Source organism: Petromyzon marinus, chromosome 72 (genome assembly GCF_048934315.1).
Source record: "Petromyzon marinus isolate PM22_M1 ecotype Great Lakes invasive population chromosome 72, UKy_Petmar_22M1.pri1.0, whole genome shotgun sequence".
Taxonomy (NCBI): Eukaryota; Metazoa; Chordata; class Hyperoartia; order Petromyzontiformes; family Petromyzontidae; genus Petromyzon; species Petromyzon marinus.
In genome coordinates this window covers 3866785-3938873 of record NC_133738.1, presented here as the reverse complement: position 1 = coordinate 3938873, position 72089 = coordinate 3866785, and the positions used below count along the sequence as shown (strand labels likewise).

At 54.5% G+C, this 72089-nt stretch overlaps 1 protein-coding gene and 1 long non-coding RNA gene across 4 annotated transcripts; one reads left to right on the top strand and one right to left on the bottom strand.

Annotated features, from left to right (window-relative positions):
* The first annotated feature begins 34629 nt into the window (after positions 1 to 34629).
* Positions 34630 to 66415, top strand: LOC116938091 (nucleoside diphosphate kinase-like). 3 transcript variants are annotated; one of them, XM_076055671.1, is made up of 5 exons: positions 34630 to 34768; positions 38894 to 39047; positions 48807 to 48908; positions 52477 to 52589; positions 65432 to 66415. In XM_076055671.1, exons 2-5 carry the CDS (start codon positions 38898 to 38900, stop codon positions 65547 to 65549), a joined length of 483 nt encoding a protein of 160 aa, XP_075911786.1. In that variant the 5' UTR covers positions 34630 to 34768; positions 38894 to 38897; the 3' UTR covers positions 65550 to 66415. The 3 variants fall into 3 exon arrangements, with proteins under 3 accessions (XP_075911786.1, XP_032801169.2, XP_075911785.1); XM_032945278.2 differs by lacking the exons at positions 34630 to 34768; positions 38894 to 39047 and adding an exon at positions 40037 to 40148; XM_076055670.1 differs by lacking the exons at positions 34630 to 34768; positions 38894 to 39047 and adding an exon at positions 41454 to 41461.
* Positions 49018 to 52462, bottom strand: LOC142906924 (uncharacterized). Its single transcript, XR_012930559.1, has 4 exons — positions 52338 to 52462; positions 51604 to 52233; positions 50979 to 51395; positions 49018 to 50160 (listed from the first exon to the last, which is right to left on the bottom strand). It is a non-coding gene; the product is annotated as an uncharacterized LOC142906924 (long non-coding RNA).
* Positions 66416 to 72089: the final 5674 nt, after the last annotated feature.

Genomic DNA, 72089 nt, shown 5'->3' with positions numbered 1-72089 from the left:
GTCACAATCTTCACGTAGGTCACAATCTCCCCATACGTCACAATCTCCCCGTACGTCACAATCTCCACATCATCACAATCTCCCAGTACGTCACAATATCCCCGTACGTCACAATCTCCCCCTCGTCACAATCTCCCCCTAGTCACAATATCCCCGTACGTCACAATCTCCCCCTCGTCACAATCTCGCCGTACGTCAAAATCTCCCCCATCATCACAATCTCCCCGTCATCATAATCTCCCCTCGTCACAATCTTCCCGTACGTCACAATCTCCCCATACGTCACAATCTCCCCGTACGTCACAATATCCCCGTACGTCACAATCTCCCCGTACTTCACAATCTCCCTGTACGTCACAATATCAACGTACGTCACAATCTCCCAATACGTCACAATCTCCCTGTACGTCACAATATCCCCGTACGTCACAATCTCCCCCTTGTCACAATCTCCCCGTAAGTCACAATCTCCCCCATCATCACAATCTCCTCGTCATCACAATCTCCCCTCGTCACAATCTTCCGTACGTCACAATCTCCCCGTACGTCACAATCTCCCCCTCGTCACAATTTCCCCGTACGTCACAATCTCCCCCATCATCACAATTTCCCCGTCATCACAATCTCCCCTCGTCACAATCTTCCCGTACGTCACAATCTCTCCATACATCACAATCTCCGTGTACGTCACAATATCCCCGTACGTCACAATCTCCCCCTCGTCACAATCTCCCCGTACGTCACAATCTCCCCCTCGTCACAATCTCCCCCTCGTCACAATCTCCCCTCGTCACAATCTCCCTGTATGTCACAATCTCCCCCTCGTTACAATCTCCCCCTCGTCACAATCTCCCAGTACGTCACAATCTCCCCCTCGTCACAATTTCCAAGTACGTCACAATCTCCCCCATCATCACAATTTCCCCGTCATCACAATCTCCCCTCGTCACAATCTTCCCGTACGTCACAATCTCTCCATACATCACAATCTCCGTGTACGTCAAAATATCCCCGTACGTCACAATCTCCCCCTCATCACAATCTCCCCGTACGTCACAATCTCCCCATACGTCACAATCTCCCTGTATGTCACAATCTCCCTGTACGTCACAATCTCCCTGTACGTCACAATCTCCCTGTACGTCACAATCTCCCTGTATGTCACAATCTCCCCCTCGTCACAATCTCCCCCTCGTCACAATCTCACCGTTCGTCACAATTTCCCCAATCTCACCATCATCACAATCTCCCTGTATGTCAAAATCTCCCCGTACGTCACAATCTCCCTGTAGTCACAATCTCACCGTATGTCACAATCTCCCCCTCGTCACAATCTCCCCCTATTCACAATCTTCCCGTACGTCACAATCTCCCCCTCGTCACCATCTCCCCCTAGTCATAATCTCACTGTACGTCACAATCTCCCTGTACGTCACAATCTCCCCCTCGTCACAATCTCCCCCTAGTCACAATATCCCCGTACGTCACAATCTCCCCCTCGTCACAATCTCGCCGTACGTCACAATCTCCCCCATCATCACAATCTCCCCCATCATCACAATCTCCCCGTCATAACAATCTCCCCGTACGTCACAATCTCCCCCTCATTACAATCTCCCCGTACATCACAATCTCCCCCATCATCACAATCTCCCCGTCAGCACAATCTCCCGGTACGTCACAATATTCCCGTACGTCACAATCTCCCCATACGTCACAATCTCCCTGTACATCACAATCTCCCCCATCATCACAATCTCCCCATCATCACAATCTCCCCGTACGTCACAATCTCCCCCATCATCACAATCTCCCCGTCATCACAATCTCCCCGTACGTCACAATCTTCCCGTACGTCACAATCTCCCCATACATCACAATCTCCCTGTACGTCACAATCTCCCCATACGTCACAATCTCCCCCTCGTCACAATCTCCCCGTACTTCACAATCTCCCCCATCATCACAATCTCCCCGTCATCACAATCTCCCCTCGTCACAATCTCCCTGTACGTCACAGTCTCCCCTTCGTCACAATCTCCCTCTCGTCACAATCTCCCCCTCGTCACAATCTCCCCGTACGTCACAATCTCCCCTACCATCACAATCTCCCCGTCAGCACAATCTCCCCGTACGTCACAATCTTCCCGTATGTCACAATCTCCCAATACGTCACAATCTCCCTGTACGTCACAATCTCCCCCATCATCACAATCTCCCCGTCATCACAATCTCCCCGTACGTCACAATCTCCCCCATCATCACAATCTCCCCGTCATCACAATCTCCCCGTACGTCACAATCTTCCCGTACATCACAATCTCCCCATACGTCACAATCTCCCTGTACATCACAATCTCCCTGTACATCACAATCTCGCCCTCGTCACAATCTCCCCGTACGTCACAATCTCCCCCATCATCACAATCTCCCCGTCATAACAATCTCCCCTCATCACAATCTTCCCGTATATCACAATCTCCCCATACGTCACAATCTCCCTGTATGTCACAATCTCCCCGTACGTCACAATCTCCCCCTCGTCACAATCTCCCCGTACGTCACAATCTCCCCCATCATCACAATTTCCCTGTCATCACAATCTCCCCTCGTCACAATCTTCCCGTACGTCACAATCTCTCCATACGTCACAATCTCCGTGTACGTCGCAATATCCCCGTACGTCACAATCTCCCTGTTCGTCACAATCTCCCCCATCATCACAATCTCCCCGTCATCACAATCTCCCCGTATGTCATAATCTCCCCCATCATCACAATCTCCCCGTCATCATAATCTCCCCTCGTCACAATCTTCCCGTACGTCACAATCTCCCCCTCGTCACAATCTCCCCCTAGTCACAATATCCCCGTACGTCACAATCTCCCCCTCGTCACAATCTCGCCGTACGTCACAATCTCCCCCATCATCACAATCTCCCACATCATCACAATCTCCCCGTCATCATAATCTCCCCTCGTCACAATCTTCCCGTACGTCACAATCTCCCCATACGTCACAATCTCCCCGTACGTCACAATATCCCCGTACGTCACAATCTCCCCGTACTTCACAATCTCCCTGTACGTCACAATATCAACGTACGTCACAATCTCCCAATATGTCACAATCTCCCTGTAAGTCACAATATCCCCGTACGTCACAATCTCCCCCTTGTCACAATCTCCCCGTACGTCACAATCTCCCCCATCATCACAATCTCCTCGTCATCACAATCTCCCCTCGTCACAATCTTTCGTACGTCACAATCTCCCCGTACGTCACAATCTCCCCCTCGTCACAATTTCCCCATACGTCACAATCTCCCCGTACGTCACAATATCCCCGTACGTCACAATCTCCCCGTACTTCACAATCTCCCTGTACGTCACAATATCAACGTACGTCACAATCTCCCAATATGTCACAATCTCCCTGTAAGTCACAATATCCCCATACGTCACAATCTCCCCCTTGTCACAATCTCCCCGTACGTCACAATCTCCCCCATCATCACAATCTCCTCGTCATCACAATCTCCCCTCGTCACAATCTTTCGTACGTCACAATCTCCCCGTACGTCACAATCTCCCCCTCGTCACAATTTCCCCGTACATCACAATCTCCCCCATCATCACAATTTCCCCGTCATCACAATCTCCCCTCGTCACAATCTTCCCGTACGTCACAATCTCTCCATACGTCACAATCTCCGTGTACGTCACAATATCCCCGTACGTCACAATCTCCCTCTCGTCACAATCTCCCCGTACGTCACAATCTCCCCCTCGTCACAACCTCCCCCTCGTCACAATCTCCCCTCGTCACAATCTCCCTGTATGTAACAATCTCCCCCTCGTTACAATCTCCCCCTCGTCACAATCTCCCAGTACGTCACAATCTCCCTGTACGTCACAATCTCCCCGTACGTCACAATCTCCCCCTCGTCACAATCTCCCCGTACTTCACAATCTCCACGTACGTCACAATCTCCCCGTACGTCACAATATCCCCGTACTTCACAATCTCCCCATTGTCACAATCTCCCTGTACGTCCCAATCTCCCCCTCGTCACAATCTCCCCCTCGTCACAATCTCCCCGTACGTCACAATCTCCCCGTACGTCACAATCTCCCCGTACGTCATAATCTCCCCGTACGTCACAATCTCCCCGTACGTCACAATCTCCCCGTACTTCACAATCTCCCCCTCGTCACAATCTCCCCGTACGTCACAATCTCCCCATACGTCACAATCTCCCTGTATGTCACAATCTCCCTGTACGTCACAATCTCCCTGTACGTCACAATCTCCCTGTACGTCACAATCTCCCTGTTTGTCACAATCTCCCCCTTGTCACAATCTCCCCCTCGTCACAATCTCACCGTTCGTCACAATTTCCCCAATCTCACCATCATCACAATCTCCCTGTATGTCACAATCTCCCCGTACGTCACAATCTCCCTGTAGTCACAATCTCACCGCATGTCACAATCTACCCCTCGTCACAATCTCCCCCTAGTCACAATCTCCCCGTACGTCACAATCTCCCCCTCGTCACCATCTCTCCCTAGTCATAATCTCACTGTACGTCACAATCTCCCTGTTCGTCACAATCTCCCCGTACGTCACAATCTCCCTGTACTTCACAATCTCCCTGTACATCACAATCTCCCCCTCGTCACAATCTCCCCCTCGTCACAATCTCCCCCTCATTACAATCTCCCCGTACGTCACAATCTCCCCCATCATCACAATCTCCCCGTCAGCACAATCTCCCGGTACGTCACAATATTCCCGTACGTCACAATCTCCCCATACGTCACATTCTCCCTGTACATCACAATCTCCCCCATCATCACAATCTCCCCATCATCACAATCTCCCCGTACGTCACAATCTCCCCCATCATCACAATCTCCCCGTCATCACAATTTGCCCGTACGTCACAATCTTCCCGTACGTCACAATCTCCCCATACATCACAATCTCCCTGTACGTCACAATCTCCCCATACGTCACAATCTCCCCCTCGTCACAATCTCCCCGTACGTCACAATCTCCCCCATCATCACAATCTCCCCGTCATCACAATCTCCCCTCGTCACAATCTCCCTGTACGTTACAATCTCCCCGTACATCACAATCTCCCTGTACGTCACAATCTCCTCACCGTTACAATCTCCCTGTACGTCACAGTCTCCCCTTCGTCACAATCTCCCTCTCGTCACAATCTCCCCCTCGTCACAATCTCCCCGTACGTCACAATCTCCCCTACCATCACAATCTCCCCGTCAGCACAATCTCCCCGTACGTCACAATCTTCCCGTATGTCACAATCTCCCAATACGTCACAATCTCCCTGTACGTCACAATCTCCCCCATCATCACAATCTCCCCGTCATCACAATCTCCCCGTACGTCACAATCTCCCCCATCATCACAATCTCCCCGTCATCACAATCTCCCCGTACGTCACAATCTTCCCGTACGTCACAATCTCCCCATACGTCACAATCTCCCTGTACGTCACAATCTCCCCGTACATCACAATCTCGCCCTCGTCACAATCTCCCCGTACGTCACAATCTCCCCCATCATCACAATCTCCCCGTCATAACAATCTCCCCTCGTCACAATCTTCCCGTACGTCACAATCTCCCCATACGTCACAATCTCCCTGTATGTCACAATCTCCCCGTACGTCACAATCTCCCCCTCGTCACAATCTCCCCGTACGTCACAATCTCCCCCATCATCACAATTTCCCTGTCATTACAATCTCCCCTCGTCACAATCTTCCCGTACGTCACAATCTCTCCATACGTCACAATCTCCGTGTACGTCGCAATATCCCCGTACGTCACAATCTCCCCCTCGTTACAATCTCCCCGTACGTCACAATCTCCCCCTCGCCACAATCTCCCCCTCGTCACAATCTCCCCTCGTCACAATCTCCCTGTATGTCACAATCTCCCCCTCGTCACAATCTCCCCCTCGTCACAATCTCCCCATACGTCACAATCTCCCTGTACGTCACAATCTCCCCGTACGTCAAAATCTCCCCCTCGTCACAATCTCCCCGTACTTCACAATCTCCCCGTACGTCACAATCTCCCTGTACATCACAATCTCCCTGTACGTCACAATCTCCCCCTCGTCACAATCTCCCCGTACGTCACAATCTCCCTGTACGTCACAATCTCCCCATACGTCACAATCACCCTGTACTTCACAATCTCCCCGTACGTCACAATCTCCCCATACGTCACAATCTCCCTGTACGTCACAATCTCCCTGTACGTCACAATCTCCATTTACGTCACAATCTCCCTGTACATCACAATCTCCCTGTATGTCACAATCTCCCCCTCGTCACAATCTCCCCCTCGTCACAATCTCCCCGTTCGTCACAATTTCCCCAATCTCCCCATCATCACAATCTCCCTGTACGTCACAATCTCCCCGTACGTCACAATCTCCCCGTAGTCACAATCTCACCGTATGTCACAATCTCGCCCTCGTCACAATCTCCCCCTTGTCACAATCTCCCCGTACGTCACAATCTCCCCCTCGTCACCATCTCCCCCTAGTCATAATCTCACCGTACGTCACAATCTCCCTGTACATCACAATCTCTCCGTACGTCACAATCTCCCTGTACATCACAATCTCCCCGTACGTCACAATCTCCCTGTACGTCACAATCTCCTCACCGTTACAATCTCCCTGTACGTCACAATCTCCCCCTCGTCACAATCTCCCCCTCGTCACAATCTCCACCTCGTCACAATCTCCCCGTACGTCACAATCTCCCCCATCATCACAATCTCCCCGTCAGCACAATCTCCCCGTATGTCACAATCTTCCCGTACGTCACAATCTCCCCATACGTCACAATCTCCCTGTACGTCACAATCTCCCCCATCATCACAATATCCCGTCATCACAATCTCCCCGTACGTCACAATCTCCCCCATCATCACAATCTCCCCATCATCACAATCTCCCCGTACGTCACAATCTTCCCGTACGTCACAATCTCCCCATACGTCACAATCTCCCTGTACGTCACAATCTCCCCCTCGTCACAATCTCCCCGTACGTCACAATCTCCCCCATCATCACAATCTCCCCGTCATCACAATCTCCCCTCGTCACAATCTTCCCGTAGGTCACAATCTCCCCATACGTCACAATCTCCCCGTACGTCACAATCTCCACATCATCACAATCTCCCAGTACGTCACAATATCCCCGTACGTCACAATCTCCCCCTCGTCACAATCTCCCCCTAGTCACAATATCCCCGTACGTCACAATCTCCCCCTCGTCACAATCTCGCCGTACGTCACAATCTCCCCCATCATCACAATCTCCCCGTCATCATAATCTCCCCTCGTCACAATCTTCCCGTACGTCACAATCTCCCCATACGTCACAATCTCCCCGTACGTCACAATATCCCCGTACGTCACAATCTCCCCGTACTTCACAATCTCCCTGTACGTCACAATATCAACGTACGTCACAATCTCCCAATACGTCACAATCTCCCTGTACGTCACAATATCCCCGTACGTCACAATCTCCCCCTTGTCACAATCTCCCCGTACGTCACAATCTCCCCCATCATCACAATCTCCTCGTCATCACAATCTCCCCTCGTCACAATCTTCCGTACGTCACAATCTCCCCGTACGTCACAATCTCCCCCTCGTCACAATTTCCCCGTACGTCACAATCTCCCCCATCATCACAATTTCCCCGTCATCACAATCTCCCCTCGTCACAATCTTCCCGTACGTCACAATCTCTCCATACGTCACAATCTCCGTGTACGTCACAATATCCCCGTACGTCACAATCTCCCCCTCGTCACAATCTCCCCGTACGTCACAATCTCCCCCTCGTCACAATCTCCCCCTCGTCACAATCTCCCCTCGTCACAATCTTCCTGTATGTCACAATCTCCCCCTCGTTACAATCTCCCCCTCGTCACAATCTCCCAGTACGTCACAATCTCCCCCTCGTCACAATTTCCAAGTACGTCACAATCTCCCCCATCATCACAATTTCCCCGTCATCACAATCTCCCCTCGTCACAGTCTTCCCGTACGTCACAATCTCTCCATACATCACAATCTCCGTGTACGTCAAAATATCCCCGTACGTCACAATCTCCCCCTCATCACAATCTCCCCGTACGTCACAATCTCCCCATACGTCACAATCTCCCTGTATGTCACAATCTCCCTGTACGTCACAATCTCCCTGTACGTCACAATCTCCCTGTACGTCACAATCTCCCTGTATGTCACAATCTCCCCCTCGTCACAATCTCCCCCTCGTCACAATCTCACCGTTCGTCACAATTTCCCCAATCTCACCATCATCACAATCTCCCTGTATGTCAAAATCTCCCCGTACGTCACAATCTCCCTGTAGTCACAATCTCACCGTATGTCACAATCTCCCCCTCGTCACAATCTCCCCCTAGTCACAATCTTCCCGTACGTCACAATCTCCCCCTCGTCACCATCTCCCCCTAGTCATAATCTCACTGTACGTCACAATCTCCCTGTACGTCACAATCTCCCCCTCGTCACAATCTCCCCCTAGTCACAATATCCCCGTACGTCACAATCTCCCCCTCGTCACAATCTCGCCGTATGTCACAATCTCCCCCATCATCACAATCTCCCCCATCATCACAATCTCCCCGTCATAACAATCTCCCCGTACGTCACAATCTTCCCGTACGTCACAATCTCCCCATACGTCACAATCTCCCTGTACGTCACAATCTCCTCCATCATCACAATCTCCCCGTCATCATAATCTCCCCTCGTCACAATCTTCCCGTACGTCACAATCTCCCCATACGTCACAATCTCCCTGTATGTCACAATATCCCCGTACGTCACAATCTCCCCGTACTTCACAATCTCCCTGTACGTCACAATATCAACGTACGTCACAATCTCCCCATACGTCACAATCTCCCTGTAGGTCACAATATCCCCGTACGTCACAATCTCCCCCTTGTCACAATCTCCCCGTAGGTCACAATCTCCCCCATCATCACAATCTCCTCGTCATCACAATCTCCCCTCGTCACAATCTTCCATACGTCACAATCTCCCCGTACGTCACAATCTCCCCCTCGTCACAATTTCCCCGTACGTCACAATCTCCCTGTATGTCACAATCTCCCTGTACGTCACAATCTCTCTGTACGTCACAATCTCCCTGTACGTCACAATCTCCCTGTATGTCACAATCTCCCCCTCGTCACAATCTCCCCCTCGTCACAATCTCACCGTTCGTCACAATTTCCCCAATCTCACCATCATCACAATCTCCCTGTATGTAAAAATCTCCCCGTACGTCACAATCTCCCTGTAGTCACAATCTCACCGTATGTCACAATCTCCCCCTCGTCACAATCTCCCCCTAGTCACAATCTCCCGTACGTCACAATCTGCCCCTCGTCACCATCTCCCCTCAGTCATAATCTCACTGTACGTCACAATCTCCCTGTACGTCACAATCTCCCCCTCGTCACAATCTCCCCCTAGTCACAATATCCGCGTACGTCACAATCTCCCCCTCGTCACAATCTCGCCGTACGTCACAATCTCCCCCATCATCACAATCTCCCCCATCATCACAATCTCCCCGTCATAACAATCTCCCCGTACGTCACAATCTTCCCATACGTCACAATCTCCCCATACGTCACAATCTCCCTGTACGTCACAATCTCCCCCATCATCACAATCTCCCCGTCATCATAATCTCCCCTCGTCACAATCTTCCCGTACGTCACAATCTCCCCATACGTCACAATCTCCCCGTACGTCACAATATCCCCGTACGTCACAATCTCCCCGTACTTCACAATCTCCCTGTACGTCACAATATCAACGTACGTCACAATCTCCCCATACGTCACAATCTCCCCGTACGTCACAATCTCCCCGTACGTCACAATCTCCCCCTCGTCACAATTTCCCCGTACGTCACAATCTCCCCCATCATCACAATTTCCCCGTCATCACAATCTCCCCTCGTCACAATCTTCCCGTACGTCACAATCTCTCCATACGTCACAATCTCCGTGTACGTCACAATATCCCCGTACGTCACAATCTCCCCCTCGTCACAATCTCCCCGTACGTCACAATCTCCCCCTCGTCACAATCTTCCCCTCGTCACAATCTCCCCTCGTCACAACCTCCCTGTATGTCACAATCTCCCCCTCGTCACAATCTCCCCCTCGTCACAATCTCCCAGTACGTCACAATCTCCCTGTACGTCACAATCTCCCCGTACGTCACAATCTCCCCCTTGTCACAATCTCCCCGTACTTCACAATCTCCCCCTCGTCACAATCTCCCCGTAGGTCACAATCTCCCCGTACTTCACAATCTCCCCCTCTTCCCAATCTCCCCGTACATCACAATCTCCCCATACGTCACATTCTCCCTGTACGTCACAATCTCCCTGTACGTCACAATCTCCCTGTACGGCATAATCTCCCTGTATGGCACAATCTCCCCCTCGTCACAATCTCCCCGTACGTCACATTCTCCCCCATCATCACAATCTCCCCGTACGTCACAATCTTCCCGTACGTCACAATCTCCCCATACGTCATAATCTCCCTGTACGTCACAATATCCCCGTACGTCACAATCTCCCCCTCGTCACAATCTCCCCGTACGTCACAATCTCCCCCATCATCACAATCTCCCCGTCATCACAATCTCCCCGTACGTCATAATCTCCCCCATCATCACAATCTCCCCGTCATCATAATCTCCCCTCGTCACAATCTTCCCGTACTTCACAATCTCCCTATACGTCACAATCTCCCAGTACGTCACAATCTCCCCGTACGTCACAATCTCCCCCATCATCACAATCTCCTCGTCATCACAATCTCCCTGTACGTCACAATATCCCCGTACGTCACAATATCCCCATACGTCACAATCTCCCTGTACGTCACAATATCCCCGTACGTCACAATCTCCCCCTTGTCACAATCTCCCCGTACGTCACATTCTCCCCCATCATCACAATCTCCTCGTCATCACAATCTCCCCTCGTCACAATCTTTCGTACGTCACAATCTCCCCATACGTCACAATCTCCCTCTACGTCACAATTTCCCCGTACGTCACAATCTCCCCCATTATCACAATCTCCTCGTCATCACAATCTCCACTCGTCACAATCTTCCGTACGTCACAATCTCCCCATACGTCACAATCTCCCTCTACGTCACAATCTCCCTGTACGTCACAATCTCCCCCTCGTCACAATTTCCAAGTACGTCACAATCTCCCCCATCATCACAATTTCCCCGTCATCACAATCTCCCCTCGTCACAATCTTCCCGTACGTCACAATCTCTCCATACGTCACAATCTCCGTGTACGTCAAAATATCCCCGTACGTCACAATCTCCCCCTCATCACAATCTCCCCGTAAGTCACAATCTCCCCATACGTCACAATCTCCCTGTATGTCACAATCTCCCTGTACGTCACAATCTCCCTGTACGTCACAATCTCCCTGTACGTCACAATCTCCCTGTATGTCACAATCTCCCCCTCGTCACAATCTCCCCCTCGTCACAATCTCACCGTTCGTCACAATTTCCCCAATCTCACCATCATCACAATCTCCCTGTATGTCAAAATCTCCCCGTACGTCACAATCTCCCTGTAGTCACAATCTCACCGTATGTCACAATCTCCCCCTCGTCACAATCTCCCCCTAGTCACAATCTTCCCGTACGTCACAATCTCCCCCTCATCACCATCTCCCCCTAGTCATAATCTCACTGTACGTCACAATCTCCCTGTACGTCACAATCTCCCCCTCGTCACAATCTCCCCCTAGTCACAATATCCCCGTACGTCACAATCTCCCCCTCGTCACAATCTCGCCGTACGTCACAATCTCCCCCATCATCACAATCTCCCCCATCATCACAATTTCCCCGTCATAACAATCTCCCCGTACGTCACAATCTTCCCGTACGTCACAATCTCCCCATACATCACAATCTCCCTGTACGTCACAATCTCCCCCATCATCACAATCTCCCCGTCATCATAATCTCCCCTCGTCACAATCTTCCCGTACGTCACAATCTCCCCATACGTCACAATCTCCCCGTACGTCACAATATCCCCGTACGTCACAATCTCCCCGTACTTCACAATCTCCCTGTATGTCACAATATCAACGTACGTCACAATCTCCCCATACGTCACAATCTCCCTGTACGTCACAATATCCCCGTACGTCACAATCTCCCCCTTGTCACAATCTCCCCGTACGTCACAATCTCCCCCATCATCACAATCTCCTCGTCATCACAATCTCCCCTCGTCACAATCTTCCGTACGTCACAATCTCCCCGTACGTCACAATCTCCCCCTCGTCACAATTTCCCCGTACGTCACAATCTCCCTGTATGTCACAATCTCCCTGTACGTCACAATCTCCCTGTACGTCACAATCTCCCTGTACGTCACAATCTCCCTGTATGTCACAATCTCCCCCTCGTCACAATCTCCCCCTCGTCACAATCTCACCGTTCGTCACAATTTCCCCAATCTCACCATCATCACAATCTCCCTGTATGTCAAAATCTCCCCGTACGTCACAATCTCTCTGTAGTCACAATCTCACCGTATGTCACAATCTCCCCCTCGTCACAATCTCCCCCTAGTCACAATCTTCCCGTACGTCACAATCTGCCCCTCGTCACCATCTCCCCCTAGTCATAATCTCACTGTACGTCACAATCTCCCTGTACGTCACAATCTCCCCCTCGTCACAATCTCCCCCTAGTCACAATATCCCCGTACGTCACAATCTCCCCCTCGTCACAATCTCGCCGTACGTCACAATCTCCCCCATCATCACAATCTCCCCCATCATCACAATCTCCCCGTCATAACAATCTCCCCGTACGTCACAATCTTCCCATACGTCACAATCTCCCCATACGTCACAATCTCCCTGTACGTCACAATCTCCCCCATCATCACAATCTCCCCGTCATCATAATCTCCCCTCGTCACAATCTTCCCGTACGTCACAATCTCCCCATACGTCACAATCTCCCCGTACGTCACAATATCCCCGTACGTCACAATCTCCCCATACTTCACAATCTCCCTGTACGTCACAATATCAACGTACGTCACAATCTCCCAATACGTCACAATCTCCCTATATGTCACAATATCCCCGTACGTCACAATCTCCCCCTTGTCACAATCTCCCCGTACGTCACAATCTCCCCCATCATCACAATCTCCTCGTCATCACAATCTCCCCTCGTCACAATCTTCCGTACGTCACAATCTCCCCGTACGTCACAATCTCCCCCTCGTCACAATTTCCCCGTACGTCACAATCTCCCCCATCATCACAATTTCCCCGTCATCACAATCTCCCCTCGTCACAATCTTCCCGTACGTCACAATCTCTCCATACGTCACAATCTCCGTGTACGTCACAATATCCCCGTACGTCACAATCTCCCCCTCGTCACAATCTCCCCGTACGTCACAATCTCCCCCTCGTCACAATCTCCCCCTCGTCACAATCTCCCCTCGTCACAATCTCCCTGTATGTCACAATCTCCCCCTCGTTACAATCTCCCCCTCGTCACAATCTCCCAGTACGTCACAATCTCCCTGTACGTCACAATCTCCCCGTACGTCACAATCTCCCCCTCGTCACAATCTCCCCGTACTTCACAATCTCCCCGTACGTCACAATCTCCCCGTACGTCACAATATCCCCGTACTTCACAATCTCCCCATTGTCACAATCTCCCTGTACGTCACAATCTCCCCCTCGTCACAATCTCCCCCTCGTCACAATCTCCCCGTACGTCACAATCTCCCTGTACGTCACAATCTCCCCGTACGTCACAATCTCCCCGCACGTCACAATCTCCCCGTACGTCACAATCTCCCCGTACTTCACAATCTCCCCCTCGTCACAATCTCCCCGTACGTCACAATCTCCCCTAACGTCACAATCTCCCTGTATGTCACAATCTCCCTGTACGTCACAATCTCCCTGTACGTCACAATCTCCCTGTTTGTCACAATCTCCCCCTTGTCACAATCTCCCCCTCGTCACAATCTCACCGTTCGTCACAATTTCCCCAATCTCACCATCATCACAATCTCCCTGTATGTCACAATCTCCCCGTACGTCACAATCTCCCTGTAGTCACAATCTCACCGCATGTCACAATCTCCCCCTCGTCACAATCTCCCCCTAGTCACAATCTCCCCGTACGTCACAATCTCCCCCTCGCCACAATCTCCCCCTCGTCACAATCTCCCCTCGTCACAATCTCCCTGTATGTCACAATCTCCCCCTCGTCACAATCTCCCCCTCGTCACAATCTCCCCGTACGTCACAATCTCCCTGTACGTCACAATCTCCCCGTACGTCAAAATCTCCCCCTCGTCACAATCTCCCCGTACTTCACAATCTGCCCGTACGTCACAATCTCCCTGTACATCACAATCTCCCTGTACATCACAATCTCCCCCTCGTCACAATCTCCCCCTCGTCACAATCTCCCCGTACGTCACAATCTCCCTGTACGTCACAATCTCCCCATACGTCACAATCACCCCGTACTTCACAATCTCCCCGTACGTCACAATCTCCCCATACGTAACAATCTCCCTGTACGTCACAATCTCCCTGTACGTCACAATCTCCATTTACGTCACAATCTCCCTGTACGTCACAATCTCCCTGTATGTCACAATCTCCCCCTCGTCACAATCTCCCCCTCGTCACAATCTCCCCGTTCGTCACAATTTCCCCAATCTCCCCATCATCACAATCTCCCTGTACGTCACAATCTCCCCGTACGTCACAATCTCCCCGTAGTCACAATCTCACCGTATGTCACAATCTCGCCCTCGTCACAATCTCCCCCTTGTCACAATCTCCCCGTACGTCACAATCTCCCCCTCGTCACCATCTCCCCCTAGTCATAATCTCACCGTACGTCACAATCTCCCTGTACATCACAATCTCCCCGTACGTCACAATCTCCCTGTACGTCACAATCTCCCCGTACGTCACAATCTCCCTGTACGTCACAATCTCCTCACCGTTACAATCTCCCTGTACGTCACAATCTCCCCCTCGTCACAATCTCCCCCTCGTCACAATCTCCCCCTCGTCACAATCTCCCCGTACGTCACAATCTCCCCCATCATCACAATATCCCCGTCATCACAATCTCCCCGTACGTCACAATCTCCCCCATCATCACAATCTCCCCATCATCATAATCTCCCAGTACGTCACAATCTTCCCGTATGTCACAATCTCCCCATACGTCACAATCTCCCTGTACGTCACAATCTCCCCGTACATCACAATCTCCCCCTCGTCACAATCTCCCCGTACGTCACAATTTCCCCCATCATCACAATCTCCCCGTCATCACAATCTCCCCTCGTCACAATCTTCCCGTAGGTCACAATCTCCCCATACGTCACAATCTCCCCGTACGTCACAATCTCCCCATCATCACAATCTCCCAGTACGTCACAATATCCCCGTACGTCACAATCTCCCCCTCGTCACAATCTCCCCCTAGTCACAATACCCCCGTACGTCACAATCTCCCCCTCGTCACAATCTCGCCGTACGTCACAATCTCCCCCATCATCACAATCTCCCCCATCATCACAATCTCCCCGTCATAACAATCTCCCCGTACGTCACAATCTTCCCATACGTCACAATCTCCCTATACGTCACAATCTCCCTGTACGTCACAATCTCCCCCATCATCACAATCTCCCCGTCATCATAATCTCCCCTCGTCACAATCTTCCCGTACGTCACAATCTCCCCATACGTCACAATCTCCCCGTACGTCACAATATCCCCGTACGTCACAATCTCCCCGTACTTCACAATCTCCCTGTACATCACAATATCAACGTACGTCACAATCTCCCAATACGTCACAATCTCCCTGTACGTCACAATATCCCCGTACGTCACAATCTCCCCCTTGTCACAATCTCCCCGTACGTCACAATCTCCCCCATCATCACAATCTCCTCGTCATCACAATCTCCCCTCGTCACAATCTTCCGTACGTCACAATCTCCCCGTACGTCACAATCTCCCCCTCGTCACAATTTCCCCGTACGTCACAATCTCCCCCATCATCACAATTTCCCCGTCATCACAATCTCCCCTCGTCACAATCTTCCCGTACGTCACAATCTCTCCATACGTCACAATCTCCGTGTACGTCACAATATCCCCGTACGTCACAATCTCCCCCTCGTCACAATCTCCCCGTACGTCACAATCTCCCCCTCGTCACAATCTCCCCCTCGTCACAATCTCCCCTCGTCACAATCTCCCTGTATGTCACAATCTCCCCCTCGTTACAATCTCCCCCTCGTCACAATGTCCCAGTACGTCACAATCTCCCTGTACGTCACAATCTCCCCGTACGTCACAATCTCCCCCTCGTCACAATCTCCCCGTACTTCACAATCTCCCCGTACGTCACAATCTCCCCGTACGTCACAATATCCCCGTACTTCACAATCTCCCCATTGTCACAATCTCCCTGTACGTCACAATCTCCCCCTCGTCACAATCTCCCCCTCGTCACAATCTCCCCGTACGTCACAATCTCCCTGTACGTCACAATCTCCCCGTACGTCACAATCTCCCCGTACGTCACAATCTCCCCGTACGTCACAATCTCCCCGTACTTCACAATCTCCCCCTCGTCACAATCTCCCCGTACGTCACAATCTCCCCATACCTCACAATCTCCCTGTATGTCACAATCTCCCTGTATGTCACAATCTCCCTGTACGTCACAATCTCCCTGTACGTCACAATCTCCCTGTTTGTCACAATCTCCCCCTTGTCACAATCTCCCCCTCGTCACAATCTCACCGTTCGTCACAATTTCCCCAATCTCACCATCATCACAATCTCCCTGTATGTCACAATCTCCCCGTACGTCACAATCTCCCTGTAGTCACAATCTCACCGCATGTCACAATCTCCCCCTCGTCACAATCTCCCCCTAGTCACAATCTCCCCGTACGTCACAATCTCCCCCTCGTCACCATCTCTCCCTAGTCATAATCTCACTGTACGTCACAATCTACCTGTTCGTCACAATCTCCCCGTACGTCACAATCTCCCAGTACGTCACAATCTCCCTGTACATCACAATCTCCCCCTCGTCACAATCTCCCCCTCGTCACAATCTCCCCCTCATTACAATCTCCCCGTACGTCACAATCTCCCCCATCATCACAATCTCCCCGTCAGCACAATCTCCCGGTACGTCACAATATTCCCGTACGTCACATTCTCCCCATACGTCACAATCTCCCTGTACATCACAATCTCCCCCATCATCACAATCTCCCCATCATCACAATCTCCCCGTACGTCACAATCTCCCCCATCATCACAATCTCCCCGTCATCACAATCTCCCCGTACGTCACAATCTTCCCGTACGTCACAATCTCCCCATACATCACAATCTCCCTGTACGTCACAATCTCCCCATACGTCACAATCTCCCCCTCGTCACAATCTCCCCGTACGTCACAATCTCCCCCATCATCACAATCTCCCCGTCATCACAATCTCCCCTCGTCACAATCTCCCTGTACGTCACAATCTCCCCGTACGTCACAATCTCCCTGTACGTCACAATCTCCTCACCGTTACAATCTCCCTGTACGTCACAGTCTCCCCTTCCTCACAATCTCCCTTTCGTCACAATCTCCCCCTCGTCACAATCTCCCCGTACGTCACAATCTCCCCTACCATCACAATCTCCCCGTCAGCACAATCTCCCCGTACGTCACAATCTTCCCGTATGTCACAATCTCCCAATACGTAACAATCTCCCTGTACGTCACAATCTCCCCCATCATCACAATCTCCCCGTCATCACAATCTCCCCGTACGTCACAATCTCCCCCATCATCACAATCTCCCCGTCATCACAATCTCCCCATACGTCACAATCTTCCCGTACGTCACAATCTCCCCATACGTCACAATCTCCCTGTACGTTACAATCTCCCCGTACATCACAATCTCGCCCTCGTCACAATCTCCCCGTACGTCACAATCTCCCCCATCATCACAATCTCCCCGTCATAACAATCTCCCCTCGTCACAATCTTCCCGTACGTCACAATCTCCCCATACGTCACAATCTCCCTGTATGTCACAATCTCCCCGTACGTCACAATCTCCCCCTCGTCACAATCTCCCCGTACGTCACAATCTCCCCCATCATCACAATTTCCCTGTCATCACAATCTCCCCCCGTCACAATCTTCCCGTACGTCACAATCTCTCCATACGTCACAATCTCCGTGTACGTCGCAATATCCCCGTACGTCACAATCTCCCCCTCGTTACAATCTCCCCGTACGTCACAATCTCCCCCTCGCCACAATCTCCCCCTCGTCACAATCTCCCCTCGTCACAATCTCCCTGTACGTCACAATCTCCCCCTCGTCACAATCTCCCCCCTCGTCACAATCTCCCCGTACGTCACAATCTCCCTGTACGTCACAATCTCCCCCTCGTCACAATCTCCCCCTCGTCACAATCTCCCCCTCGTCACAATCTCCCCGTACGTCACAATCTCCCTGTACGTCACAATCTCCCCATACGTCACAATCACCCCGTACTTCACAATCTCCCCGTACGTCACAATCTCCCCATACGTCACAATCTCCCTGTACGTCACAATCTCCCTGTACGTCACAATCTCCATTTACGTCACAATCTCCCTGTACGTCACAATCTCCCTGTATGTCACAATCTCCCCCTCGTCACAATCTCCCCCTCGTCACAATCTCCCCGTTCGTCACAATTTCCCCAATCTCCCCATCATCACAATCTCCCTGTACGTCACAATCTCCCCGTACGTCACAATCTCCCCGTAGTCACAATCTCACCGTATGTCACAATCTCGCCCTCGTCACAATCTCCCCCTTGTCACAATCTCCCCGTACGTCACAATCTCCCCCTCGTCACCATCTCCCCCTAGTCATAATCTCACCGTACGTCACAATCTCCCTGTACATCACAATCTCCCCGTACGTCACAATCTCCCTGTACGTCACAATCTCCCCGTACGTCACAATCTCCCTGTACATCACAATCTCCTCACCGTTACAATCTCCCTGTATGTCACAATCTCCCCCTCGTCACAATCTCCCCCTCGTCACAATCTCCCCCTCGTCACAATCTCCCCGTACGTCACAATCTCCCCCATCATCACAATCTCCCCGTCAGCACAATCTCCCCGTATGTCACAATCTTCCCGTACGTCACAATCTCCCCATACGTCACAATCTCCCTGTACGTCACAATCTCCCCCATCATCACAATATCCCCGTCATCACAATCTCCCCGTACGTCACAATCTCCCCGATCATCACAATCTCCCCATCATCACAATCTCCCCGTACGTCACAATCTTCCCGTACGTCACAATCTCCCCATACGTCACAATCTCCCTGTACGTCACAATCTCCCCGTACATCACAATCTCCCCCTCGTCACAATCTCCCCGTACGTCACAATCTCCCCCATCATCACAATCTCCCCGTCATCACAATCTCCCCTCGTCACAATCTTCCCGTAGGTCACAATCTCCCCATACGTCACAATCTCCCCGTACGTCACAATCTCCCCATCATCACAATCTCCCAGTACGTCACAATATCCCCGTACGTCACAATCTCCCCCTCGTCACAATCTCCCCGTACGTCACAATCTCCCCCATCATCACAATCTCCCCTCGTCACAATCTTCCCGTACGCCACAATCTCCCCATACGTCACATTCTCCGTGTACGTCACAATCTCTCCGTATGTCACAATCTCCCCCTCGTCACAATCTCCCCGTACGTCACAATCTCCCCCATCATCACAATTTCCCCGTCATCACAATCTCCCCTCGTCACAATCTTCCCGTACGTCACAATCTCTCTATACGTCACAATCTCCGTGTACGTCACAATCTCCCCGTACTTCACAATATCCCCGTACGTCACAATCTCCCCCTCGTCACAATCTCCCCGTACGTCACAATCTCCCCCTCGTCACAATCTCCCTGTACGTCACAATCTCCCCCTCGTCACAATTTCCCCGTACGTCACAATCTCCCCCATCATCACAATTTCCACGTCATCACAATCTCCCCTCGTCACAATCTTCCCGTACGTCACAATCTCTCCATACGTCACAATCTCCGTGTACGTCACAATATCCCCGTACGTCACAATCTCCCCCTCGTCACAATCTCCCCGTACGTCACAATCTCCCCCTCGTCACAATCTCCCCCTCGTCACAATCTCCCCTCGTCACAATCTCCCTGTATGTCACAATCTCCCCCTCGTTACAATCTCCCCCTCGTCAGAATCTCCCAGTACGTCACAATCTCCCTGTACGTCACAATCTCCCCGTACGTCACAATCTCCCCCTCGTCACAATCTCCCCGTACTTCACAATCTCCCCGTACGTCACAATCTCCCCGTACGTCACAATATCCCCGTACTTCACAATCTCCCCATTGTCACAATCTCCCTGTACGTCACAATCTCCCCCTCGTCACAATCTCCCCCTCGTCACAATCTCCCCGTACGTCACAATCTCCCTGTACGTCACAATCTCCCCGTACGTCACAATCTCCCCGTACGTCACAATCTCCCCGTACGTCACAATCTCCCCGTACTTCACAATCTCCCCCTCGTCACAATCTCCCCATACGTCACAATCTCCCCATACCTCACAATCTCCCTGTATGTCACAATCTCCCTGTATGTCACAATCTCCCTGTACGTCACAATCTCCCTGTACGTCACAATCTCCCTGTTTGTCACAATCTCCCCCTTGTCACAATCTCACCCTCGTCACAATCTCACCGTTCGTCACAATTTCCCCAATCTCACCATCATCACAATCTCCCTGTATGTCACAATCTCCCCGTACGTCACAATCTCCCTGTAGTCACAATCTCACCGCATGTCACAATCTCCCCCTCGTCACAATCTCCCCCTAGTCACAATCTCCCCGTACGTCACAATCTCCCCCTCGTCACCATCTCTCCCTAGTCATAATCTCACTGTACGTCACAATCTCCCTGTTCATCACAATTTCCCCGTACGTCACAATCTCCCTGTACGTCACAATCTCCCTGTACATCACAATCTCCCCCTCGTCACAATCTCCCCCTCGTCACAATCTCCCCCTCATTACAATCTCCCCGTACGTCACAATCTCCCCCATCATCACAATCTCCCCGTCAGCACAATCTCCCGGTACGTCACAATATTCCCGTACGTCACATTCTCCCCATACGTCACAATCTCCCTGTACATCACAATCTCCCCCATCATCACAATCTCCCCATCATCACAATCTCCCCGTACGTCACAATCTCCCCCATCATCACAATCTCCCCGTCATCACAATCTCCCCGTATGTCACAATCTTCCCGTACGTCACAATCTCCCCATACATCACAATCTCCCTGTACGTCACAATCTCCCCATACGTCACAATCTCCCCCTCGTCACAATCTCCCCGTACGTCACAATCTCCCCCATCATCACAATCTCCCCGTCATCACAATCTCCCCTCGTCACAATCTCCCTGTACGTCACAATCTCCCCGTACGTCACAATCTCCCTGTACGTCACAATCTCCTCACCGTTACAACCTCCCTGTACGTCACAGTCTCCCCTTCCTCACAATCTCCCTCTCGTCACAATCTCCCCCTCGTCACAATCTCCCCGTACGTCACAATCTCCCCTACCATCACAATCTCCCCGTCAGCACAATCTCCCCGTACGTCACAATCTTCCCGTATGTCACAATCTCCCAATACGTCACAATCTCCCTGTACGTCACAATCTCCCCCATCATCACAATCTCCCCGTCATCACAATCTCCCCGTACGTCACAATCTCCCCCATCATCACAATCTCCCCGTCATCACAATCTCCCCGTACGTCACAATCTTCCCGTACGTCACAATCTCCCCATACGTCACAATCTCCCTGTACGTTACAATCTCCCCGTACATCACAATCTCGCCCTCGTCACAATCTCCCCGTACGTCACAATCTCCCCCATCATCACAATCTCCCCGTCATAACAATCTCCCCTCGTCACAATTTTCCCGTACGTCACAATCTCCCCATACGTCACAATCTCCCTGTATGTCACAATCTCCCCGTACGTCACAATCTCCCCCTCGTCACAATCTCCCCGTACGTCACAATCTCCCCCATCATCACAATTTCCCTGTCATCACAATCTCCCCTCGTCACAATCTTCCCGTACGTCACAATCTCTCCATACGTCACAATCTCCGTGTACGTCGCAATATCCCCGTACGTCACAATCTCCCCCTCGTTACAATCTCCCCGTACGTCACAATCTCCCCCTCGCCACAATCTCCCCCTCGTCACAATCTCCCCTCGTCACAATCTCCCTGTACGTCACAATCTCCCCCTCGTCACAATCTCCCCCTCGTCACAATCTCCCCGTACGTCACAATCTCCCTGTACGTCACAATCTCCCCCTCGTCACAATCTCCCCCTCGTCACAATCTCCCCCTCGTCACAATCTCCCCGTACGTCACAATCTCCCTGTACGTCACAATCTCCCCATACGTCACAATCACCCCGTACTTCACAATCTCCCCGTACGTCACAATCTCCCCATACGTCACAATCTCCCTGTACGTCACAATCTCCCTGTACGTCACAATCTCCATTTACGTCACAATCTCCCTGTACGTCACAATCTCCCTGTATGTCACAATCTCCCCCTCGTCACAATCTCCCCCTCGTCACAATCTCCCCGTTCGTCACAATTTCCCCAATCTCCCCATCATCACAATCTCCCTGTACGTCACAATCTCCCCGTACGTCACAATCTCCCCGTAGTCACAATCTCACCGTATGTCACAATCTCGCCCTCGTCACAATCTCCCCCTTGTCACAATCTCCCCGTACGTCACAATCTCCCCCTCGTCACCATCTCCCCCTAGTCATAATCTCACCGTACGTCACAATCTCCCTGTACATCACAATCTCCCCGTACGTCACAATCTCCCTGTACGTCACAATCTCCCCGTACGTCACAATCTCCCTGTACGTCACAATCTCCTCACCGTTACAATCTCCCTGTACGTCACAATCTCCCCCTCGTCACAATCTCCCCCTCGTCACAATCTCCCCCTCGTCACAATCTCCCCGTACGTCACAATCTCCCCCATCATCACAATCTCCCCGTCAGCACAATCTCCCCGTATGTCACAATCTTCCCGTACGTCACAATCTCCCCATACGTCACAATCTCCCTGTACGTCACAATCTCCCCCATCATTACAATATCCCCGTCATCACAATCTCCCCGTACGTCACAATCTCCCCCATCATCACAATCTCCCCATCATCACAATCTCCCCGTACGTCACAATCTTCCCGTACGTCACAATCTCCCCATACGTCACAATCTCCCTGTACGTCACAATCTCCCCGTACATCACAATCTCCCCCTCGTCACAATCTCCCCGTACGTCACAATCTCCCCCATCATCACAATCTCCCCGTCATCACAATCTCCCCTCGTCACAATCTTCCCGTAGGTCACAATCTCCCCATACGTCACAATCTCCCCGTACGTCACAATCTCCCCATCATCACAATCTCCCAGTACGTCACAATATCCCCGTACGTCACAATCTCCCCCTCGTCACAATCTCCCCGTACGTCACAATCTCCCCCATCATCACAATCTCCCCTCGTCACAATCTTCCCGTACGTCACAATCTCCCCATACGTCACATTCTCCGTGTACGTCACAATCTCTCCATATGTCACAATCTCCCCCTCGTCACAATCTCCCCGTACGTCACAATCTCCCCCATCATCACAATTTCCCCGTCATCACAATCTCCCCTCGTCACAATCTTCCCGTACGTCACAATCTCTCTATACGTCACAATCTCCGTGTACGTCACAATCTCCCCGTACTTCACAATATCCCCGTACGTCACAATCTCCCCCTCGTCACAATCTCCCCGTACGTCACAATCTCCCCCTCATCACAATCTCCCTGTACGTCACAATCTCCCCCTCGTTACAATTTCCCCGTACGTCACAATCTCCCCCATCATCACAATTTCCCCGTCATCACAATCTCCCCTCGTCACAATCTTCCCGTACGTCACAATCTCCCTGTACGTCACAATCTCCCCGTACGTCACAATCTCCCTGTACGTCACAATCTCCTCACCGTTACAATCTCCCTGTACGTCACAATCTCCCCCTCGTCACAATCTCCCCCTCGTCACAATCTCCCCCTCGTCACAATCTCCCCGTACGTCACAATCTCCCCCATCATCACAATCTCCCCGTCAGCACAATCTCCCCGTATGTCACAATCTTCCCGTACGTCACAATCTCCCCATACGTCACAATCTCCCTGTACGTCACAATCTCCCCCATCATCACAATATCCCCGTCATCACAATCTCCCCGTACGTCACAATCTCCCCCATCATCACAATCTCCCCATCATCACAATCTCCCCGTACGTCACAATCTTCCCGTACGTCACAATCTCCCCATACATCACAATCTCCCTGTACGTCACAATCTCCCCGTACATCACAATCTCCCCCTCGTCACAATCTCCCCGTACGTCACAATCTCCCCCATCATCACAATCTCCCCGTCATCACAATCTCCCCTCGTCACAATCTTCCCGTAGGTCACAATCTCCCCATACGTCACAATCTCCCCGTACGTCACAATCTCCCCATCATCACAATCTCCCAGTACGTCACAATATCCCCGTACGTCACAATCTCCCCCTCGTCACAATCTCCCCGTACGTCACAATCTCCCCCATCATCACAATCTCCCCTCGTCACAATCTTCCCGTACGTCACAATCTCCCCATACGTCACATTCTCCGTGTACGTCACAATCTCTCCGTATGTCACAATCTCCCCCTCGTCACAATCTCCCCGTACGTCACAATCTCCCCCATCATCACAATTTCCCCGTCATCACAATCTCCCCTCGTCACAATCTTCCCGTACGTCACAATCTCTCTATACGTCACAATCTCCGTGTACGTCACAATCTCCCCGTACTTCACAATATCCCCGTACGTCACAATCTCCCCCTCGTCACAATCTCCCCGTACGTCACAATCTCCCCCTCGTCACAATCTCCCTGTACGTCACAATCTCCCCCTCGTTACAATTTCCCCGTACGTCACAATCTCCCCCATCATCACAATTTCCCCGTCATCACAATCTCCCCTCGTCACAATCTTCCCGTACGTCACAATCTCTCCATACGTCACAATCTCCGTGTACGTCACAATATCCCCGTACGTCACAATCTCCCCCTCGTCACAATCTCCCCGTACGTCACAATCTCCCCCTCGTCACAATCTCCCCCTCGTCACAATCTCCCCTCGTCACAATCTCCCTGTATGTCACAATCTCCCCCTCGTTACAATCTCCCCCTCGTCAGAATCTCCCAGTACGTCACAATCTCCCTGTACGTCACAATCTCCCCGTACGTCACAATCTCCCCCTCGTCACAATCTCCCCGTACTTCACAATCTCCCCGTACGTCACAATCTCCCCGTACGTCACAATATCCCCGTACTTCACAATCTCCCCATTGTCACAATCTCCCTGTACGTCACAATCTCCCCCTCGTCACAATCTCCCCCTCGTCACAATCTCCCCGTACGTCACAATCTCCCTGTACGTCACAATCTCCCCGTACGTCACAATCTCCCCGTACGTCACAATCTCCCCGTACGTCACAATCTCCCCGTACTTCACAATCTCCCCCTCGTCACAATCTCCCCATACGTCACAATCTCCCCATACCTCACAATCTCCCTGTATATCACAATCTCCCTGTATGTCACAATCTCCCTGTACGTCACAATCTCCCTGTACGTCACAATCTCCCTGTTTGTCACAATCTCCCCCTTGTCACAATCTCACCCTCGTCACAATCTCACCGTTCGTCACAATTTCCCCAATCTCACCATCATCACAATCTCCCTGTATGTCACAATCTCCCCGTACGTCACAATCTCCCTGTAGTCACAATCTCACCGCATGTCACAATCTCCCCCTCGTCACAATCTCCCCCTAGTCACAATCTCCCCGTACGTCACAATCTCCCCCTCGTCACCATCTCTCCCTAGTCATAATCTCACTGTACGTCACAATCTCCCTGTTCATCACAATCTCCCCGTACGTCACAATCTCCCTGTACGTCACAATCTCCCTGTACATCACAATCTCCCCCTCGTCACAATCTCCCCCTCGTCACAATCTCCCCCTCATTACAATCTCCCCGTACGTCACAATCTCCCCCATCATCACAATCTCCCCGTCAGCACAATCTCCCGGTACGTCACAATATTCCCGTACGTCACATTCTCCCCATACGTCACAATCTCCCTGTACATCACAATCTCCCCCATCATCACAATCTCCCCATCATCACAATCTCCCCATCATCACAATCTCCCCGTACGTCACAATCTCCCCCATCATCACAATCTCCCCGTCATCACAATCTCCCCGTATGTCACAATCTTCCCGTACGTCACAATCTCCCCATACATCACAATCTCCCTGTACGTCACAATCTCCCCATACGTCACAATCTCCCCCTCGTCACAATCTCCCCGTACGTCACAATCTCCCCCATCATCACAATCTCCCCGTCATCACAATCTCCCCTCGTCACAATCTCCCTGTACGTCACAATCTCCCCGTACGTCACAATCTCCCTGTACGTCACAATCTCCTCACCGTTACAACCTCCCTGTACGTCACAGTCTCCCCTTCCTCACAATCTCCCTCTCGTCACAATCTCCCCCTCGTCACAATCTCCCCGTACGTCACAATCTCCCCTACCATCACAATCTCCCCGTCAGCACAATCTCCCCGTACGTCACAATCTTCCCGTATGTCACAATCTCCCAATACGTCACAATCTCCCTGTACGTCACAATCTCCCCCATCATCACAATCTCCCCGTCATCACAATCTCCCCGTACGTCACAATCTCCCCCATCATCACAATCTCCCCGTCATCACAATCTCCCCGTACGTCACAATCTTCCCGTACGTCACAATCTCCCCATACGTCACAATCTCCCTGTACGTTACAATCTCCCCGTACATCACAATCTCGCCCTCGTCACAATCTCCCCGTACGTCACAATCTCCCCCATCATCACAATCTCCCCGTCATAACAATCTCCCCTCGTCACAATCTTCCCGTACGTCACAATCTCCCCATACGTCACAATCTCCCTGTATGTCACAATCTCCCCGTACGTCACAATCTCCCCCTCGTCACAATCTTCCCGTAGGTCACAATCTCCCCATACGTCACAATCTCCCCGTACGTCACAATCTCCCCATCATCACAATCTCCCAGTACGTCACAATATCCCCGTACGTCACAATCTCCCCCTCGTCACAATCTCCCCGTACGTCACAATCTCCCCCATCATCACAATCTCCCCTCGTCACAATCTTCCCGTACGTCACAATCTCCCCATACGTCACATTCTCCGTGTACGTCACAATCTCTCCGTATGTCACAATCTCCCCCTCGTCACAATCTCCCCGTACGTCACAATCTCCCCCATCATCACAATTTCCCCGTCATCACAATCTCCCCTCGTCACAATCTTCCCGTACGTCACAATCTCTCTATACGTCACAATCTCCGTGTACGTCACAATCTCCCCGTACTTCACAATATCCCCGTACGTCACAATCTCCCCCTCGTCACAATCTCCCCGTACGTCACAATCTCCCCCTCGTCACAATCTCCCTGTACGTCACAATCTCCCCCTCGTTACAATTTCCCCGTACGTCACAATCTCCCCCATCATCACAATTTCCCCGTCATCACAATCTCCCCTCGTCACAATCTTCCCGTACGTCACAATCTCCCTGTACGTCACAATCTCCCCGTACGTCACAATCTCCCTGTACGTCACAATCTCCTCACCGTTACAATCTCCCTGTACGTCACAATCTCCCCCTCGTCACAATCTCCCCCTCGTCACAATCTCCCCCTCGTCACAATCTCCCCGTACGTCACAATCTCCCCCATCATCACAATCTCCCCGTCAGCACAATCTCCCCGTATGTCACAATCTTCCCGTACGTCACAATCTCCCCATACGTCACAATCTCCCTGTACGTCACAATCTCCCCCATCATCACAATATCCCCGTCATCACAATCTCCCCGTACGTCACAATCTCCCCCATCATCACAATCTCCCCATCATCACAATCTCCCCGTACGTCACAATCTTCCCGTACGTCACAATCTCCCCATACGTCACAATCTCCCTGTACGTCACAATCTCCCCGTACATCACAATCTCCCCCTCGTCACAATCTCCCCGTACGTCACAATCTCCCCCATCATCACAATCTCCCCGTCATCACAATCTCCCCTCGTCACAATCTTCCCGTAGGTCACAATCTCCCCATACGTCACAATCTCCCCATACGTCACAATCTCCCCATCATCACAATCTCCCAGTACGTCACAATATCCCCGTACGTCACAATCTCCCCCTCGTCACAATCTCCCCGTACGTCACAATCTCCCCCATCATCACAATCTCCCCTCGTCACAATCTTCCCGTACGTCACAATCTCCCCATACGTCACATTCTCCGTGTACGTCACAATCTCTCCGTATGTCACAATCTCCCCCTCGTCACAATCTCCCCGTACGTCACAATCTCCCCCATCATCACAATTTCCCCGTCATCACAATCTCCCCTCGTCACAATCTTCCCGTACGTCACAATCTCTCTATACGTCACAATCTCCGTGTACGTCACAATCTCCCCGTACTTCACAATATCCCCGTACGTCACAATCTCCCCCTCGTCACAATCTCCCCGTACGTCACAATCTCCCCCTCGTCACAATCTCCCTGTACGTCACAATCTCCCCCTCGTTACAATTTCCCCGTACGTCACAATCTCCCCCATCATCACAATTTCCCCGTCATCACAATCTCCCCTCGTCACAATCTTCCCGTACGTCACAATCTCTCCATACGTCACAATCTCCGTGTACGTCACAATATCCCCGTACGTCACAATCTCCCCCTCGTCACAATCTCCCCGTACGTCACAATCTCCCCCTCGTCACAATCTCCCCCTCGTCACAATCTCCCCTCGTCACAATCTCCCTGTATGTCACAATCTCCCCCTCGTTACAATCTCCCCCTCGTCAGAATCTCCCAGTACGTCACAATCTCCCTGTACGTCACAATCTCCCCGTACGTCACAATCTCCCCCTCGTCACAATCTCCCCGTACTTCACAATCTCCCCGTACGTCACAATCTCCCCGTACGTCACAATATCCCCGTACTTCACAATCTCCCCATTGTCACAATCTCCCTGTACGTCACAATATCCCCCTCGTCACAATCTCCCCCTCGTCACAATCTCCCCGTACGTCACAATCTCCCTGTACGTCACAATCTCCCCGTACGTCACAATCTCCCCGTACGTCACAATCTCCCCGTACGTATCAATCTCCCCGTACTTCACAATCTCCCCCTCGTCACAATCTCCCCATACGTCACAATCTCCCCATACCTCACAATCTCCCTGTATGTCACAATCTCCCTGTATGTCACAATCTCCCTGTACGTCACAATCTCCCTGTACGTCACAATCTCCCCGTTTGTCACAATCTCCCCCTTGTCACAATCTCACCCTCGTCACAATCTCACCGTTCGTCACAATTTCCCCAATCTCACCATCATCACAATCTCCCTGTATGTCACAATCTCCCCGTACGTCACAATCTCCCTGTAGTCACAATCTCACCGCATGTCACAATCTCCCCCTCGTCACAATCTCCCCCTAGTCACAATCTCCCCGTACGTCACAATCTCCCCCTCGTCACCATCTCTCCCTAGTCATAATCTCACTGTACGTCACAATCTCCCTGTTCATCACAATCTCCCCGTACGTCACAATCTCCCTGTACGTCACAATCTCCCTGTACATCACAATCTCCCCCTCGTCACAATCTCCCCCTCGTCACAATCTCCCCCTCATTACAATCTCCCCGTACGTCACAATCTCCCCCATCATCACAATCTCCCCGTCAGCACAATCTCCCGGTACGTCACAATATTCCCGTACGTCACATTCTCCCCATACGTCACAATCTCCCTGTACATCACAATCTCCCCCATCATCACAATCTCCCCATCATCACAATCTCCCCATCATCACAATCTCCCCGTACGTCACAATCTCCCCCATCATCACAATCTCCCCGTCATCACAATCTCCCCGTATGTCACAATCTTCCCGTACGTCACAATCTCCCCATACATCACAATCTCCCTGTACGTCACAATCTCCCCATACGTCACAATCTCCCCCTCGTCACAATCTCCCCGTACGTCACAATCTCCCCCATCATCACAATCTCCCCGTCATCACAATCTCCCCTCGTCACAATCTCCCTGTACGTCACAATCTCCCCGTACGTCACAATCTCCCTGTACGTCACAATCTCCTCACCGTTACAACCTCCCTGTACGTCACAGTCTCCCCTTCCTCACAATCTCCCTCTCGTCACAATCTCCCCCTCGTCACAATCTCCCCGTACGTCACAATCTCCCCTACCATCACAATCTCCCCGTCAGCACAATCTCCCCGTACGTCACAATCTTCCCGTATGTCACAATCTCCCAATACGTCACAATCTCCCTGTACGTCACAATCTCCCCCATCATCACAATCTCCCCGTCATCACAATCTCCCCGTACGTCACAATCTCCCCCATCATCACAATCTCCCCGTCATCACAATCTCCCCGTACGTCACAATCTTCCCGTACGTCACAATCTCCCCATACGTCACAATCTCCCTGTACGTTACAATCTCCCCGTACATCACAATCTCGCCCTCGTCACAATCTCCCCGTACGTCACAATCTCCCCCATCATCACAATCTCCCCGTCATAACAATCTCCCCTCGTCACAATCTTCCCGTACGTCACAATCTCCCCATACGTCACAATCTCCCTGTATGTCACAATCTCCCCGTACGTCACAATCTCCCCCTCGTCACAATCTCCCCGTACGTCACAATCTCCCCCATCATCACAATTTCCCTGTCATCACAATCTCCCCTCGTCACAATCTTCCCGTACGTCACAATCTCTCCATACGTCACAATCTCCGTGTACGTCGCAATATCCCCGTACGTCACAATCTCCCCCTCGTTACAATCTCCCCGTACGTCACAATCTCCCCCTCGCCACAATCTCCCCCTCGTCACAATCTCCCCTCGTCACAATCTCCCTGTACGTCACAATCTCCCCCTCGTCACAATCTCCCCCTCGTCACAATCTCCCCGTACGTCACAACCTCCCTGTACGTCACAATCTCCCCCTCGTCACAATCTCCCCCTCGTCACAATCTCCCCCTCGTCACAATCTCCCCGTACGTCACAATCTCCCTGTACGTCACAATCTCCCCATACGTCACAATCACCCCGTACTTCACAATCTCCCCGTACGTCACAATCTCCCCATACGTCACAATCTCCCTGTACGTCACAATCTCCCTGTACGTCACAATCTCCATTTACGTCACAATCTCCCTGTACGTCACAATCTCCCTGTATGTCACAATCTCCCCCTCGTCACAATCTCCCCCTCGTCACAATCTCCCCGTTCGTCACAATTTCCCCAATCTCCCCATCATCACAATCTCCCTGTACGTCACAATCTCCCCGTACGTCACAATCTCCCCGTAGTCACAATCTCACCGTATGTCACAATCTCGCCCTCGTCACAATCTCCCCCTTGTCACAATCTCCCCGTACGTCACAATCTCCCCCTCGTCACCATCTCCCCCTAGTCATAATCTCACCGTACGTCACAATCTCCCTGTACATCACAATCTCCCCGTACGTCACAATCTCCCTGTACGTCACAATCTCCCCGTACGTCACAATCTCCCTGTACGTCACAATCTCCTCACCGTTACAATCTCCCTGTACGTCACAATCTCCCCCTCGTCACAATCTCCCCCTCGTCACAATCTCCCCCTCGTCACAATCTCCCCGTACGTCACAATCTCCCCCATCATCACAATCTCCCCGTCAGCACAATCTCCCCGTATGTCACAATCTTCCCGTACGTCACAATCTCCCCATACGTCACAATCTCCCTGTACGTCACAATCTCCCCCATCATCACAATATCCCCGTCATCACAATCTCCCCGTACGTCACAATCTCCCCCATCATCACAATCTCCCCATCATCACAATCTCCCCGTACGTCACAATCTTCCCGTACGTCACAATCTCCCCATACGTCACAATCTCCCTGTACGTCACAATCTCCCCGTACATCACAATCTCCCCCTCGTCACAATCTCCCCGTACGTCACAATCTCCCCCATCATCACAATCTCCCCGTCATCACAATCTCCCCTCGTCACAATCTTCCCGTAGGTCACAATCTCCCCATACGTCACAATCTCCCCGTACGTCACAATCTCCCCATCATCACAATCTCCCAGTACGTCACAATATCCCCGTACGTCACAATCTCCCCCTCGTCACAATCTCCCCGTACGTCACAATCTCCCCCATCATCACAATCTCCCCTCGTCACAATCTTCCCGTACGTCACAATCTCCCCATACGTCACATTCTCCGTGTACGTCACAATCTCTCCGTATGTCACAATCTCCCCCTCGTCACAATCTCCCCGTACGTCACAATCTCCCCCATCATCACAATTTCCCCGTCATCACAATCTCCCCTCGTCACAATCTTCCCGTACGTCACAATCTCTCTATACGTCACAATCTCCGTGTACGTCACAATCTCCCCGTACTTCACAATATCCCCGTACGTCACAATCTCCCCCTCGTCACAATCTCCCCGTACGTCACAATCTCCCCCTCGTCACAATCTCCCTGTACGTCACAATCTCCCCCTCGTCACAATCTCCCCCTCGTCACAATCTCCCCGTACGTCACAATCTCCCTGTACGTCACAATCTCCCCGTACGTCACAATCACCCCGTACTTCACAGTTAAAAGGGTAAAACCTATTCCTATATCTTGTTACTGGCAAAGGAGGTCTCATAATGTAAATGCTCACCCCGAGCCCTCAATACTCTGATGGTGCGCTGTTTTTGAGCTGTACGCCTTTTGGCGTCTTCTGATCCAACACCAGTGGAGACTAAAGGGGCTCTAAGAAAAGCCGTCTCGGGTGTGGACAAATAAAAATTCAAGGACAGTGCCAATATTATCATTATCAGAGTTGTCTCTTTTGTTTGCATTTTGACTGCTTGTGTTGTGGTTATTGCAAACGTGATGCCTTGAATAAAGGTGTCAGTATTTTTTGTGCCAGTTAAAAGGGCTAAAACCCATTACTATATCTTGTTACTGGCAAAGGAGGTCTCGTAATGTAAAAAATCAAAACTACTCGCCCCTAAAACTTTCGTGGTAACTATTGCATGGCTTTCTATCATGAGCGCGTATTTTCATTTAGATTCATAGGTTGTTGTTGTTGGTGGTGGTGGTTTTTATTCACGACTTTTGCGTGAACGGAAAGGACACAATTCCGCCCATTTTTCTCGTTGAAAATCGGTACATTTAAAAAAAAACATTCGCAGACCTGGTCACAAAAGCAGAGTAATATGAGGCGCACAGAGTAATATGAGGCGCACCGCCCCCCTGATTAATATTCATGAGCTGCAACGCCCCCTCTAATGAATATTCATGAGATGCAACCACGCCCCCCCTCTAATTTATATTCACGAAAAGCAACGCCCCCTAAAAATATATTCATGAGATGCCCCGCCCCCTGATTAATATTCATGAGATGCAACGCCCCCTCCCCCCCGTCTCTCTAATTAATATTCATGAGACACAACGCCCCCTAAAAATATATTCATGAGATGCCCCGCCCCCTGATGAACATGCATGAGATGCAACGCCCCCTCTAATGAATATTCATGAGATGCAACGCCCCCTCACACACTCACATCCGACACACCGCCCCCCCTATGACATCGGCGTTATTGGTACAGCCCGATAGGCGTCATCGCCCGCGGACTCTACCAACTTCCCCAACCCCGCCGCCACGGGGGGGGTGGGTCGGGATCTGTGGTCATGACGTCACAACAGAACATTATTTAAACAACAACAACAACAAAAAACACTCAATTATAATCGCATCGCATTTACCCATTGTTGTTATCGTCGTTGTTGGCGCTACTGCCACGCAGCTATTTAATTAAATTAAAAATAATCGACGTTAATTTAACCACCCCTCCCCGCCGCCTCAACCCCGCTTTAACGTGAATAGTTTCACCCACAGCCGCCAATCTCAGTTGGTACAGTCCACGTAGAGAGTATAAATACGCGGGGTAGTCGGTGACGCGGCTTCCTCTGCGCGCGCACGACGGCCGTTGGTCCCCTTCGCTTCCGCCGCCTCTCTGCCGCGTGTCACTCCGCGCCCGGGACTCTTTTTTTCGTGTGTGCTCTCGCCGCCGGTGCATTTTTGGTAAGCTGGTACGCAACAAACAAAAAGAAGATTTTACAACGAGACAAAAATAAAAAAAATATCCCGCGCGATTCTGGTGCGTTGGCCGGGTTAAATTGCGAGGTGATAATTAACGGAAGTTTTGTAAAACGTTTTTAAAAAAATGTAATTTTAATTTGCGCGTCACGGGTTTTTTATAACATGGTGGCCGGGGTGGGTGGAGGGAGGCGTTTGCATTTCGTAGTCCGCATAGTCGGCGCTCGATCCCCATTGGCCGCGCCCTTTGTGCCACGTGGCGCACCATGCCCGGCGGCGATTGGCGGACGTGGCGGGGCCGGTCAGTGGTGGGCGGAGCTGGAGGCGTATCCGCGGTGGGAAATTAAATTGCGGGGCCTATTTTTTAAAAACCGATAAAGTTGTCAAATTAAAAAAAAAACTTTTAACGTTTAAAAACAAATAATCTTTTTTTAAAATAAGTTTTGTAAAAAATATAATTGTTCGAACGCTTCTATGAAATGTTACGCTCGCAACTGTCAGGATACATTTTAGAAGCTTTACGTTTCCATTGAAAACCTATTTGCCTTAAAACAAATAATTTAAGTGTTCAGTAAGTTTGTGTAGTTGTTTGTGTAGTTTGTGTAGTTGTTTGTGTAGTTGTTGCTTGTGTAGTTGTTTGTGTTGTCCGTAAGTTGCTTTTTGCTGTGTCCTGGTGGGGTGTCACTGTGTGTGTCACTGTGTGTGTCTCACTGTGTGTGTCACTGTCACTGTGTGTGTCACTGTCACTGTGTGTGTCACTGTGTCACTGTGTGTGTCACTGTCACTGTGTGTCACTGTCACTGTGTGTCACTGTCACTGTGTGTGTCACTGTCACTGTGTGTCACTGTCACTGTGTGTGTCACTGTGTGTCACTGTCACTGTGTGTCACTGTCACTGTGTGTGTCACTGTCACTGTGTGTGTCACTGTGTGTGTCACTGTCACTGTGTGTGTCACTGTGTGTCACTGTCACTGTGTGTGTCACTGTCACTGTGTGTCACTTTGTTGTAGTGTGATGCTGATGATTGCAGACACACGCAGACACGCACACGCAGACACCCACACACACACGTCCGTGGTAGTGGTGATAGTGGTTGTGGTAGTGGTGGTAATGGTTGTGGTAGTGGTGGTAGTGGTAGTGGTGGTAGTGGTATTGATCATGATGGTGGTGGTAATGGTAGTGGTGGTAATGGTTGTGGTAGTGGTGGTAGTGGTAATGATCATGATGGTGGTGGTAATGGTTGTGGTGGTAATGGGCGTGGCAGTAATGGTTGTGGTGGTAATGATTGTGGTGGTAATGGTCGTGATGGTGGTGGTAGTGGTTGTGATGGTAATGGTTGTGATGGTAATGGTTGTGGTGGTAATGGTCGTGGTGGTAATGGTCGTGGTGGTAATGGTCGTGGTGGTAATGGTCGTGGTGGTGGTGGTGGTAATGGTTGTGGTGGTAATGGTTGTGGTGGTAATGGTCGTGATGGTGGTGGTAGTGATTGTGGTGGTAATGGTCGTGATGGTGGTAGTGGTTGTGGTGGTAATGGTCGTGATGGTGGTAGTGGTTGTGGTGGTAATGGTTGTGGTGGTAATGGTTGTGGTGGTAATGGTCGTGGTGGTAATGGTCGTGACGGTGGTGGTAATGGTCGTGGTGGTAATGGTCGTGGTGGTAATGGTCGTGGTGGTAATGGTCGTGGTGGTAATGGTCGTGGTGGTAATGGTCGTGGTGGTAATGGTCGTGGTGGTAATGGTCGTGGTGGTAATGGTCGTGGTGGTAATGGTCGTGGTGGTAATGGTCGTGGTGGTAATGGTCGCGGTGGTAATGGTCGCGGTGGTAATGGTCGCGGTGGTAATGGTTGTGACGGTGGTGGTAATGGTGGTGGTGGTTTATCCGTGACCTTTCGTGCGGTGGCGGTGGTGGTGGCGGTGGTGATAATCCGCCGATTTGCTCAGGAATCCCCCTCGCTAATGAGCTCCTCCCTCCCCTCGCCCCCAATCCCGAATTAACTCTTCATTCTCACTCGGTGGGTTTCACGGTGGCCGTGTGGGTGGGTGGGTCAATAGTGGGTGGGTTCACAGTGGCCGTGTGGGTGGGGTTCACGATGGCCGTGTGGGTGGGTCAATGGTGGGTGGGTTCACAGTGGCCGTGTGGGTGAGTGGGTGGATTTCACCGTGGCTGTGTGGGTGGGTGGGTCAATGGTGGGTGGGTTCACAATGGCCATGTGGGTGGGGTTCACGATGGCCGTGTGGGTGAGTGGGTGGATTTCACGGTGGCCGTGTGGGTGGGTGGGTCAATGGTGGGTGGGGTTCACGATGGCCGTGTGGGTGGGTGGGTCAATGGTGGGTGGGTTCACAGTGGCCGTATAGGTTGGTGGGGTTCACGGTGTCCGTGTGGGTGGGCGAGTCAATGGTGGGTGGGGTTCACGATGGCCGTGTGGGTGAGTGGGTGGATTTCACGGTGGCCGTGTGGGTGGGTCGGTCAATGGTGGGTGGCTTCACAATGGCTGTGTGGGTGAGTGGGTGGATTTCACGGTGGCCGTGTGGGTGGGTCAATGGTGGGTGGGTTCACAATGGCCGTGTGGGTGAGTGGGTGGATTTCACGGTGGCCGTGTGGGTGGGTCAATGGTGGGTGGGTTCACAGTGACCGTGTGGGTGGGTGGATTTCACGGTGGCCGTGTGGGTGGGTGAGTCAATGGTGGGTGGGGTTCACGATGGCCGTGTGGGTGAGTGGGTGGATTTCACGGTGGCCGTGTGGGTGAGTGGATTGGTTCACGATGGCCGAGTGGGTGGGTTCACGGTGGGTGGGTGGGGTTCACGATTGCCGTGTGGGTGGGTGGGGTTCACAGTGGCCGTGTGGGTGGGTGGAGTTCACGATGGCCGTGTGGGTGGGGTTGACGGTGGCCGTGTGGGTGGGTTCACGGTGGGTGGAGTTCACGATGGCCGTGTGGGTGGGTTCACGGTGGGTGGATTTCACGGTGACCGTGTGGGTGGGTGGATTGGTTCACGATGGCCGAGTGGGTGGGTGGGGTTCACGGTGTCCGTGTGGGTGGGTGGGTCAATGGTGGGTGGGTTCACAGTGACCGTGTGGGTGGGTGGATTTCACGGTGGCCGTGTGGGTGGGTGAGTCAATGGTGGGTGGGGTTCACGATGGCCGTGTGGGTGAGTGGGTGGATTTCACGGTGGCCGTGTGGGTGAGTGGATTGGTTCACGATGGCCGAGTGGGTGGGTTCACGGTGGGTGGGTGGGGTTCACGATTGCCGTGTGGGTGGGTGGGGTTCACAGTGGCCGTGTGGGTGGGTGGAGTTCACGATGGCCGTGTGGGTGGGGTTGACGGTGGCCGTGTGGGTGGGTTCACGGTGGGTGGAGTTCACGATGGCCGTGTGGGTGGGTTCACGGTGGGTGGATTTCACGGTGACCGTGTGGGTGGGTGGATTGGTTCACGATGGCCGAGTGGGTGGGTTCACGGTGGGTGGAGTTCACGGTGGCCGTGTGGGTGGGTGGGGTTGACGATGGCCGTGTGGGGTGGGTTGTGTTCTGTCGCACAACACTGCAGTTACATCATTATCAAACACAATGCATCGTATAACACTGCAGTTACATTATTGCATCGTGTGTGTGTGTGTGTAGTCCCACCGTGGTGTGATGTCGGCATTCGGTGTGACGCGTGGCGTGTGTGATGTTGTAGAGAGATAGTGTAGCGGTTAGCGCGCTGTCTGTGTGTGTCTGTGTGTGTCTGTGTGTGTCTGTGTGTGTCTGTGTGTGTCTGTGTGTGTCTGTACAGGTGTGTGTGTGTGTGTGGGGAGCGATAGTGTAGTAGTGGTTAGCGCTACGCTGCGCTATGAACCTGGTGACCCGGGTTCGATTCCCGCTCACGGCCAACACCGCCGGTGACGATTATCCGAACCGGTCCCGGGCCTCCCCTAGGTCGACTCGGCCTCAAATGGGTACCCTGGTGCGGTGTCTAAAAACATCGCCACTGGGGAGACAAAGGCGGTCGGGCGTGGTGCCGGCCACCCACCCCCCTCGTGTACCGTTACCGGCCTTCATAGGTGCTCGCTAATAGCACTTGCCCCTACAGTCTGTTAAGGCTACACGGGGGATCTTTGTCTTTTGTGATGTTGCAGAGAGATGGAGCGAACTTTCTTGGCGGTGAAACCCGACGGAGTCCAGAGGGGACTGGTGGGCGAGATTGTGGGCCGCTTCGAGAAGAAGGGATTCCACCTCGTCGCCCTCAAGATGATTCACGTGAGGCGCTCGCTCGGGGGCTCGCTCAGACTCGTTCAGACTCACTCGCTCACTCACTCGCTCATAGACTCGCTCGCTCACTCACTCGCTCATAGACTCGCTCGCTCACTTACTCGCTCATAGACTCGCTCGCTCACTTACTCGCTCATAGACTCGCTCGCTCAGAGACTCGCTCGCTCAGAGACTCGCTCGCTCAGAGACTCGCTCGCTCAGACTCACTCGCTCAGAGACTCGCTCGCTCAGAGACTCGCTCGCTCAGAGACTCGCTCGCTCAGACTCACTCGCTCAGAGACTCGCTCGCTCAGACTCGCTCGCTCAGAGACTCGCTCAGAGACTCGCTCAGGCTCGCTCGCTCAGACTCGCTTGCTCAGAGACTCGCTCGCTCAGAGACTCGCTCGCTCATAGACTCGCTCGCTCAGACTCACCGACGGAGTCCAGAGGGGACTGGTGGGCGAGATTGTGGGCCGCTTCGAGAAGAAGGGATTCCACCTCGTCGCCCTCAAGATGATTCACGTGAGGAGCTCGCTCGCTCGGACTCGGAGGCTCGCTCAGACTCGCTCGCTCAGAGACTCGCTCGCTCAGTCGCTCAGAGACTCGCTCGGGAGGCTCGCTGAGACTCGTTCAGGCTCGCTCGCTCAGACTCACTCGCTCAGACTCGCTTGTTCAGACTCACTCGCTCAGAGACTCGCTCGCTCAGACTCACTCGCTCAGACTCACTCGCTCAGACTCACCGACGGAGTCCAGAGGGGACTGGTGGGCGAGATTGTGGGCCGCTTCGAGAAGAAGGGATTCCACCTCGTCGCCCTCAAGATGATTCACGTGAGGCGCTCGCTCGGGGGCTCGCTCAGACTCGTTCAGACTCGCTCGCTCACTCACTCGCTCATAGACTCGCTCGCTCACTCACTCGCTCATAGACTCGCTCGCTCACTCACTCGCTCATAGGCTCGCTCGCTCACTCACTCGCTCATAGACTCGCTCGCTCACTTACTCGCTCATAGGCTCGCTCGCTCACTCACTCGCTCAGAGACTCGCTCGCTCAGACTCACCGACGGAGTCCAGAGGGGACTGGTGGGCGAGATTGTGGGCCGCTTCGAGAAGAAGGGATTCCACCTCGTCGCCCTCAAGATGATTCACGTGAGGCGCTCGCTCAGGGGCTCGCTCAGACTCGCTCGCTCACTCACTCGCTCATAGACTCACTCGCTCACTCACTCGCTCATAGACTCGCTCGCTCACTCACTCGCTCATAGACTCACTCGCTCACTTACTCGCTCATAGACTCGCTCGCTCAGACTCGCTCGCTCAGAGACTCGCTCGCTCAGACTCGCTCGCTCAGAGACTCACTCGCTCAGACTCGCTCAGACTCGCTCAGACTCGCTCAGACTCGCTCAGACTCGCTCAGACTCGCTCAGACTCGCTCAGACTCGCTCAGACTCGCTCAGACTCGCTCAGACTCGCTCAGACTCGCTCAGACTCGCTCAGACTCGCTCAGACTCGCTCAGACTCGCTCAGACTCGCTCAGACTCGCTCAGACTCGCTCAGACTCGCTCAGACTCGCTCAGACTCGCTCAGACTCGCTCAGACTCGCTCAGACTCGCTCAGACTCGCTCAGACTCGCTCAGACTCGCTCAGACTCGCTCAGACTCGCTCAGACTCGCTCAGACTCGCTCAGACTCGCTCAGACTCGCTCAGACTCGCTCAGACTCGCTCAGACTCGCTCAGACTCGCTCAGACTCGCTCAGACTCGCTCAGACTCGCTCAGACTCGCTCAGACTCGCTCAGACTCGCTCAGACTCGCTCAGACTCGCTCAGACTCGCTCAGACTCGCTCAGACTCGCTCAGACTCGCTCAGACTCGCTCAGACTCGCTCAGACTCGCTCAGACTCGCTCAGACTCGCTCAGACTCGCTCAGACTCGCTCAGACTCGCTCAGACTCGCTCAGACTCGCTCAGACTCGCTCAGACTCGCTCAGACTCGCTCAGACTCGCTCAGACTCGCTCAGACTCGCTCAGACTCGCTCAGACTCGCTCAGACTCGCTCAGACTCGCTCAGACTCGCTCAGACTCGCTCAGACTCGCTCAGACTCGCTCAGACTCGCTCAGACTCGCTCAGACTCGCTCAGACTCGCTCAGACTCGCTCAGACTCGCTCAGACTCGCTCAGACTCGCTCAGACTCGCTCAGACTCGCTCAGACTCGCTCAGACTCGCTCAGACTCGCTCAGACTCGCTCAGACTCGCTCAGACTCGCTCAGACTCGCTCAGACTCGCTCAGACTCGCTCAGACTCGCTCAGACTCGCTCAGACTCGCTCAGACTCGCTCAGACTCGCTCAGACTCGCTCAGACTCGCTCAGACTCGCTCAGACTCGCTCAGACTCGCTCAGACTCGCTCAGACTCGCTCAGGCTCGCTCAGGCTCGCTCAGGCTCGCTCAGAGAATCGAGATGATTCACGCGAGTACTTGCAGACACCACTCCACTTACAACCCACAGATCCACCCCTACAGAGACCCACAGATCCACCCCTACAGAGACCCACAGATCCACACCTACAGAGACCCACAGATCCACACCTACAGAGACCCACAGATCCACACCTCCCAGAGACCCACAGATCCACACCTCCCAGAGACCCACACCTCCAGAAACCCACAGATCCACACCTCCCAGAGACCCACAGATCCACACCTCCAGAGACCCACAGATCCACACCTACAGAGACCCACGCCTCCAGAGACCCACAGATCCACACCTACAGAGACCCACAGATCCACACCTACAGAGACCCACAGATCTACACCTACAGAGACCCACAGATCCACACCTCCAGAGACCCACGGATCTACACCTCCAGAGACCCACAGATCCACGAGACCTCCAGTGACCCACAGATCCACACCTCCAGAGACCCCACATATCCACGAGACCTCCTGTAGGCCAGGCGAGGTAGTCAACATCTCACCACTGGGATAGAGACGCGCACGGACCCCACATCATACAGCAGGTATCGTCAGTGTCACGGCATCGAACCCGCGAGTCCTCCTGTAGACCGGGCGAGGTAGTCAACATCTCACCGCCTGAGAGAGACGCACACACTGGTGGATCCATTGGGGGGGGGGTGTGGGGTGGGGGTAGCACGTGCCCTAATTTTCCAGCAGATCATTGGGGTTTATTAATAACTAGCCCTTTGCCCCATCCCTGGCGACGGGGGTTGTGATATCCGGCGGACCAATTTGCGCGCAGGGTATCATCGTTCGTACCCTGTGTGGAAATGTTACCGGCGGCGAACCTCGCGCGAAACGTTGCCGTCCAAGCTCTTCGGTGAATTTCCACCGCAGCGCTTGTACGTGTTTTTTAACCGGCCTTCAATCGGGGGGCCCCATTTCTTTTTTCCTAGGTACGCGCGAGCTGCAATATTAAAGCCGTGGCGTTCACATTTTCGCGGGTGGCGATTGTTTTAAAAAAAACAAAATTTTTTCTTGAGGATGAAATTATTATTTTTCTCGATTTACTTTCACGTGAATCTCTCGCACTGCGTAGCTCCGCATTTGAACTCGCCCCTGGGGTTTTCTCCGACGCCTTATTTCCCTCCTCCCCCTCCCCCTGCTATAGCCCGCCATTGGTTGCAATCGTTTCGAATTGGCCCGTACCGGCCGTCTGGGAAACGTGACGGAGAGACGCGCAAATGTTTTTTTTTTATCGTCGGCCGGAAGCGAAAAATTTTGACTCTCGCTACCCTCCCCCCGCCCCCCTTTTATAGTTCATAGTTAGTTCATTTATTTTGGTATAGCCCCTGTGAGCCATTTGGCTCTTGAATCGGGTGCTACCGCAACAAACCAACAAAAAACACGAACAAGGAAAACATCTTAAAGTGACTTTGTGTGTGTTGACTGTGTGCAAACAGAAAATCCAGGAAAAAAAATATCAAAATGTTCCTGAAGTAGCTCCGTGTACACCACCCAAGGCTGTGTGCAAAAATCCCAGTGGGATGCAAGTCAAAATAACAACAACAACAACAACAACCACAACAACAACAACAACCACAAGACGACTAAGATTAAGGCCATCAGTCTAACTCCGTACTACAATAAACAAAAAAACATGGCCAAAACAAACAAAAAAAACTTTTCGAAATCACCAAAATAAAAGCCATAAATGCAACGTAACGGTGATCATAGGGACCGTGACCGAATGTTTTAACAATAAACTACGTAAATAAATTATAACACCCAAAATCTAGGGCCATAATTTAGGCCACTGAATGGCAGCGGCAGCTAGGGGGGTGTGTACAACTCTTCTAGAGCAGTTTTTGAGTGAAGATCTCATAGCTGGTGATTCAAGTTTCAGTTTATTGGCAATAGCATTCCAGACCCTGGGGGGCATCAATTAGCAAAAGGCCCTTCCTCCGTTTTTTTGTACGGCAATAGGGGAATGTGAAGCTGGTCAATGATGGGCTTTCGAGCGCTGAAGAAATAATTACCGGGGGTACCAAATCATAGGCACTGTGACCGAATGTTTAACAATAAACCACATAAATAAATTATAACACCCAAAATCTAGGGCCATAATTTAGGCCACTGAATGGCAGTGGCAGCTAGGGGGGTGTGTACAACTCCTCTAGAGCAGTTTTTTGAGCGAAGATCTCTCATTGGTAGCGATTCAAGTTTCAGTTTATTGGCAATAGCATTCCAGACCCTGGGGGGCATCAATTAGCAAAAGGCCCTTCCTCCTGTTTTTGTACGGCAATAGGGGAATGTGAAGCTGGTCAATGATGGGCTTTCGAGCGCTGAAGAAATAATTACCGGGGGTACCAAATCATAGGCACTGTGACCGAATGTTTAACAATAAACCACGTAAATAAATTATAACACCCAAAATCTAGGGCCATAATTTAGGCCACTGAATGGCAGTGGCAGCTAGGGGGGTGTGTACAACTCCTCTAGAGCAGTTTTTGAGCGAAGATCTCATAGCTGGTGATTCAAGTTGCAGTTTATTGGCAATAGCATTCCAGACCCTGGGGGGCATCAATAGCAAAAGCCCTTCCTCCGGTTTTTGTACGGCAATAGGGGAATGTGAAGCTGGTCAATGATGGGCTTTCGAGCGCTGAAGAAATAATTACCGGGGGTACCAAATCATAGGGACTGTGACCGAATGTTTAACAATAAACTACATAAATAAATTATAACACCAAAATCTAGGGCCATAATTTAGGCCACTGAATGGCAGTGGCAGCTAGGGGGGTGTGTACAACTCCTCTAGAGCAGTTTTTGAGCGAAGATCTCTCATAGGTAACGATTCAAGTTTCAGTTTATTGGCAATAGCATTCCAGACCCTGGGGGGCATCAATTAGCAAAAGGCCCTTCCTCCGGTTTTTGTACGGCAATAGGGGAATGTGAAGCTGGTCAATGATGGGCTTTCGAGCGCCGAAGAAATAATTACCGGGGGTACCAAATCCGCCCTGGTTTGCCGCGTGTTTATTGTTCATTTGATTAACTTCGGTGGGGGTAAATGTGAACGCTATAAAACGAGTTTCCGTGAAGTAGTTTGTTTGTTTTTTAATTTGCTTGCGGTGGTAATGAGAGGGGTGGGTGGGGTGCCTCTTTAACGTACTGATGCGGCGGCGATTTTAATATATTTTTCCACCGCCACGCTCTTTCCCGTGGAAATGAAACGCCGTCGTATTTGAAGCGACTTCGCACGGGGCGGGGGGGGGGATAAAATAAAAATCTTTCAGCCCGCTCGACCTTGTTCCGCGCGGGTGTGAACATCCACCCGCTCGGGATTATTGAGATTGAGCTCCTCACCTCCTCCACCACCACCTTCACCTCCACCACCACCTTAACCTCCACCACCACCTTAACCTCCACCACCACCTTAACCTCCACCAGCACCACCTTCACCACCACCACCTCCTCCACCACCACCTTCACCTCCACCACCACCTTCACCTCCACCACCACCACCACCACTACCTTCATCTCCTCCACCACCACCTTCACCACCAGCATCTCCTCCACCACCACCTTCACCTCCACCACCAGCATCTCCACCACCACCTCCACCACCTTCACCACCACCCTCACCACCTCCACCACCACCACCTTCATCTCCACCACCACCTCCACCACCACCTCCTTCACCTCCACCACCACCACCTTCACCACCACCATCACCTTCACCACCACCACCTTCACCACCACCATCACCTTCACCACCACCACCATCACCACCACCACCTTCACCTCCACCACCACCTTCACCTCCACCACCACCTTCACCTCCACCACCACCTTCACCTCCACCACCACCACCTCCTTCACCTCCACCACCACCTTCACCTCCACCACCACCTTCACCTCCACCACCACCACCTCCTTCACCTCCACCACCACCTTCACCTCCACCACCACCTTCACCTTCACCTCCACCACCACCTCCACCACCAGCATCTCCACCACCACCTTCACCACCACCTTCACCACCACCTCCACCACCACCTTCACCACCACCACCACCTTCACCACCACCACCCCCACCACCACCACCAGCAGCCAAGGAAGGCCCAAGGTGGAGGGGGAGGGGGGGAAGGTTTTTCTCTGACGTCACCATTCTCACGCCAAAACTCGTGGGCGTCCCTGGCCACCCCAGAACGCCCAGCGGCTGTCTTGTGACTGACCCGCCGATTTATAAAACCGCTGGATTTTTACTTCACCCGGCTTGGATTCGTGTCTTGGATTAAGTCGGGGTGGTGGCTGGTGGCGGCGGTGGTGGTGGTGGTGGGTGGTGGTGGTGGGCGGTGGTGGTGGCTGGTGGCAGTGGTGGTGGTGGTGGTGGTGGGTGGCGGTGGTGGTGGTGGGCGGTGGTGGTGGTGGGCGGTGGTGGTGGTGGGCGGTGGTGGTGGTGGGCGGTGGTGGTGGTGGGCGGTGGTGGTGTGTGGTGGTGGTGGTGGGGGGCGAGATGCGTGACGTCAGGCATGCGGGTGGCATCGCAGGATGTGACGTCAGCGCTCGCTTGCCGTGCACCACGTGTCCTCCGTTGATGCGCCTCCCCCCTACCTGAAAATCCTGGCTCCTCTATACCATTGCCCAACACGGGCTGCACATAAACAGCAGCAGCAGCAGGCATCGTCAGGGTAACAGGGATAGAAGCCACGACCTCCTGTAGACCAGGCGAGGTAGTCAACATCTAGAGAGAGAGAGAGAGACAGACTCCACATACACAGCAGTAGCAGACATCGTCAGGGTAACAGGGATGGAACCCACGACCTCCTGTAGACCGGGCGAGGTAGTCAACATCTACACAGACAGACACACACACAGACTCCAAATATACAGCAGTAGCAGTAGTAGCGGGCATCGTCAGGGATACAGGGATAGAACCCACGACCTCCTGTAGACCGGGCGAGGTAGTCAACATCTACACAGAGAGAGACACACACAGAATCTTCAAATCTGCAGCAGCAGCAGGCATTGTCAGGGTTACAGGGATAGAACCCACGACCTCCTGTAGACCGGGCGAGGTAGTCAACATCTACACACAGACACACACACACAGACTCCACATATACAGCAGTAGTAGTAGCGGGCATCGTCATGGATACAGGGATAGAAGCCACGACCTCCTGTATACCAGGCGAGGTAGTCAACATCTACACAGAGACACACACACAGACTCCAGATATACAGCAGTAGTAGTAGTAGTAGCGGGCATCGTCAGGGTAACAGGGATAGAAGCCACGACCTCCTGTATACCAGGCGAGGTAGTCAACATCTACACAGAGAGAGACACACACAGACTCCACATATACAGCAGTAGTAGCAGTAGTAGCGGGCATCGTCATGGATACAGGGATGGAACCCACGACCTCCTGTAGACCAGGCGAGGTAGTCAACATCTACACAGAGAGAGACACAGACTTCAGATATATACAGCAGCAGCAGTAGCAGGCATCGTCAGGGCTAAAGGGATAGAACCCACGACCTCCTGTATACCAGGTGAGGTAGTCAACATCTACACAGAGAGAGACACACACAGACTCCACATACACAGCAGTAGCAGCAGGCATCGTCAGGGTTACAGGGATAGAAGCCACGACCTCCTGTAGACCAGGCGAGGTAGTCAACATCTACACAGACAGACACACACAGACTCCAAATATACAGCAGCAGCAGTAGCAGGCATCGTCAGGGTTACAGGGATAGAACCCACGATCTCCTGTATACCAAGCGAGGTAGTCAACATCTACACAGAGAGAGAGACACACACAGACTCTTCAAATCTACAGCAGCAGCAGGCATTGTCAGGGTTACAGGGATAGAACCCACGACCTCCTGTAGACCGGGCGAGGTAGTCAACATCTACACACAGACACACACACACAGACTCCACATATACAGCAGTAGTAGTAGTAGTAGCGTGCATCGTCATGGATACAGGGATAGAAGCCACGACCTCCTGTATACCAGGCGAGGTAGTCAACATCTACACAGAGACACACACAGACTCCAGATATACAGCAGTAGTAGTAGTAGCGGGCATCGTCAGGGTAACAGGGATAGAAGCCACGACCTCCTGTAGACCAGGCGAGGTAGTCAACATCTACACAGACAGACACACACAGACTCCAAATATACAGCAGCAGCAGTAGCAGGCATCGTCAGGGTTACAGGGATAGAACCCACGATCTCCTGTATACCAAGCGAGGTAGTCAACATCTACACAGAGAGAGAGACACACACACAGACTCTTCAAATCTACAGCAGCAGCAGGCATTGTCAGGGTTACAGGGATAGAACCCACGACCTCCTGTAGACCAGGTGAGGTAGTCAACATCTACACAGAGAGAGAGACACACACAGACTCCAAATATACAGCAGTAGCAGCAGGCATTGTCAGGATTACAGGGATGGAACCCACGACCTCCTGTAGACCGGGCGAGGTAGTCAACATCTACACAGAGACACACACACAGACTCCAGATATACAGCAGTAGTAGCAGCAGGCATCGTCAGGGTAACAGGGATAGAACCCACGACCTCCTGTAGACCGGGTGAGGTAGTCAACATCTACACAGAGAGAGAGACACACAGACTCCAGATATATGCAGTAGCAGGCATCGTCAGGGTAACAGGGATAGAACCCACGACCTCCTGTATACCAGGCGAGGTAGTCAACATCTACACAGAGAGAGACACACACAGACTCCACATATACAGCAGTAGTAGCAGTAGTAGCGGGCATCGTCAGGGATACAGGGATAGAAGCCACGACCTCCTGTAGACCGGGTGAGGTAGTCAACATCTACACAGAGAGACACACACACAGACTCCAAATCTACAGCAGCAGCAGCAGGCATTGTCAGGGATACAGGGAGAGAACCCACGACCTCCTGTAGACCGGGCGAGGTAGTCAACATCTACACAGAGACACACAGACTCCAAATCTACAGCAGCAGCAGCAGGCATTGTCAGGGATACAGGGAGAGAACCCACGACCTCCTGTAGACCAGGCGAGGTAGTCAACATCTCACCACTGGGAGAGGGAGACACAGACTCCAGATATGCAGCAGCAGCAGGCATCGTCAGGGTCTGGGATTGAACCCTGGTGGTGGTGGTGGGTGGTGGTGGGTGGTTGTTGGTGGTGGGTGGTTGTTGGTGGTGGTGGGTGGTTGTTGGTGGTGGTGGGTGGTTGTTGGTGGTGGTGGGTGGTTGTTGGTGGTGGTGGTGGTGGTGGGTGGTGGTGGTGGTGGTGGTTGGTGGTGGTTGTTGTTGTTGTTAATGGTTGTTGTTGTTGTTGACAGGCGTCACGTGAGCTGCTGCAACAGCACTACATTGACCTGAAGGATCGCCCCTTCTACCCGGGCCTGGTGGAATACATGCACTCTGGGCCTGTCGTGGCCATGGTGAGTCGCCCGCTCGCTCACCCACTCGCTCGCCCGCACGCTCGTCCATCCATCCACTCATCCACTCACTCACCCACATGCTCACCCACTCACCCGCACGCTCCACCTGCTCATCCACTCACTCACCCACCCACTTGCTCACCCACCCACTCGCTAGACACTGCTGCTGCTACTCGCTAGCTAACAGCACTTGCCCCTACAGCCCTGCCGGAGGCTACCTGGGGGAGCTTTATCTGTGTGTGTGTTGTGTGTAGTACATAGACACTGCTGCTGCTACTCGCTAGCTAACAGCACTTGCCCCTACAGCCCTGCTAGAGGCTACCTGGGGGTAGCTTTATCTGTGTGTGGTGTGTGTAGTACATAGACACTGCTGCTGCTACTTGCTAGCTAACAGCACTTGCCCCTGCAGCCCTGCTAGAGGCTACCTGGGGGAGCTTTGTCTGTGTGTGGTGTGTGTAGTACATAGACACTGCTGCTGCTACTCGCTAGCTAACAGCACTTGCCCCTACAGCCCTGCTAGAGGCTACCTGGTGGAGCTTTATCTGTGTGTGTGGTGTGTGTAGTACATAGACACTGCTGCTGCTACTCGCTAGCTAACAGCACTTGCCCCTACAGCCCTGCTAGAGTCTACCTGGGTGAGCTTTGTCTGTGTGTGTGGTGTGTGTAGTACATAGACACTGCTGCTGCTACTCGCTAGCTAACAGCACTTGCCCCTACAGCCCTGCCGGAGCCTACCTGGGGGAGCTTTATCTGTGTGTGTGTTGTGTGTAGTATATAGACACTGCTGCTGCTACTCGCTAGCTAGCAGCACTTGCCCCTACAGCCCTGCTAGAGGCTACCTGGGGGTAGCTTTATCTGTGTGTGGTGTGTGTAGTACATAGACACTGCTGCTGCTACTCGCTAGCTAACAGCACTTGCCCCTGCAGCCCTGCTAGAGGCTACCTGGGGGAGCTTTGTCTGTGTGTGGTGTGTGTAGTACATAGACACTGCTGCTGCTACTCGCTAGCTAACAGCACTTGCCCCTACAGCCCTGCTAGAGGCTACCTGGTGGAGCTTTATCTGTGTGTGTGGTGTGTGTAGTACATAGACACTGCTGCTGCTACTCGCTAGCTAACAGCACTTGCCCCTGCAGCCCTGCCGGAGGCTACCTGGGGGAGCTTTATCTGTGTGTGTGGTGTGTGTAGTACATAGACACTGCTGCTGCTACTCGCTAGCTAACAGCACTTGCCCCTGCAGCCCTGCTAGAGGCTACCTGGGGGAGCTTTATCTGTGTGTGGTGTGTGTAGTACATAGACACTGCTGCTGCTACTCGCTAGCTAACAGCACTTGCCCCTGCAGCCCTGTCGGAGGCTACCTGGGGTAGCTTTGTCTGTGTGTGTGTTGTGTGTAGTACATAGACACTGCTGATACTCGCTACTAACAGCACTTGCCCCTACAGCCCTGCTAGAGGCTACCTGGTGGAGCTTTATCTGTGTGTGGTGTGTGTAGTACATAGACACTGCTGCTGCTACTCGCTAGCTAGCAGCACTTGCCCCTGCAGCCCTGTCGGAGGCTACCTGGGGGAGCTTTGTCTGTGTGTGTGGTGTGTGTAGTACATAGACACTGCTGCTGCTACTCGCTAGCTAACAGCACTTGCCCCTACAGCCCTGCCGGAGGCTACCTGGGGGAGCTTTATCTGTGTGTGGTGTGTGTAGTACATAGACACTACTGCTGCTACTCGCTAGCTAACAGCACTTGCCCCTGCAGCCCTGTCGGAGGCTACCTGGGGTAGCTTTGTCTGTGTGTGTGTTGTGTGTAGTACATAGACACTGCTGATACTCGCTACTAACAGCACTTGCCCCTACAGCCCTGCTAGAGGCTACCTGGTGGAGCTTTATCTGTGTGTGTGGTGTGTGTAGTACATAGACACTGCTGCTGCTACTCGCTAGCTAGCAGCACTTGCCCCTGCAGCCCTGTCGGAGGCTACCTGGGGGAGCTTTGTCTGTGTGTGTGGTGTGTGTAGTACATAGACACTGCTGCTGCTACTCGTTAGCTAACAGCACTTGCCCCTACAGCCCTGCCGGAGGCTACCTGGGGGTAGCTTTGTCTGTGTGTGGTGTGTGTAGTACATAGACACTGCTGCTGCTACTCGCTAGCTAACAGCACTTGCCCCTACAGCCCTGCTAGAGGCTACCTGGTGGAGCTTTGTCTGTGTGCGTGGTGTGTGTAGTACATAGACACTGCTGCTGCTACTCGCTAGCTAACAGCACTTGCCCCTACAGCCTTGCTAGAGGCTACCTGGGGGAGCTTTATCTGTGTGTGTGGTGTGTGTAGTACATAGACACTGCTGCTGCTACTCGCCAGCTAACAACACTTGCCCCTACAGCCCTGCTAGAGGCTACCTGGGGTAGCTTTGTCTGTGTGTGTGTGGTGTGTGTAGTACATAGACACTGCTGCTGCTACTCGCTAGCTAACAGCACTTGCCCCTGCAGCCCTGCTAGAGGCTACCTGGGGGAGCTTTATCTGTGTGTGTGGTGTGTGTAGTACATAGACACTGCTGCTGCTACTCGCTAGCTAACAGCACTTGCCCCTACAGCCCTGTCGGAGGCTACCTGGTGGAGCTTTGTCTGTGTGTGTGGTGTGTGTAGTACATAGACACTGCTGCTGCTACTCGCTAGCTAACAGCACTTGCCCCTGCAGCCCTGCCGGAGGCTACCTGGGGGTAGCTTTGTCTGTGTGTGTGGTGTGTGTAGTACATAGACACTGCTGCTGCTACTCGCTAGCTAACAGCACTTGCCCCTACAGCCCTGCTAGAGGCTACCTGGGGGAGCTTTGTCTGTGTGCGTGGTGTGTGTAGTACATAGACACTGCTGCTGCTACTCGCTAGCTAACAGCACTTGCCCCTACAGCCCTGCCGGAGGCTACCTGGGGGTAGCTTTGTCTGTGTGTGTGGTCTGTGTAGTACATAGACACTGCTGCTTCTACTCGCTAGCTAACAGCACTTGGCCCTACAGCCCTGCTAGAGGCTACCTGGGGGTAGCTTTGTCTGTGTGTGTGGTGTGTGTAGTACATAGACACTGCTGCTGCTACTCGCTAGCTAACAGCACTTGCCCCTACAGCCCTGCTAGAGGCTACCTGGGGTAGCTTTGTCTGTGTGTGTGTGGTGTGTGTAGTACATAGACACTGCTGCTGCTACTCGCTAGCTAACAGCACTTGCCCCTACAGCCCTGCCGGAGGCTACCTGGGGGTAGCTTTGTCTGTGTGCGTGGTGTGTGTAGTACATAGACACTGCTGCTGCTACTCGCTAGCTAACAGCACTTGCCCCTACAGCCCTGCTAGAGGCTACCTGGTGGAGCTTTATCTGTGTGTGTGGTGTGTGTAGTACATAGACACTGCTGCTGCTACTCGCTAGCTAGCAGCACTTGCCCCTGCAGCCCTGTCGGAGGCTACCTGGGGGTAGCTTTGTCTGTGTGCGTGGTGTGTGTAGTACATAGACACTGCTGCTGCTATTCGCTAGCTAACAGCACTTGCCCCTGCAGCCCTGCTAGAGGCTACCTGGGGGAGCTTTATCTGTGTGTGTGCGCTCCAGGTGTGGCAGGGAGCTAACGCGGTGAAGACAGCGCGGAAGATGCTGGGGGAGACGAAGCCGGACGACTCGAACCCCGGCACCATACGGGGAGACTTTGCCGTGCAAGTGGGGCGGTGAGGGAGACACGGGGAGAGAGAGAGACACGGGGAGAGAGGGAGAGAGAGAGGGAGACACGGGGAGAGAGGGACGGGGAGAGAGAGAGGGAGACACGGGGAGAGAGACACGGGGAGAGAGAGAGAGACACGGGGAGAGGGAGAGAGACACGGAGAGAGAGAGACACGGGGAGAGAGGGAGACACGGGGAGAGAGGGAGACAGGGGGAGAGAGAGGGAGACAGGGGGAGAGAGAGAGACACGGGGAGAGAGAGAGAGACACGGGGAGAGAGAGAGAGACACGGGGAGAGAGAGAGAGAGACACGGGGAGAGAGGGAGACACGGGGAGAGAGAGAGACACGGGGAGAGAGAGAGACACGGGGAGAGAGAGAGAGACACGGGGAGAGAGAGAGACACGGGGAGAGAGGGAGACACGGGGAGAGAGAGAGACACGGGGAGAGAGAGAGAGACACGGGGAGAGAGAGAGAGACACGGGGAGAGAGAGAGAGACACGGGGAGAGAGGGACGGGGAGAGAGAGAGGGAGACACGGGGAGAGAGGGAGACACGGGGAGAGAGGGACGGGGAGAGAGAGAGAGACGCGGGGAGAGAAGGAGACACGGGGAGAGAGGGACGGGGAGAGAGGGACGGGGAGAGAGAGAGACACGGGGAGAGAGAGAGACACACGGGGAGAGAGAGAGACACGGGGAGAGAGAGAGAGAGACACGGGGAGAGAGAGAGAGACACACGGGGAGAGAGAGAGACACGGGGAGAGAGAGAGAGAGACACGGGGAGAGAGAGAGACACGGGGAGAGAGAGGGAGACACGGAGAGAGAGGGAGACACGGGGAGAGAGAGGGAGACACGGGGAGAGAGAGGGAGACACGGGGAGAGAGAGGGAGACACGGGGAGAGAGAGAGAGACACGGGGAGAGAGAGACACGGGGAGAGAGAGAGAGACACGGGGAGAGAGAGAGAGACACGGGGAGAGAGAGAGAGACACGGGGAGAGAGAGAGAGACACGGGGAGAGAGAGAGACACGGGGAGAGAGAGAGACACGGGGAGAGAGAGAGACACGGGGAGAGAGGGAGACACGGGGAGAGAGGGAGACACGGGGAGAGAGGGAGACACGGGGAGAGAGGGAGACACGGGGAGAGAGGGAGACACGGGGAGAGAGAGAGAGGGAGACACGGGGAGAGAGAGAGAGGGAGACACGGGGAGAGAGAGAGAGGGAGACACGGGGAGAGAGAGAGAGGGAGACACGGGGAGAGAGAGAGAGGGAGACACGGGGAGAAGAGAGAGGGAGACACGGGGAGAGAGAGAGAGGGAGACACGGGGAGAGAGAGAGAGGGAGACACGGGGAGAGAGAGAGAGGGAGACACGGGGAGAGAGAGAGAGGGAGACACGGGGAGAGAGAGAGAGAGACACGGGGAGAGAGAGAGAGGGAGACACGGGGAGAGAGAGAGAGGGAGACACGGGGAGAGAGAGAGAGGGAGACACGGGGAGAGAGAGAGAGGGAGACACGGGGAGAGAGAGAGAGGGAGACACGGGGAGAGAGAGAGAGGGAGACACGGGGAGAGAGAGAGAGGGAGACACGGGGAGAGAGAGAGAGGGAGACACGGGGAGAGAGAGAGAGGGAGACACGGGGAGAGAGGGAGACACGGGGAGAGAGGGAGACACGGGGAGAGAGAGAGAGGGAGACACGGGGAGAGAGAGAGAGGGAGACACGGGGAGAGAGAGAGAGGGAGACACGGGGAGAGAGAGAGAGGGAGACACGGGGAGAGAGAGAGAGGGAGACACGGGGAGAGAGAGAGAGGGAGACACGGGGAGAGAGAGAGAGGGAGACACGGGGAGAGAGAGAGAGGGAGACACGGGGAGGGAGAGAGACACGGGGAGAGGGGTAGACACGGGGAGAGGGGTAGACACGGGGAGAGGGGTAGACACGGGGAGAGGGGTAGACACGGGGAGAGGGGTAGACACGGGGAGAGGGGGAGAGGGGGAGACACGGGAAGAGAGGGAGAGAGAGACACGGGGAGAGGGGTAGAGGGAGACACGGGGAGAGGGGTAGAGGGAGACACGGGGAGAGGGGTAGAGGGAGACACGGGGAGAGCGAGAGACACGGGGAGAGCGAGAGACACGGGGAGAGAGAGAGAGAGACATGGGGAGAGAGGGAGAGACAGACACGGGGAGAGAGAGAGAGACACGGGGAGAGAGAGAGAGACACGGGGAAGAGAGAGAGACACGGGGAGAGAGAGAGACACACGGGGAGAGAGAGGGAGAGACACGGGGAGAGAGGGAGAGACACGGGGAGAGAGGGAGACACGGGGAGAGAGGGAGACACGGGGAGAGAGAGAGAGACACGGGGAGAGAGAGAGACACGGGGAGAGAGAGGGAGACACGGGGAGAGAGAGAGAGAGACACGGGGAGAGAGAGAGAGACACGGGGAGAGAGAGAGAGAGACACGGGGAGAGAGGGACGGGGAGAGAGGGAGAGGGACGGGGAGAGAGGGAGAGACACGGGGAGAGAGAGAGAGACACGGGGAGAGAGAGAGAGACACGGGGAGAGAGAGAGAGACACGGGGAGAGAGGGACGGGGAGAGAGGGAGAGACACGGGGAGAGAGAGAGAGACACGGGGAGAGAGAGAGAGAGACGGGGAGAGAGAGAGACACGGAGAGAGAGAGAGACACGGGGAGAGAGAGAGAGACGCGGAGAGAGAGAGAGACGGGGAGAGAGAGAGAGACACGGGGAGAGAGAGAGAGACACGGGGAGAGAGAGAGACACGGGGAGAGAGAGAGACACGGGGAGAGAGAGAGACACGGGGAGAGAGAGAGACACGGGGAGAGAGAGAGACACGGGGAGAGAGAGAGACACGGGGAGAGAGAGAGACACGGGGAGAGAGAGAAACACGGGGAGAGAGAGAGACACGGGGAGAGAGAGAGACACGGGGAGAGAGAGAGACACGGGGAGAGAGAGAGACACGGGGAGAGAGAGAGACACGGGGAGAGAGAGAGACACGGGGAGAGAGAGAGACACGGGGAGAGAGAGAGACACGGGGAGAGAGAGAGACACGGGGAGAGAGAGAGAGAGGGAGACACGGGGAGAGAGAGAGACACGGGGAGAGAGAGAGAGACACGGGGAGAGAGAGAGGGAGACACGGGGAGAGAGAGAGGGAGACACGGGGAGAGAGAGAGGGAGACACGGGGAGAGAGAGAGGGAGACACGGGGAGAGAGAGAGGGAGACACGGGGAGAGAGAGAGGGAGACACGGGGAGAGAGAGAGGGAGACACGGGGAGAGAGAGAGGGAGACACGGGGAGAGAGAGAGGGAGACACGGGGAGAGAGAGAGGGAGACACGGGGAGAGAGAGAGGGAGACACGGGGAGAGAGAGAGGGAGACACGGGGAGAGAGAGAGGGAGACACGGGGAGAGAGAGAGGGAGACACGGGGAGAGAGAGAGGGAGACACGGGGAGAGAGAGAGGGAGACACGGGGAGAGAGAGAGGGAGACACGGGGAGAGAGAGAGGGAGACACGGGGAGAGAGAGAGGGAGACACGGGGAGAGAGAGAGGGAGACACGGGGAGAGAGAGAGGGAGACACGGGGAGAGAGAGAGGGAGACACGGGGAGAGAGAGAGGGAGACACGGGGAGAGAGAGAGGGAGACACGGGGAGAGAGAGAGGGAGACACGGGGAGAGAGAGAGGGAGACACGGGGAGAGAGAGAGGGAGACACGGGGAGAGAGAGAGGGAGACACGGGGAGAGAGAGAGAGGGAGACACGGGGAGAGAGAGAGAGGGAGACACGGGGAGAGAGAGAGAGGGAGACACGGGGAGAGAGAGAGAGGGAGACACGGGGAGAGAGAGAGAGGGAGACACGGGGAGAGAGAGAGAGGGAGACACGGGGAGAGAGAGAGAGGGAGACACGGGGAGAGAGAGAGAGGGAGACACGGGGAGAGAGAGAGAGGGAGACACGGGGAGAGAGAGAGAGGGAGACACGGGGAGAGAGAGAGAGGGAGACACGGGGAGAGAGAGAGAGGGAGACACGGGGAGAGAGAGAGAGGGAGACACGGGGAGAGAGAGAGAGGGAGACACGGGGAGAGAGAGAGAGGGAGACACGGGGAGAGAGAGAGAGGGAGACACGGGGAGAGAGAGAGAGGGAGACACGGGGAGAGAGAGAGAGGGAGACACGGGGAGAGAGAGAGAGGGAGACACGGGGAGAGAGAGAGAGGGAGACACGGGGAGAGAGAGAGAGGGAGACACGGGGAGAGAGAGAGAGGGAGACACGGGGAGAGAGAGAGAGGGAGACACGGGGAGAGAGAGAGAGGGAGACACGGGGAGAGAGAGAGAGGGAGACACGGGGAGAGAGAGAGAGGGAGACACGGGGAGAGAGAGAGAGGGAGACACGGGGAGAGAGAGAGAGGGAGACACGGGGAGAGAGAGAGAGGGAGACACGGGGAGAGAGAGAGAGGGAGACACGGGGAGAGAGAGAGAGGGAGACACGGGGAGAGAGAGAGAGGGAGACACGGGGAGAGAGAGAGAGGGAGACACGGGGAGAGAGAGAGAGGGAGACACGGGGAGAGAGAGAGAGGGAGACACGGGGAGAGAGAGAGAGGGAGACACGGGGAGAGAGAGAGAGGGAGACACGGGGAGAGAGAGAGAGGGAGACACGGGGAGAGAGAGAGAGGGAGACACGGGGAGAGAGAGAGAGGGAGACACGGGGAGAGAGAGAGAGGGAGACACGGGGAGAGAGAGAGACACGGGGAGGGAGAGAGACACGGGGAGAGGGGTAGACACGGGGAGAGGGGTAGACACGGGGAGAGGGGTAGACACGGGGAGAGGGGTAGACACGGGGAGAGGGGGAGAGGGGGAGACACGGGAAGAGAGGGAGAGAGAGACACGGGGAGAGGGGTAGAGGGAGACACGGGGAGAGGGGTAGAGGGAGACACGGGGAGAGCGAGAGACATGGGGAGAGCGAGAGACACGGGGAGAGAGAGAGAGAGACATGGGGAGAGAGGGAGAGACAGACACGGGGAGAGAGAGAGAGACACGGGGAGAGAGAGAGAGACACGGGGAGAGAGAGAGACACACGGGGAGAGAGAGAGACACACGGGGAGAGAGAGAGACACGGGGAGAGAGAGAGACACGGGGAGAGAGAGGGAGACACGGGGAGAGAGAGAGAGAGACACGGGGAGAGAGAGGGAGAGACACGGGGAGAGAGAGAGAGACACGGGGAGAGAGAGAGAGAGACACGGGGAGAGAGGGACGGGGAGAGAGGGAGAGGGACGGGGAGAGAGGGAGAGACACGGGGAGAGAGAGAGAGACACGGGGAGAGAGAGAGAGACACGGGGAGAGAGGGACGGGGAGAGAGGGAGAGACACGGGGAGAGAGAGAGAGACACGGGGAGAGAGAGAGAGAGACGGGGAGAGAGAGAGACACGGAGAGAGAGAGAGACACGGGGAGAGAGAGAGAGACGGGGAGAGAGAGAGAGACGGGGAGAGAGAGAGAGACACGGGGAGAGAGAGAGACACGGGGAGAGAGAGAGACACGGGGAGAGAGAGAGACACGGGGAGAGAGAGAGACACGGGGAGAGAGAGAGACACGGGGAGAGAGAGAGACACGGGGAGAGAGAGAGACACGGGGAGAGAGAGAGACACGGGGAGAGAGAGAGACACGGGGAGAGAGAGAGACACGGGGAGAGAGAGAGACGCGGGGAGAGAGAGAGACGCGGGGAGAGAGGGAGACGCGGGGAGAGAGAGGGAGACGCGGGGAGAGAGGGAGAGAGACGCGGGGAGAGAGAGAGGGAGACACGGGGAGAGAGAGAGGGAGACACGGGGAGAGAGAGAGGGAGACACGGGGAGAGAGAGAGGGAGACACGGGGAGAGAGAGAGGGAGACACGGGGAGAGAGAGAGGGAGACACGGGGAGAGAGAGAGGGAGACACGGGGAGAGAGAGAGGGAGACACGGGGAGAGAGAGAGGGAGACACGGGGAGAGAGAGAGGGAGACACGGGGAGAGAGAGAGGGAGACACGGGGAGAGAGAGAGGGAGACACGGGGAGAGAGAGAGGGAGACACGGGGAGAGAGAGAGGGAGACACGGGGAGAGAGAGAGGGAGACAGGGGGAGAGAGAGAGGGAGACACGGGGAGAGAGAGAGGGAGACACGGGGAGAGAGAGAGGGAGACACGGGGAGAGAGAGAGGGAGACACGGGGAGAGAGAGAGGGAGACACGGGGAGAGAGAGAGGGAGACACGGGGAGAGAGAGAGGGAGACACGGGGAGAGAGAGAGGGAGACACGGGGAGAGAGAGAGGGAGACACGGGGAGAGAGAGAGGGAGACACGGGGAGAGAGAGAGGGAGACACGGGGAGAGAGAGAGGGAGACACGGGGAGAGAGAGAGGGAGACACGGGGAGAGAGAGAGGGAGACACGGGGAGAGAGAGAGGGAGACACGGGGAGAGAGAGAGGGAGACACGGGGAGAGAGAGAGGGAGACACGGGGAGAGAGAGAGGGAGACACGGGGAGAGAGAGAGGGAGACACGGGGAGAGAGAGAGGGAGACACGGGGAGAGAGAGAGGGAGACACGGGGAGAGAGAGAGGGAGACACGGGGAGAGAGAGAGGGAGACACGGGGAGAGAGAGAGGGAGACACGGGGAGAGAGAGAGGGAGACACGGGGAGAGAGAGAGGGAGACACGGGGAGAGAGAGAGGGAGACACGGGGAGAGAGAGAGGGAGACACGGGGAGAGAGAGAGGGAGACACGGGGAGAGAGAGAGGGAGACACGGGGAGAGAGAGAGGGAGACACGGGGAGAGAGAGAGGGAGACACGGGGAGAGAGAGAGGGAGACACGGGGAGAGAGAGAGGGAGACACGGGGAGAGAGAGAGGGAGACACGGGGAGAGAGAGAGGGAGACACGGGGAGAGAGAGAGGGAGACACGGGGAGAGAGAGAGGGAGACACGGGGAGAGAGAGAGGGAGACACGGGGAGAGAGAGAGGGAGACACGGGGAGAGAGAGAGGGAGACACGGGGAGAGAGAGAGGGAGACACGGGGAGAGAGAGAGGGAGACACGGGGAGAGAGAGAGGGAGACACGGGGAGAGAGAGAGGGAGACACGGGGAGAGAGAGAGGGAGACACGGGGAGAGAGAGAGGGAGACACGGGGAGAGAGAGAGGGAGACACGGGGAGAGAGAGAGGGAGACACGGGGAGAGAGAGAGGGAGACACGGGGAGAGAGAGAGGGAGACACGGGGAGAGAGAGAGGGAGACACGGGGAGAGAGAGAGGGAGACACGGGGAGAGAGAGAGGGAGACACGGGGAGAGAGAGAGGGAGACACGGGGAGAGAGAGAGGGAGACACGGGGAGAGAGAGAGGGAGACACGGGGAGAGAGAGAGGGAGACACGGGGAGAGAGAGAGGGAGGGGACACGGGGAGGAGAGAGAGGGAGACACGGGAGAGAGAGAGGAGACACGGGGAGAGGGAGACACGGGGAGAGGAGACACGGGGAGAGGGAGACACGGGGAGAGGGAGACACGGGGAGAGGGAGACACGGGGAGAGGGAGACACGGGGAGAGGGAGACACGGGGAGAGGGAGACACGGGGAGAGGGAGACACGGGGAGAGGGAGACACGGGGAGAGGGAGACACGGGGAGAGGGAGACACGGGGAGAGGGAGACACGGGGAGAGGGAGACACGGGGAGAGGGAGACACGGGGAGAGGGAGACACGGGGAGAGGGAGACACGGGGAGAGGGAGACACGGGGAGAGGGAGACACGGGGAGAGGGAGACACGGGGAGAGGGAGACACGGGGAGAGGGAGACACGGGGAGAGGGAGACACGGGGAGAGGGAGACACGGGGAGAGGGAGACACGGGGAGAGGGAGACACGGGGAGAGGGAGACACGGGGAGAGGGAGACACGGGGAGAGGGAGACACGGGGAGAGGGAGACACGGGGAGAGGGAGACACGGGGAGAGGGAGACACGGGGAGAGGGAGACACGGGGAGAGGGAGACACGGGGAGAGGGAGACACGGGGAGAGGGAGACACGGGGAGAGGGAGACACGGGGAGAGGGAGACACGGGGAGAGGGAGACACGGGGAGAGGGAGACACGGGGAGAGGGAGACACGGGGAGAGGGAGACACGGGGAGAGGGAGACACGGGGAGAGGGAGACACGGGGAGAGGGAGACACGGGGAGAGGGAGACACGGGGAGAGGGAGACACGGGGAGAGGGAGACACGGGGAGAGGGAGACACGGGGAGAGGGAGACACGGGGAGAGGGAGACACGGGGAGAGGGAGACACGGGGAGAGGGAGACACGGGGAGAGGGAGACACGGGGAGAGGGAGACACGGGGAGAGGGAGACACGGGGAGAGGGAGACACGGGGAGAGGGAGACACGGGGAGAGGGAGACACGGGGAGAGGGAGACACGGGGAGAGGGAGACACGGGGAGAGGGAGACACGGGGAGAGGGAGACACGGGGAGAGGGAGACACGGGGAGAGGGAGACACGGGGAGAGGGAGACACGGGGAGAGGGAGACACGGGGAGAGGGAGACACGGGGAGAGGGAGACACGGGGAGAGGGAGACACGGGGAGAGGGAGACACGGGGAGAGGGAGACACGGGGAGAGGGAGACACGGGGAGAGGGAGACACGGGGAGAGGGAGACACGGGGAGAGGGAGACACGGGGAGAGGGAGACACGGGGAGAGGGAGACACGGGGAGAGGGAGACACGGGGAGAGGGAGACACGGGGAGAGGGAGACACGGGGAGAGGGAGACACGGGGAGAGGGAGACACGGGGAGAGGGAGACACGGGGAGAGGGAGACACGGGGAGAGGGAGACACGGGGAGAGGGAGACACGGGGAGAGGGAGACACGGGGAGAGGGAGACACGGGGAGAGGGAGACACGGGGAGAGGGAGACACGGGGAGAGGGAGACACGGGGAGAGGGAGACACGGGGAGAGGGAGACACGGGGAGAGGGAGACACGGGGAGAGGGAGACACGGGGAGAGGGAGACACGGGGAGAGGGAGACACGGGGAGAGGGAGACACGGGGAGAGGGAGACACGGGGAGAGGGAGACACGGGGAGAGGGAGACACGGGGAGAGGGAGACACGGGGAGAGGGAGACACGGGGAGAGGGAGACACGGGGAGAGGGAGACACGGGGAGAGGGAGACACGGGGAGAGGGAGACACGGGGAGAGGGAGACACGGGGAGAGGGAGACACGGGGAGAGGGAGACACGGGGAGAGGGAGACACGGGGAGAGGGAGACACGGGGAGAGGGAGACACGGGGAGAGGGAGACACGGGGAGAGGGAGACACGGGGAGAGGGAGACACGGGGAGAGGGAGACACGGGGAGAGGGAGACACGGGGAGAGGGAGACACGGGGAGAGGGAGACACGGGGAGAGGGAGACACGGGGAGAGGGAGACACGGGGAGAGGGAGACACGGGGAGAGGGAGACACGGGGAGAGGGAGACACGGGGAGAGGGAGACACGGGGAGAGGGAGACACGGGGAGAGGGAGACACGGGGAGAGGGAGACACGGGGAGAGGGAGACACGGGGAGAGGGAGACACGGGGAGAGGGAGACACGGGGAGAGGGAGACACGGGGAGAGGGAGACACGGGGAGAGGGAGACACGGGGAGAGGGAGACACGGGGAGAGGGAGACACGGGGAGAGGGAGACACGGGGAGAGGGAGACACGGGGAGAGGGAGACACGGGGAGAGGGAGACACGGGGAGAGGGAGACACGGGGAGAGGGAGACACGGGGAGAGGGAGACACGGGGAGAGGGAGACACGGGGAGAGGGAGACACGGGGAGAGGGAGACACGGGGAGAGGGAGACACGGGGAGAGGGAGACACGGGGAGAGGGAGACACGGGGAGAGGGAGACACGGGGAGAGGGAGACACGGGGAGAGGGAGACACGGGGAGAGGGAGACACGGGGAGAGGGAGACACGGGGAGAGGGAGACACGGGGAGAGGGAGACACGGGGAGAGGGAGACACGGGGAGAGGGAGACACGGGGAGAGGGAGACACGGGGAGAGGGAGACACGGGGAGAGGGAGACACGGGGAGAGGGAGACACGGGGAGAGGGAGACACGGGGAGAGGGAGACACGGGGAGAGGGAGACACGGGGAGAGGGAGACACGGGGAGAGGGAGACACGGGGAGAGGGAGACACGGGGAGAGGGAGACACGGGGAGAGGGAGACACGGGGAGAGGGAGACACGGGGAGAGGGAGACACGGGGAGAGGGAGACACGGGGAGAGGGAGACACGGGGAGAGGGAGACACGGGGAGAGGGAGACACGGGGAGAGGGAGACACGGGGAGAGGGAGACACGGGGAGAGGGAGACACGGGGAGAGGGAGACACGGGGAGAGGGAGACACGGGGAGAGGGAGACACGGGGAGAGGGAGACACGGGGAGAGGGAGACACGGGGAGAGGGAGACACGGGGAGAGGGAGACACGGGGAGAGGGAGACACGGGGAGAGGGAGACACGGGGAGAGGGAGACACGGGGAGAGGGAGACACGGGGAGAGGGAGACACGGGGAGAGGGAGACACGGGGAGAGGGAGACACGGGGAGAGGGAGACACGGGGAGAGGGAGACACGGGGAGAGGGAGACACGGGGAGAGGGAGACACGGGGAGAGGGAGACACGGGGAGAGGGAGACACGGGGAGAGGGAGACACGGGGAGAGGGAGACACGGGGAGAGGGAGACACGGGGAGAGGGAGACACGGGGAGAGGGAGACACGGGGAGAGGGAGACACGGGGAGAGGGAGACACGGGGAGAGGGAGACACGGGGAGAGGGAGACACGGGGAGAGGGAGACACGGGGAGAGGGAGACACGGGGAGAGGGAGACACGGGGAGAGGGAGACACGGGGAGAGGGAGACACGGGGAGAGGGAGACACGGGGAGAGGGAGACACGGGGAGAGGGAGACACGGGGAGAGGGAGACACGGGGAGAGGGAGACACGGGGAGAGGGAGACACGGGGAGAGGGAGACACGGGGAGAGGGAGACACGGGGAGAGGGAGACACGGGGAGAGGGAGACACGGGGAGAGGGAGACACGGGGAGAGGGAGACACGGGGAGAGGGAGACACGGGGAGAGGGAGACACGGGGAGAGGGAGACACGGGGAGAGGGAGACACGGGGAGAGGGAGACACGGGGAGAGGGAGACACGGGGAGAGGGAGACACGGGGAGAGGGAGACACGGGGAGAGGGAGACACGGGGAGAGGGAGACACGGGGAGAGGGAGACACGGGGAGAGGGAGACACGGGGAGAGGGAGACACGGGGAGAGGGAGACACGGGGAGAGGGAGACACGGGGAGAGGGAGACACGGGGAGAGGGAGACACGGGGAGAGGGAGACACGGGGAGAGGGAGACACGGGGAGAGGGAGACACGGGGAGAGGGAGACACGGGGAGAGGGAGCGGTAAAACAACCCCCTACCTCCTCGCGGTGCCGGACGGGCAACTCTGTCGTGGACAGTGCTGTGGGGGGAGGGGGCCAATTCCGATTGGCCCCCCTCTCCCCTCATGGCGTCTGTGACCACCACAGCGGCTGAATGTGGGCTCTGGACGAATGTGAGGCGCTGGTAACCCCTCCACCTTCAATAACCTACCACTAAACTAGGACCGAAAAATTGTCGATTTGGTAATAGCTGCTCAGTCAGAGGAAGAGTTGGAGACGCTGCTGCTGCTGAGACTGGAGCGTGCCACTAAGAGGTGGGGCCTTACCATCAGCCCCACCAAAACTAAGCACCTGCCTGGGTATTTTGTACCATCGGACACTCCACCCCCACAACTCCCAATCGGTGATGGGGCAGTTTTGGAGAGAGTGGAGAGTTTCCCATACCTGGGCAGTGTGCTCATGATCGGCTCCAGTTTAACAGCAGAGGTCTCACTCCGAATCAGTCGAGCGGCAATATCTTTTCATCGTTTGTGTAACGCTGTGTGGAAGCTACCTGGTCTGTCGCTCCGCACTAAGCTTCAGGTCTTCTCGGCCACGGTCATTCCCTCCCTTCTCTACGCTTGTGAAACGTGGACCCCTCCTAATGGAACATCTTCGCCGGTTAGAAACATTTAGGCTGGCCTGCCTACGATCCATCCTGGGTTTAACCAGGCTGGATTGTGTGAGGAGCTCACAAATCCTCAACAGAGCTGGGCAAGGTCCCATCGGTGAGCTCCTCCGGCGGGCAAGGCTGCGATGGCTGGGTCATGTAGCCCGCATGCCCAGCCAACGCATGCCGAAACAGCTTTTGTTCAGCCGGATCGAGGGGGCTAAGCGGGCACGGCACGGGCTAGAGAAGAGATGGAGTGATGTGGTACAGGAGGACGTGGAGCTGAGTGGACTTGCCGATGACCGGTACCAGCAGTGTCAAGATCGGCCTCTGTGGAGGAGGCTCGTGAAGGATGCTACTGGGCAGTTGGAGGCAGTCGCCCTCCAACAACAACGGAGGGCGGAGGAGCGACGCTCACAACAGCGAGCGGAGCGCCGGGTGGCTAAAGCACAGCAGGTTGGCACAGTAGGGGGCACAGGTGGTGCATCAGCCAGTCATCTCAGTCAGTCGACCCGTGGCACCTGGGTCTGCCCCGTGACCTCCTGCCAGCGGGCGTTCGACACTTCACGTGGCAGCCTCAGGGTGCACCTAGCCTGGCACAAGCGTCGTGGTGATGTCACCGCCACTTAGTGGCGAATGGCGGTTGTTGTTGTTGTGTTGTTGTGTGTCTGTGTGTATGTCTGTGTGTGAGATTCATCTCCTCTCCCCCCCCACTCTCTCCCCCCCACTACTCTCCCCCCCACCACCACTACTCCCCCCCACCACTCTCCCCCCCCCCCACCACCACTCTCCCCCCCACCACCACAGGAACATCATCCATGGCAGCGATTCTGTGGCGAGCGCTGAGAAGGAGATTTCTCTTTGGTTCACTGCCGAAGAGGTCACCTCGTGGAAGAGCTGCTCACACGACTGGGTCTACGAATAGTCGCGCCCACTACCACCCACTACCACCCACTACCACCCACTACCACCCACTACCACCCACTACCACCCACTACCACCCACTAGCACCCACTACCACCCACCACCACCCACTAGTACCCACCGCTACTACCACCCACTACCACCCACTACTAGTACCCACCGCTACTACCACCCACTACCACCCACCACTACTACCACCCACTACCACCCACTACCACCCACTACCACCCACTACCACCCACTACCACCCACTACCACCCACCACCCACCACCACCCACTACCACCGACCACTACTAGTACCCACCGCCCACTACCACCCACTACCACCCACCGCTACTACCACCCACCACTACTAGTACCCACCGCCCACTACCACCCACCGCCCACTACCACCCACCACCCACTACCACCCACCGCCCACTACCACCCACCGCTACTACCACCCACCGCCCACTACCACCCACCACTACTACCACCCACTGCTAACACCCACCACCACGACTAACACCCACCCACCAACACCCACCCACCACTACCCGCTACTCGTGGCACTCGGTACTCACGACTACTACACACACGCTGACACACAGACTGACACGCACGCTGACACACACACACACACTGACACACACACACTGACACACACACACACACACTGACACACACACACTGACACACACACACTCACACACACACACTGACACTGACACACACACACTGACACACACACACACACACTGACACACACACACTGACACACACACACTGACACACACACACTGACACACTCACTGACTGTGTCCGTGCTACAGGCGTCTGTCGTGTTCACCGCCCTCTCTCCCAAGTGAATAAAGTCTCTGACTCCGCCTCTGTTTATGAGTCTCATTAATATTCATGAATACACCACGCCCATCTCATTAATATTCATGAATACACCACGCCCATCTCATTAATATTCATGAATACACCACGCCCATCTCATCAATATTCACGAGCCACCGCCCATCTCATTAATATGCACGAGCCACCACGCCCATCTAATTAATATTCATGAATACACCACGCCCATCTCATTAATATTCACGAGCCGCCACGCCCATCTCGTTAATATTCACGAGCCACCACGCCCATCTCATTCATATTCACGAGCCACCACGCCAATCTCATTCATATTCACGAGCCACCACGCCCATCTCATTAATATTCACGCGCTACCACGCCCATCTCATTAATATTCACAAGCCACCACGCCCATCTCATTCAGCGAACAGCACTTGCCCCTCAAGCCCTGCTAGAGGCTACCTGGGGGAGCTTTGTGTGTGGTGTGTGTAGTACATAGACACTGCTGCTGCTACTCGCTAGCTAACAGCACTTGCCCCTACAGCCTTGCTAGAGGCTACCTGGGGGTAGCTTTGTCTGTGTGCGTGGTGTGTGTAGTACATAGACACTGCTGCTGCTACTCGCTAGCTAACAGCACTTGCCCCTACAGCCTTGCTAGAGGCTACCTGGGGGTAGCTTTGTCTGTGTGCGTGGTGTGTGTAGTACATAGACACTGCTGCTGCTACTCGCTATTACTAACAGCACTTGCCCCTACAGCCCTGCTAGAGGCTACCTGGGGGTAGCTTTGTCTGTGTGCGTGGTGTGTGTAGTACATATGTAGCGGGTTCACGGCAGCACTGTTTATTTAACGTAACAACGGGGGTCACACTGGAAGGGGTAACGGCCCCTTCACCCTGGGACACCCCCTAGGCTATCTATCCTAACCCCACTGTGCTCCCAATTCCTCCAGCTACAGGCGCTAAGAGGGAGGCCATCTCACCTGGCCCCGGTCATGGCACAGATCACGGGCACACCCCACCATCACCGGCTTGCCCTGCCAATGTCCCTCGCAACGACAGCGGACAGGGAAGTCCCAGGGTCTATCCTAGCCGGCCTTCCTTCCTTCCTCCCTCACCGGTTCTTCGTCCTTTGGCCCCAACGCACTGCCCCGAGCTCCCTGGCTCTCCCCGCCTTTTATACCCCACACACACACCGCTGAGGGGCGGGGCTATAGCGCGGACGTTGTTGTAGCCACCAAGGGGCGTGGCTTTGTGTTTCCTTACCACAACAACCCATCCACCCACCCACCCACCCTCCCTCCTCCTTAACGGCTTAGTGCAAAATCTGTGAATGTAACCCCCGAAAATGATGCAGGAGATGGCGCTGTCTGATTACTCACGCGCAGAGCACGGACGCTGGGCGCCAGATCGCAAGCAGGTCCCTGCAGGGTGGGGGCTGGTAGGAACGTTGGAATTTTGCGCGATTTTACGAAATTGTCACGTAAAATTTGTGCAAAATCGAGAGCGTCTTCCCACCCTTTTTGCCCTCAACAGCACGAGATTTCACTTCGTTAAAGTATTGAAAGGGGACGGACGGACGAACGGACGGACGGACGTACGGACACATTAATCTATTGCAGGCTGGTACACTCAGTTCACAATTTGGTTCCTACCAGTATAAAGGATGTCGGTGACAAGAGAGTGACTCTCAATGACGTCACTCACGTGGTTAAACAAAGGATGTCGGTGACGAGAGAGTGACTCTCGATGACGTCACTCACGTGGTTAAACAAAGGATGGCGGTGACAAGAGAGTGACTCTCAATGACGTCACTCACGTGGTTAAACAAAGGATTCCGGTGACAAAGAGAGTGACTCTCAATGACGTCACTCACGTGGTTAAAACAAAGGATGACAGTCACACGAGATTTCACTTCGTTAAAGTATTGAAAGGGGACGGACGGACGAACGGACGGACGGACGGACGGACACATTAATCTATTGCAGGCTGGTACACTCAGTTCACAACTTGGTTCCTACCAGTATAAAGGATGTCGGTGACAAGAGAGTGACTCTCAATGTCGTCACTCACGTGGTTAAACAAAGGATGTCGGTGACAAGAGAGTGACTCTCAATGACGTCACTCACGTGGTTAAACAAAGGATGACAGTCACACGAGATTTCACTTCGTTAAAGTATTGAAAGGGGACGGACGGACGAACGGACGGACGGACGGACACATTAATCTATTGCAGGCTGGTACACTCAGTTCACAATCTTCGTGCCTACCAGTATAAAGGATGTCGGTGACAAGAGAGTGACTCTCAATGACGTCACTCACGTGGTTAAAACAAAGGATGACAGTCACACGAGATTTCACTTCGTTAAAGTATTGAAAGGGGACGGACGGACGGACACATTAATCTATTGCAGGCTGGTACACTCAGTTCACAACTACCAGTATGAGGTGCGGGTCTCCACCTCGTGGTGCAACAGGGTAACCCCCACGGCTTCTCCTGGCAACTCTGTGGCAACTCGTCCCCCCCTTGGCAGACTCTCGTTTGGCACTTCCGATAGGGAAGGGGGGCGAGCTCACCCCGAAAGGCTTTGAAGACACTCGGCTGGGAGGCCGTCAATCCCTGGTGCCTTTCCAGCAGCAGTTTTATTTGTTTCAGTTGTTTCAGTTTCAGTTTATTTTGGTTATAGCCCTGTGAGCCGTCCGGCTCTTGAATCGGGTGCAACCACAACAACAAGCAAAAAAAAACAAAAACACGAACTAGACAAACATCTTGAAGTGACTGCTGTATGTGTGTGTGTGTTGACTGTGCAAAACAGAAAATCCAGGAAAAAAAAAAACCCAGCAAAAATATTCCTGAAAAAAGCACCACCTCGTACACCACCAACGCTGTGTGTAAAAAATCCCAGTGGGATGCAAAGTCAAACAACAACAACAACAACCACAAGGCAACTAAGATTAAGGTCGTCAGTCTAACTCCGTACTACAATAAACAAAAACGTGTCCAAACCAAAAAAACGTTTTCGAAATCACCAAAAAACTAAAGCCATAATTGCAACGTAACAGCGATCACAGGGACTGACTGTGACCGAATTTTTTTTAACAATAAACTACGTAAACAACATGTAACACCAAACCCTAGAGCCATAGCTGGCTGCGTGAGTTTCTCCACAACAACAGAGGCGTCAGTCGGAGTATCAAATTTTTCAATGCACCTTCAAGATCAGCACGCTAAATCAAAATGCAGATTCTACTTTGCAGCCTTATCCGGTTCTTGGAGGGCAATCTACCCTTCAAGCTGCTCCATCTCAGAGGTGCTCAGTGTAGGAACGCCATCCAACAATTCCCCAAGAGCTGCCCTCCCGGATGCTTGCCGCGGTGAACAGTTTTGTGTAAAAACCCCTTCAACCATCTTAGCGATGCTTTCATCATTTACGTGGCCTGTAGGACTGGCTACGGGGGTTCCTTCGTGAACTGGTTATTTTTCCGTCTCAAGAAATATTTTAGCTGGTGCCTGCAAGAGCGTCCCGACCCTGCGCCCTTCACCGTAGTCCCACCGTCGCTGGAGAGAGAGAGAGGAGAGAGAGAGAGAGAGCCGAAAGTGCTTTTGGACGCTGTCCAAACCTTCCAGAAGGCTCCGAAGGCCCCTTTCCGGGGAGTCCTCATTTTCTAAGAGCTGCAGGTTGAACCGCCAGTAGGTTCAAAAAAAGAGGGGGAGTTGCGTGCGCGAACTAAAGCCAGGTGATCATCGGAGAACCCGGACGAGGACAGATTTTTTTTGCCGTCGCCCGAGCAAGCTGGCACTGCCCGGCGTTGACGGGGCGTCGGCACAAAGGGTACCGCCGCTGGGCCGCCGGATGTTGCAGTCGCGCCACGTGCCGAGCAGGTCCAGCGTCTCCGCGGTCGAGGGCGCAGTTGAAGTCTCCCCGCCAACCCCCCCCTCTCTCTCCCGGACGACGACCGTGAGCCCCCCCAGCCCCCCAGCCCCCCGTCGTCCCCACCGTCCGGCCCCCAGGGCGTCCCACGGCGTGCCGGGGATGAAGAGCCCCAGGCCCCGCAGCTCCCGCTCGGCGCGTACAAGCCGGGGCGCCGCAGCCTCGCGTCGTCGAGCACAACGTCCGCCGATACGAAACGTCCCTTTTCGTCGATCCCCTCCGAGGGCCGCTCCCTCAGGGAACGAACACGGGGTCGCGACTCACAGCGAGGTTGCCTCAGGCTTTTGCCGGAGGAGGGTGATCGCGGGTTCATGATTTCCTCCGGCACCCAAGGCTTCTTTGCAAGCCCACGGTTTTTTTTTTTTTTTTTTAATTGGAGATTTGTCCACGAGGCAAATTCAGATCCACAAGCACGGGCACGATTTCAACCCGAGAGGATGGTTTCAAGTTAAGCAACCATTGGAAAGACGTTCTGAATCGAGGAGGAGGGTGATCGCGGGTTCATGATTTCCTCCGGCACCCAAGGCTTCTTTGCAAGCCCACGGGTTTTTTTTTTTGAATCGGAGATTTGTCCACGAGGCAAATTCAGATCCACAAGCACGGGCACGATTTCAACCCGAGAGGATGGTTTCAAGTTAAGCAACCATTGGAAAGACGTTCTGAATCGAGGAGGAGGGTGATCGCGGGTTCATGATTTCCTCCGGCACCCAAGGCTTCTTTGCAAGCCCACGGGTTTTTTTTTTTTGAATCGGAGATTTGTCCACGAGGCAAATTCAGATCCACAAGCACGGGCACGATTTCAACCCGAGAGGATGGTTTCAAGTTAAGCAACCATTGGAAAGACGTTCTGAATCGAGGAGGAGGGTGATTGCGGGTTCATGATTTCCTCCGGCACCCAAGGCTTCTTTGCAAGCCCACGGGTTTTTTTTTTTGAATCGGAGATTTGTCCACGAGGCAAATTCAGATCCACAAGCACGGGCACGATTTCAACCCGAGAGGATGGTTTCAAGTTAAGCAACCATTGGAAAGACGTTCTGAATCGAGGAGGAGGGTGATCGCGGGTTCATGATTTCCTCCGGCACCCAAGGCTTCTTTGCAAGCCCACGGGTTTTTTTTTTTTTAATCGGAGATTTGTCCACGAGGCAAATTCAGATCCACAAGCACGGGCACGATTTCAACCCGAGAGGATGGTTTCAAGTTAAGCAACCATTGGAAAGACGTTCTGAATCGAGGAGGAGGGTGATCGCGGGTTCATGATTTCCTCCGGCACCCAAGGCTTCTTTGCAAGCCCACGGGTTTTTTTTTTGAATCGGAGATTTGTCCACGAGGCAAATTCAGATCCACAAGCACGGGCACGATTTCAACCCGAGAGGATGGTTTCAAGTTAAGCAACCATTGGAAAGACGTTCTGAATCGAGGAGGAGGGTGATCGCGGGTTCATGATTTCCTCCGGCACCCAAGGCTTCTTTGCAAGCCCACAGGTTTTTATTTTGAATCGGAGATTTGTCCACGAGGCAAATTCAGATCCACAAGCACGGGCACGATTTCAACCCGAGAGGATGGTTTCAAGTTAAGCAACCATTGGAAAGACGTTCTGAATCGAGGAGGAGGGTGATCGCGGGTTCATGATTTCCTCCGGCACCCAAGGCTTCTTTGCAAGCCCACGGGTTTTTTTTTTTTGAATCGGAGATTTGTCCACGAGGCAAATTCAGATCCACAAGCACGGGCACGATTTCAACCCGAGAGGATGGTTTCAAGTTAAGCAACCATTG

Excerpts from the sequence above, each read along its gene's own strand:
- LOC116938091 (XM_076055671.1), top strand. The coding sequence starts at position 38,898 with ATGGAGCGAACTTTCTTGGCGGTGAAACCCGACGGAGTCCAGAGGGGA. Across the intron at positions 39,048-48,806 it reads TCGGGGGCTCGCTCAGACTC|GCGTCACGTGAGCTGCTGCA; the intron begins GTTCAGACTCAC and ends TGTTGTTGACAG. Across the intron at positions 48,909-52,476 it reads CTGGGCCTGTCGTGGCCATG|GTGTGGCAGGGAGCTAACGC; the intron begins GTGAGTCGCCCG and ends TGTGCGCTCCAG.